The 71601-nt window shown below is 36.8% G+C and overlaps 7 protein-coding genes across 9 annotated transcripts; 1 reads left to right on the top strand and 6 right to left on the bottom strand.

Moving 5' to 3' along the window:
- The first annotated feature begins 17287 nt into the window (after positions 1-17287).
- LOC121785255 lies at positions 17288-19369 on the top strand. Its single transcript, XM_042183642.1, has 4 exons — positions 17288-17462; positions 17587-17621; positions 17693-18552; positions 19003-19369. The coding sequence occupies exons 1-4, from the start codon at positions 17288-17290 to the stop codon at positions 19367-19369; spliced, it is 1437 nt and encodes a 478-aa protein (XP_042039576.1).
- Positions 19370-21286: 1917 nt separating this feature from the next.
- On the bottom strand, positions 21287-29472 carry LOC121784944 (wall-associated receptor kinase-like 1). The gene is made up of 7 exons (XM_042183225.1): positions 28936-29472; positions 27494-27874; positions 24530-24545; positions 23444-23931; positions 22886-23242; positions 22598-22774; positions 21287-22488 (listed from the first exon to the last, which is right to left on the bottom strand). Exons 1-7 carry the CDS (start codon positions 29450-29452, stop codon positions 21287-21289), a joined length of 3138 nt encoding a protein of 1045 aa, XP_042039159.1. The 5' UTR covers positions 29453-29472.
- A 10913-nt stretch (positions 29473-40385) lies between these two features.
- LOC121784600 (60S ribosomal protein L13a-4-like) lies at positions 40386-41242 on the bottom strand. Its single transcript, XM_042182766.1, has one exon. It carries the CDS (start codon positions 41117-41119, stop codon positions 40499-40501), a length of 621 nt encoding a protein of 206 aa, XP_042038700.1. The 5' UTR covers positions 41120-41242; the 3' UTR covers positions 40386-40498.
- A 33-nt stretch (positions 41243-41275) lies between these two features.
- Positions 41276-46099, bottom strand: LOC121785254 (wall-associated receptor kinase-like 1). Its single transcript, XM_042183641.1, has 5 exons — positions 45778-46099; positions 43709-43981; positions 43058-43426; positions 42770-42946; positions 41276-42655 (listed from the first exon to the last, which is right to left on the bottom strand). The coding sequence occupies exons 1-5, from the start codon at positions 46097-46099 to the stop codon at positions 41451-41453; spliced, it is 2346 nt and encodes a 781-aa protein (XP_042039575.1). The 3' UTR covers positions 41276-41450.
- A 36-nt stretch (positions 46100-46135) lies between these two features.
- LOC121785253 (secreted RxLR effector protein 161-like) lies at positions 46136-46537 on the bottom strand. The gene has a single exon (XM_042183639.1). The coding sequence runs from the start codon at positions 46535-46537 to the stop codon at positions 46136-46138; it is 402 nt and encodes a 133-aa protein (XP_042039573.1).
- A 4613-nt stretch (positions 46538-51150) lies between these two features.
- Positions 51151-52653, bottom strand: LOC121784599 (wall-associated receptor kinase-like 8). 2 transcript variants are annotated; one of them, XM_042182765.1, is made up of 2 exons: positions 52018-52653; positions 51151-51381 (listed from the first exon to the last, which is right to left on the bottom strand). In XM_042182765.1, the coding sequence occupies exons 1-2, from the start codon at positions 52570-52572 to the stop codon at positions 51352-51354; spliced, it is 585 nt and encodes a 194-aa protein (XP_042038699.1). In that variant the 5' UTR covers positions 52573-52653; the 3' UTR covers positions 51151-51351. The 2 variants fall into 2 exon arrangements, with proteins under 2 accessions (XP_042038699.1, XP_042038698.1); XM_042182764.1 differs by having other exon boundaries at positions 52062-52653.
- Positions 52654-62055: 9402 nt separating this feature from the next.
- Positions 62056-68282, bottom strand: LOC121783990 (wall-associated receptor kinase-like 10). 2 transcript variants are annotated; one of them, XM_042182170.1, is made up of 6 exons: positions 67762-68282; positions 66602-66991; positions 65557-66078; positions 63855-64211; positions 63570-63746; positions 62056-63461 (listed from the first exon to the last, which is right to left on the bottom strand). In XM_042182170.1, the coding sequence occupies exons 1-6, from the start codon at positions 68270-68272 to the stop codon at positions 62305-62307; spliced, it is 3114 nt and encodes a 1037-aa protein (XP_042038104.1). In that variant the 5' UTR covers positions 68273-68282; the 3' UTR covers positions 62056-62304. The 2 variants fall into 2 exon arrangements, with proteins under 2 accessions (XP_042038104.1, XP_042038105.1); XM_042182171.1 differs by having other exon boundaries at positions 65557-65991.
- Between the last annotated feature and the right edge of the window lie 3319 nt (positions 68283-71601).

The following is a 71601-nucleotide window of genomic DNA, read 5'->3' as shown; positions in this document are numbered from 1 at the left end:
AGAGAGATGTAGAAAGAAAAGTGTGTTAGTGGAGAATAGGTCTCACCTTATTAGAGAGAATGGAATTCCCTAAAATAGAAAATTTTAATTTTTAGAGGACGAACCAAAAAAGGAAAAAGGAGTACTCCATTCTTGTATATCATTTGTTTATTTATTTGAAAGGAACTTATGATAAGGAAATGATTATCGCACTTTCATTGTATACCTTATCTCCTTCACCGCCACCTAAATTTTGTAGTAGTAGTATATTTTGTTTAAGGTTATTTTTGGTATTTAAATATATAATCTATAGATATTTTCTGATTTTTTTTGGAACTCTTATTTGTAAATTTAAACACATAATTTTTTTTTCTTCAGAAATTAACTTTTCTCCAAAGTTGAATATGAATATAATAATCATATATGTTTCCCGTTGAGTGTTAAGTTTGAGTTGCAGTCCAACATCAATAAATAACACAGTTTTTGGATATAAAAAAGAACTTGGTATATTGCTTCAAAGTTATGGTATAAAAAATAAATTTTATAATAAATATTTTTAAAATAAAAAAAATTAATAGTGAAGATACAAATAATTATGGAACATTGGATCTCGTCCTATTATTGGCCTGTGTAACATTTTTTCACTTTAAAAAAATATTACTCTAAAATTAAATTTCATTGGCTTATTACAGTCTTGGGCTATAATATTTTATTCAGCCCATAATTTATTATATGTAGCCTGTAGGCCTTTTAAGGTGGACAGTTTTAGACTTTTAAGTTTCAAGGGTGATTCTTTATATATTCACTATAGCCACTTAGTTCAAAAAAGTTATAGTAAAAGTCTTCGAACACCCTAAAACCCCAAATTAAATTCTAATTTACTAATAAAATTGTATCCAAATATATACACCATTGAATATTTTTCTTGTTAGATACAGCCATCAAATGATCAGCCCAACGTGTTAACACTACCCAATTTCACTTTATCCAAAGGCCCAAAAGCTTATTGGAAAAGTCCTAAAATCATACTTCCATTTGTATACTATAGCCTGCGAATCACGTTAACGTGCAATAGCATGCAAATCACATTAAGCAGGTAAACGACACTTTCAAATGACAATCATATGCAATATAGCCCACAATCACGCATCACGTTCACGTACAATTGCCTATAAACCCCGGATAAAAATAGATAAATAATACTTGCAAATATTTTTATGTGCAGTAGCCTGCAAATCACATTGGATACGTAAATGATACTTGTAAACACTTTCTATGTGTAGTAATTAACATGCAACTATATACATGATTGGTAAATAATAGTTGAAAAATCTAGTTTGATTGGCTAAGACTTCATACACAAAAATGTGTAAAGAATCGCTTTCTTCTTTACACTTTATAATGAAAATAAGGTTAGTTTAGGCTTTGATTTTTTAAAATTTTTGGTAAGATTTTTGTCATATGTTGGACTTCTTTTTCCTTTAACTATCCACTTGTTTCATTGTTATTGTTTTAGGTAACCAGACTGATTAAAACTGTTCACTTGTTGATTAAACCGAATCAAACCTATAAATCCATTTCTTTCATTGATATATTATATTATTTCTTGATTATGTGAAGATTTGAATGTTGAAATAAACCAGAAATAGGAAACAATGGACGGAGAATGTAACTTTCACATGGTCTAATCTAATTCCGGCACATTTGTCGCATAGCAAGAGAATTCTGCAGCAAACTTCCTTATCCCCACTTAACTTTGACTTCACAATATGCAATTAATGACCAACTTTTTTCTTTCTTTAATACTGCATGCATGTATAAAATACAATAATATTGTGTTGGTATTTACTTTTGAGAATGAATTGATATAGATCCCTAAAAAGGAATTAATTGATATATATAAAAAAAAATAGTAGTAGCAGTAGTATATGTTAGTAATTCCTTGCTTATTATTCTCTGCGTCTCATCTCAAATGATTGATTTCTTTTTGGCCGTTGTTTTGCGAAGATGATAATAAGTAGTTAAAGTGAAGAGAAAGTAAAGTAAGAGGGAGCATAATACAGAAGAGAGTCGTATCTATATTATTCTCTTACTTACTTTACTTTCTCTCCACTTTAACTATTTATTATTATTTTCCTCAAAGTAGAAAGTAGTCAATCACGTGAGAGGGGATGGAAGGAGTACAATGCAGGCGCCACGTGGTGTTGATTTAATATTTTTTTAATATTTCATCTATGACTTAATTCCATTCACCTGCACATTCCTTCTTTTTTCTCTTATAATTTTAATTTGAATTCTTATTTTATGACAAATTCTCCCACTATATGGGATGAAATTTCTGGAACAATTTAGATCCGAAAGTTATGACATCAATGCGCAATATTTTTTTATGAAAAACAAATGCTCAAGCCATAAGACGGCGAGCTACAAAGAGGTAAGCCCAAAGGCGAGAACACCAACATAAGCAAAACCCCCAACCTCCCAGAAAAAATCCAAAACAAGCAAAAAACTACCTAACAAAGCAGCCCCAACAAACCAACAAACCAACCATCCTCTCATCGAGCCAAAACCCATAACAAAGCCACAAAAGAAGAAAAAAACAACAAGAGCCCGGAATTCAAAAAAAGTCAGCACAACCTACCTCTTCGTGGAGCTCTTGTTCCTGCCCAACCTCTGACAATCTTCAAGTAATCCTCTAACAACCCCAGTGCAAAGGGAAAATCCGGGCACCATCCTTTCGCCCAAGTTCCAAGGCACCAAAAGAGTCGCTTCTTCTCGAACTCCCAGTTAGGTTTAAAATCTTGGAATGCTATTTTGTTTCTAATATCCCAAATTGTCCACGCGACGGCATAAAACATGGCGGTCCACAAACGCTTATCAAATTTTTTGAACGGAGTACCCACCCAAGAAAGCATGCATGTCTTTGGATCTTTGGGAAGACAAAATGATAAATCCCAACATTTGTAGTAGTGATACCAGAGATTGCTCGATGATTTGCAGCAAAAAAATAGGTGTTCAATAGTTTCAGTCTCTTCTTTGCACAAAATGCATCGATCATCCTCAATTCTAGCTGCTCCCAGTCAGAAAAGCCTCTCTTTAGTATTGATTTTTCCTTGAAGAAGAAACCATACTTGAAGTTGTGCTCTTGGAGGAGCAATATTTCTCCATGCGAGCCTCCCTTGAATATTTTATTTTCATTAAAAAGTTTATAATAGTTATACAATTATTATTTTCACCAATGCGCAAGTCTTATTTAAATGTAATATATTATTTTCACCAATGCGCAATAACTGTCTTATTTAAATGTAATATATTATTTTCATTAAAAAGTTTATAATAGTTATACAATTAGTTATTCTGAATTCATTGTAATCAAATTATATACTCTCTCCGTCTCACTCAAGATGACCACATTCTTGAGGGGCACGAGATTTTAAGAAGTGTTATTATTTCCAAAATTGGAAAGTGACCATCTTGATTAGGACAAGTAAAAAAGGAAAAGTGATCATTTTGAATGGAACGGAGGGAGGAAGTAGCATACGTATAAGTAAGCTAGGTAATGTTATAATTATAATACATGTTATACTCATAATAATAATTACTCACTATTTATTGTAAACAAAAAACAACACATATATAGATTAATTATAAAATATTTGTGGAGTATAAGTGTCCAAAAATGAAAATGAATTTTGTTGCAAAATATAGCAAAACGACGAATAATGAACTATCTGCAATCGAAGCGACTAGAATTTACAAATTTGGTTATCGACAATAAATGATTGTTAATTTCGAATAGCTCAAGGTAGAGCTATAGTTATAGAAGAAAAACGAATTAAAAATAATAATTTTGCAGGATAAGTACTTAGGTAGTTATGCTCTATGTATGTGTGTATTAATGTGGAGCACTACAGCAAAATAATACAATTAAATATAATACCTATTACATTTTCTCTATCAACAAAATAATTGTGAGTATAAAAAATATTTATAAATATAAGATGATTGGAAAATGTCAGGGCAGAAAAAAAACATAATTTATTATTCTCCCATTCAGCTTCCACGTGTGTGCCAGCATGTGCCCCACGTAAGAAAAACAAGAGAGCTTCCCCAGCTCTATCCTACGCCCCATGCGCACCTTAGCTAGATCTGCGCAGAAACATCTCCACTTCGTCCGCTTATAAATACTCCTCTGCAACAGAGATGGAGAGAGAAATCTGAGATTTCAGAAAGGGGAAAATCAATCCCAACCACAATTATCTCAGTAATCGAAACTGACACACAGTGCGGAGGCGAAGCTATGTGTTTTCTAGGCTGCGACGAGGACGAGACGGAAGTTGCGCGGCAGCAGGCGCCGGGATCCTGCCCCTACTGCGGCGGAAAGGTGCAGGCGGTCGACCTAACCAGCCGGTGGAGATTCTGTTTTCTTCCGATTTGCTTCAGATTCAAGCGCAAGTACTTCTGCTCGCTCTGCTCCCGGCGCCTCGTGTTGTACGATTTCTAGGCGGCGAATTCGATCACGATATTTGTAAAATTTAACCGGCGATTCGTTGATTGATTGTTAATTGAATTTTGTGTAATTTTAGGCGCCGTCGCGGCGGCGATGAGGCGTTGCGGCTGGGTAGATTTAGATCTGCCGGCGAGGAGGTGGCGCTGATGTGTGTGATTTGTTTTTTTTAATGTGCTGTGTTAGTGAATGTGTAATTGTGCATGGACTGGTTCAATTGTGAGAGAGTTCATCATTTTCTTTATCTTCTACATTTGATTTTGATTTTGATTTTGATTTTGAAGTGAAATGTATATATTGTGTGTATGTATATATTAGTATGTATATATGTATTGATAAATGTATATTAGCTTCTACTTCCACCGTTGCAAAGATGATAGTTCAACTTTTCTTATCCATACAGATAGTCTTTTGACATCTGGATATTCTAATAAATTATGCATATACATCTATTTACATTCTATTGTATTGGTAATTTAATTGATTCATATTATATATATACATCAATAATAATATTGGTATTTAATAATTGATTCATCTATATCTACATTAGTATTATATATACTCCTACGCGTATGGTAGTACGTATAACACATCTGTCTTATTTACGTCCACAAAAAGTATGTACCACTTTTCTTTTTAAGACATTATACTCCATCTGCCTCATAGAAATAGTTTATTTAGAATTGATGTGAGTTTTAATGCTTAATAAGTAAAATAAAAAAAATGAGAAAAAATAGTTGATAGAAATAGCTTATTTAAAATTGATGCGAGTTTTAATGCTGAATAAGTAAAATAAAAAAGAATGAGAAAAAATAGTTGAAATTATGTAGTGAACAGCGAGACACATAAATGATAAGGTGAAAGAGAAGGAAAAAAAGTTGGTTTATTTAGAATTGATGTGAGTTTTAATGCTTAATAAGTAAAATAAAAAAGAATGAGAAAAAATAGTTGATAGAAATAGCTTATTTAGAATTGATGCGAGTTTTAATGCTGAATAAGTAAAATAAAAAAGAATGAGAAAAAATAGTTGAAATTGTGTAGTGAACAGCGAGACACATAAATGATAAAGTGAAAGAGAAGGAAAAAAAGTTGATATGAATTGATATGAAGTACTATTATTATGAGATGATATGAAGTACTATTATTGTGAGATGGATGAAAAAGGAAACGAAGGAAGTATTTTGTATATGAGATGGATGAAAAAGGAAACGAAGGAAATATTCTGTATCTCAGCATCTCAGCCTTATAAAAACATTCAATTTATAAATATCCATACTCTTCTAGTTACATAATAAGATTTTTCGAACCTTTTTATCAACTAAAATCATATCCACCAATATTCATTAATCTTTTAAAATTATGTGATCAAATATGCTATATTTCGTAGACGGAGTAATTATTTTTACGATAGTAGGAGTAATACACTTTCTTGGTAACTCTACAATTCCAACACACAATTTTTAATTTCAAGAGAATTTCACAAAGAATTTGAAATTAGATCACAAACATCTTAGTCACCAACTATATTGGTGTTTAGGTATCATAGAAATTTCTGAAGTCATTAATTATCTTGACTCTACTAGAATTTAAAATTTCCACATAAAAGTTGAATATTTTTGCTGGTATACGGTGTCGTGAATACTCTCACGTATACTAATTATATACCATCAAATATTTTATAAATCTTTACACAATGTACATACTAGCATTATTATAAAATAAATGTTATACTGTATGAGCATACAAGAGCAGAAACAATGATATATAAAGAAGCTTCCATTTTCATATAGTGATAAATAATTTATGGGAAAAGAATTTTTTTTATATTACACCATTCATATTAAATATCAAATCATTATTGTATCCAGTGAGGATCTTTTAAAGTATTATTATTGGTTCGAAACCTTAGTTTGATTTACTTTTTCCTAGCTCCCACTGAAATAGAAAAAAGGTGCTTTTTACACGTTTTCTACATGGTGGTAATATGATTATGACGTCTGTCAAAGTTGGTCTCATTTAAATTCATTCGTCAATATTGGATTCTAACATTATTTTACTTTATTTGACTGTTAACTTGGTGTTTTATTTTATTAGGAAATTTCACGAGGAATTTCTATATTTCGCTTCTTATTCTTCACGTTTTCCTGGACCTACACCGACAAAATCCAACCAAAAGATTTTTAATTACTTATTTTAATCTTGCTTATGTATGCAATGGCATAAAGTTTATCTTCTTCTTTTTTTACTGAACATGCTATTCACGTTGCTCATGCATGCATTTTCCAACTCGATAGTTAATTAATGTAGTTCGTATAAAAATGATTTTTAAAAATGAAGAAAACCAGCCTCCAATTTCAGCAGTTTTATGCCGTTAACAGTGCTTTGCCAATTGGAGATAAATAATTATTGATGATAGTGAACCCCAGATCTATGAATTTATTTCATTAATATATAGACCGACATAGATTATCTTATCCTCATCACATATACAAGTAATTTTTTGGCCTGATTTCCAGATATTTTCAGCATTTTAAAAATAAATCGTGATACATGTGGTGGGGAATAATTTAATTTGTCACACTATTAATATAAATGTTAATTGAATTAATCTAATCAGTTTCGGACCAATCCAATCAAATTATCGGGATATTTAGTAACGGTTATTTAAACTAAACATGCGACCGATTATGAAAATTAATCTCATATTTTTCTCATGAAAAATTGTACTAATAAATGGACTTCGAGTATGTTGGGTTTGAATTGGGCCTACTATTTTTCTCGTAGTCTAGGCCCACTATTAGGATTTGGTGCATTTGGATTTTTGTAAAGAAAAATAATGTTTTTTCATTTACATGATGAGTGATAACTCGAACCTCTGACTTATTAGATGAATGAAAAGTGTCGTGCCAACTAAAATATGCTTTGCAATTTACACAGTGTACCAGTGACGGCTGAGAGGGATTTGAGCCAAGGATAAATGTGCAAACCCCATTTTCTGGGTACTAGTTTTGTAGTACACTCAAGAATTTAAATTAATTAGTTTGGGCCCCAAATTGTAAATTGTATTCTTAATTGTCTAGTTTATTAAATTGGAAACACTTGTAATAATATCAACCCAATAAGGGATTTGAGTTGATAAAAGAAATATTTTTTTAGGCCCAACAATTATAGAAATTAAATTGTAAAGTCCATTTCACCAACTCAATTTCGTATGAAAGTAATTAGTACATGGTGTTAGTTATTCCAAACACTTAAATACGAATTAAATTCTGTTCGTTTGATATATCACGACCCACAACATTTAAAGATTCAACACAAAGTCCTTCATACATAAACTAAGATGATGTTAAAAGTCAGGAAGCATAAGTCAAAGGCTGGAAGCTGTTCAGCTTTGCTGGATACGTGATTAAGGAAGATGCGAGACATGCAAGAGATAAAATTAATGGTCTTATTGTTGGGCCTATTGTCACAAAAATAACCGAAAAATCATCGTTTGAGCCCATTGTCAAAATCCTGACTTCGCCGCACATGCATACATATTGTTGAAACTTGCAAAATGTTTGTCCAACATCGGTGGGGATAGGATTAGTTGGGGGAGTTGCTACCTATACAGGGAGCACTTCCCCCTCATTTGTAATATACCTCAAATATTGTATTCTCTTCTCCGTTTACGTATAAGCGGGCTCTGCAGAGGGTGCTCGGAGACGTAGGCAATTTGGCCGAACTCAGTTATCAAAGTTTCGGGTGAGTTCTTTTTTTTATTATTTATTTTGTTCCGCATTTATTTCTGGGTTTATTTTCTGTTGGGATATTGTATTCAATATTATTTGCGGGTTTGGTAGTAGTGTTTTGTACGATTCTTTTGGGTGTTCTTATATTGTGATAAATACACCGACTGATAAATTATGTTAGGAATCTGGTATTTAAGAGGGACAGTGTCCTCGCCAGTCTTTCCAAAGAATTTATTTGGAGAAGTAATTTTATCGAGTAGACACGATTGGGTTAACTCTGAAATTATTGAATCGGTTCATTTCACTATTTGAGAGAAAATTACCCGGTTTTCTCAACAAGTGGTATCAGAGCCAAAGGTTCGTCCTTGGTTCTGTTTGTTTGTAATATTGAATACTTTATTTTGAGTCTGTAATGGCGGGTAATGATCAAGAAAACAAGGCTAGTTCTTCGTCATCGTGGTCGAGGTTTCCACTGTCAAATATGAAATTGACGGTGGAGATATTTGACGGTACTGGCCGTTTTGGTATGGCAGGGGGAGGTTCTAGACTCTTTTCCAGCAGGGTCTTGACATTGCCATTGAAAAAAAAAACCAGAAGATATAGATGATAATGATTGGAGTACCATAAATCGGTTTGCTTGTGGAACAATTCGGTCGTGTCTGTCCAGAGAGCAGAAATATGCTGTCAAGAATGAGACTTCTGCACATAGATTGTGGAAGACACTGGAGGACAAATTTCTGAAGAAGAGTGGTCAGAATAACCTCCTTATGAAGAAAAGGTTGTTTCGATTTGAATACCGACTAGGTACCACTATGAATGAACACATTACTCTGTTTAACCAATTAGTAGCAGACCTGCTAAATTTAGATGTGAAATTTGAGGATGAGGATCTGGTATTGATGTTGTTGTCGTCTCTACCTGATGAATTTGAACATCTGGAGACCACATTACTCCACGGTAAAAAGAATATGTCTTTAGATACTGTATGTTCTGCTTCGTATAGTCATGAATTGCGAAAGACAAATAAAATAAAAGGCAAAGCAGTTACAGATGAAGCATTAGTGGCAAGAGGTCATCAACAAGGTCGATCAAATGAGAGAAGAGGAAGGTCCAAATCGAAAAGGCGAGTTGTCAAAGATGAGTGTGCTTTCTGTTATGAGAAAGGACATTGAAAGAAAGACTGTCCAAAGTTGAAGAAGAAAGAAAAGGCTTCGCAAGATGCAAATGTTGCTGAATGCAAAAATGATGCGGAGTCAGATTGTTCTTTGACGGTTTCACCTTCAACATCGCATCCAGACGAGTGGATATTGGATTCAGGTTGCACCTATCATATGTGTCCCATCAGGGAGTGGTTCTTTGATTTTGAAGAACTCAATGGCGAACTTGTTTCATGGGAAACGACAGTCCATGTAAGACAGCCGGGATAGGCTCAATCAAGCTACAGAATCAGGATGGATCCACCAGAATTTTGAAGGATGTGCGGTACGTGCTCCAATTGAAGAAGAATCTCATCTCATTGGGGGCCTTAGAATCTAAAAGCCTAGTTGTGATGATGCGAGATGGAATTCTTAAAGCAACTTCAGGAGCATTGGTGATGCTGAAAGGTGTGAGGAAGAACAATTTGTATTACTATCAAGGTAGTACAGTTGTTGGGACAGTATCAACTGCAACTTCGAGTAACAAGAAGGATGCAGAGGCGACGAAGCTTTGGCATTTTCGATTGGGACATGCTGGTGAGAGATCATTGCAAATTCTCGCCAAGCAAGGATTATTGAAAGGTATGAAGTCTTGCAAATTAGAGTTTTGCGAGCATTGTGTTCTGGGAAAACAACGAAGAGTGAAATTTGGCACTGCAATCCATAATATGAAGGGAATTCTGGATTACATGCACTATGATGTGAAGGGACCTGCCAAGACTCCGTCACTTGGAGGTAGACACTATTTTGTCACTTTTTTGATGATTTTTCCAGGAGAGTTTGGGTGTACACTATGAAGAGCAAAAATGAAGTCCTTGGGATTTTTTCTGAAATGGAAAGCTCAAGTTGAAAATCAGATGGGGAGGAAGATCATGGTTCTCCGATCTGACAACGGTGGAGAATACAAGAGTGATCTTTTCCAAGATGTATGCCAGGAGTGTGGCATAGTTAGACACTTCACAGTGAGAAATACACCACAACAGAATGGAGTGTCAGAGCGTATGAATCGAACACTAGTGGAGAAAGTTCGTTGTATGCTGTCTAATGCTGGGCAAGACAGGAAATTTTGGGCTGAGGCCATCACATACGCTCAACACATTGTCAATCGTTTGCCATGTTCTGCCATTGATGGCAAGACTCCTTTAGAGGTATGGTCCGGTAAACCTGCAACTGATTATGATTCTTTGCGTATTTTTGGTTCTATTGCATATTATAATGTGACTGAGTCAAAATTGGATCCACGTGCAAAAAAGGCTTTGTTTATGGGTTTCAGTGCTGGTGTTAAAGGATGTCGATTATGGTGTTTGGAGTCTAAGAAGACGATTGTAAGTAGGGATGTTACCTTTGATGAATCTTCCATGTTGAATAAGGCAAATCCAAATAGTAGTAATACTTCGCAGCAGGTGGAGTATACACCGAAGCAGGTGGAGTTCGAAGAAACAGTTGTGATCCCAACTACGAACACCACAAATGACTCTCCTACGGAAGAAGAAGAGTCAGATGATGAAGAGGTTCCACCCCAAGAACCTTCGCAGCAATCAGAACCAATTGCAGTCAGGCGAACGAGGCGAGAAAATAAGAAACCTGCTCGATTTGCGGATGTGGTAGCATATGTGCTTCCAGTTGTTGATGATGTTCCATGTATCTTTTCGAAAGTTATTGAAAGTTCAGAAAGCGATGGTTGGAAAGGTGCTTTGGAAGAAGAGATACGATCTCTTCAGAAGAATAAGACGTGGAAGTTGATGCCATTGCCGAAAGGCAGGAAGGCAATTGGATGTAAATGGGTTTTTGCAAATAAAGAGGGATTTCCTGACAAGGATGATGTTCGCTACAAAGCAAGTTTGGTAGCTAAAGGCTACGCCCAGAAGGAGGAAATTGATTACAATGAGGTATTTTCTCTTGTTGTTAAATATTCCTCAATTAGAATTTTGTTGGCTTTGGTAGAGCAGTTGAATTTGGAGCTAGCTCAACTTGATGTGAAGACCGCATTTTTACACAGTGATCTGAAGGAGGAAATCTATATGACCCAACCGGAGGGATTCAAGGTTGCTGGTAAAGAAAATTGGGTTTGCAAATTGTACAAATTGTTGTATGGATTGAAACAGTCTTCAAGACATTGGTACAAATGGTTTGACAAATTTATGAAGGATCAGATGTACACAAGAAGCAAATACGACCACTGTGTGTATTTGCACAGACTTCAAGATGGTTCCTACATCTACCTACTCTTATACGTTGATGATATGCTGATAGCATCAAAGAGCCAAGTTGAAATTGACAAATTGAAGCCTCAGTTGAGTAAATAGTTCGAGATGAAGGATTTGGGGGAAGCCAAGAAGATTCTCGGTATGGGGATTATAAGGGATAGAGAGGGAGACACGCTTTGGCTGACATAGAAGCAGTATTTGATCAAAGTACTACAGCGTTTTGGTGTAAATGATGATTCCAAATCTGTAAGTACCCCACTTGCTCCTCAATTGAAACTTAGTTCTCAGTTATCTCCAAAAACGGAAGATGAGCGAGAATATATGGCAAAAGTTCCCTATGCTAATGCAGTTGGAAGCTTGATGTATGCAATGGTGTGTACAAGACCAGACATTTCACAGGCCGTTGGTATTCTAAGCAGATACATGCATGATCCAGGAAAGGGTCATTGGCAAGCTGTGAAATGGATTCTGCGGTATATCAAAGATACTGTAGATATTGGTTTGTTGTTTGAGCAGGATAAATCACTTGGTTATTTTGCAGTTGGATATTGTGATTCCGACTATGCTGGAGATTTGGATAAGCGAAGATCTACTACGGGCTATTTGTTCACTTTAGCGAGTGCGCCAGTTAGTTGGTAGTCTACCTTGCAGTCAACGGTAGCTTTGTCTACGACAGAGGCAGAGTACATGGCCATTACTGAAGCTGTAAAGGAGGCAATTTGGCTTCATGGGTTGCTGAAAGAATTAGGTGTTGGTCAGAAACAACTTGAAGTATATTCTGACAGCCGGAGTGCTATTCATTTAGCAAAGAATCAGGTCTTTCGTGCAAGGACGAAGCACATTGATGTTCGCTATCATTTTGTGCGGAAAATTCTCGAAGAAGAGGAAATTGTCATAAGAAAGGTTCCAACTTTGGATAATCCTGCAGATATGTTGACCAAGGTGGTGACGAGAGCTAAGTTTGAACATTGTTTGGACTTGGTTAATATTCTGCGATTTGGAGCTGGTGCTTGACTGCGCCAATATGAAAGCACCGCGAGTCGTCTGTTTGGATGGAGAAGATTTGTGTTCGGTGGGATTTGAAATTTTGCCAAGGTGGAGATTTGTTGAAACTTGGCAAAATGTTTGTCCCACATCGGTGGGGATAGGATTAGTTGGGGGAGTTGCTACCTATAAAAGGAGTACTCCCCCCTTATTTGTAATGTACCTCAAATATTGTATTCTCTTCTCCGTCTATATATAAGCGGGCTCTGCAGAGGGTGCTCGGAGACGTAGGCAATTTGGCCGAACAGCGTTTTCAAAGTTTCGGGTGTGTTCTTTCTTTATTATTTATTTTGTTCCGCATTTATTTCTGGGTTTATTTTCTGTTGGGATATTGTAATCAATATTATTTGCGGGTTTGGTAGTAGTGTTTTGTACGGTTCTTTTGGGTGTTCTTATATTGTGATAAATACACCGACTGATAAATTCTGTTAGGAATCTGGTATTTAAGAGGGACAGTGTCCTCGCCAGTCTTTCCAAAGAATTTATTTGGAAAAGTAATTTTATCGAGTAGACCCCATTGGGTTAACTCTGAAATTACTGAATCGGTTCATTTCACTATTTGAGAGAAAATTACCCGTTTTTCTCAACACATATCACATATGGAGTACTCCATCCGTCCCAAGATAAGTGAAGCACTTTTTTGGGGCATGAGATTTATATATTTAAATAGTTAAAGTGGAGAAAGTAAAGTACGAGAAAAGGAAAAGTAGAGGAGTGAATAGAGAATAAAGTAAGAGATTAAAAAAAGGAAATGACTTACTTATAGTAGGACATCCCAAAAAAGGAATACGACTTGCTTATCCTGGGACGGAGGGAGTACTATCGGTAGGAAAGCCCATTTTCCTGCACAATTTGTTTGCTAATTCCATTTTCATTCCTTGAGTTAGTAATAGTAACATAGAAAGATTTTGTGCAGAACCCATAATTATACAGGAGGTTAATTTTGGTTTTCTGTGGGGTTCCTCTGATACTATAGTTTTTTTATTTCTGAATTTTTTTTTTCAGTTGTATATGAAAATGAATAAAGTAAAAAATTGAAATAAATAATATGCAAACAAAAAGGGTTGGTGTGACTCTCCACTTAATTTTGAAATACACAGGCACTGCTAAGAAACAGAAATTAGGTAAAACTACTAGCACACTATATGGTTGCATTGACACTTGATGATGCTGAAGCAGATGGCAAAGGATTTTCAATATCCTGTGCCATGGATGCCCTCCACTCATCAAAACAACGCTGCTAATTCTAGCGAGTTTTTCCTTTCTGGTTGTTTGCAAGCTTGTTAGATCCACGGGGAGCTTCATGGCTACTGCTAGAAGTACGAGTGATTCCTTATATTCCAATCATTAATCTCAAAGATCGCATGGAACCAAGTCTTGATCATCTTATTTGAGTCTACTATAAATGCGTCTATATGATGATGCAGAAGCATTGTTATAACTGTTCGTCCATGTGTACTCAGTGTCTGAAATCATGGTGGGCATATCTTCAATAGATCTCACATCTTCTGATTCAACATTAACACCACTCGCCATTTCTGACATCATAATACTTTCCAATTCTGTAGCAACTTCTTTCATAGTTGGTCTCTGATAAGGGTATTTCCCTTATCACGATGCCGGAGACGATAAACAAGATAAAAGAGAAGTCCCGGGAGGCAGAATCCCGTCGACAACTCAAGGTTTAAACGAAGTACTAAAATAAAACAGAAAGAAGCGTAAATTCATGTATTCATTGATTGCTGGAAGAGAATCACAATAATCCTATTTATAATACTAATACTAACTTAATGAGCAAGAAAATAGATATCATAAAGTTACGGTAAATCAAAATAACTAATTAATAAAGATATGAGAATCTTCAAATGGATATGCACGTATCAACTCCCCCGCGGTTAAAATCCACCTTGTCCTCAAGGTGGGAACCACGACACAATGAAAAGCATCGCGAACATAAGCTTTGGCGGGCTATTCCCTCCTGGATCAAATGCAAAAGATCGTTGTTTTGTACCCTAATAACCCACTATCGCATACTCGTAAACATATGGAGAGAAAATTGGCCTCTCATTTCTCCTCCTAGCATATTTCCCGTAGTGCTGGTTTCTTGTCTAATAGGGACCTCCAAAAACGACCCAAGAAGAAAAGCATTGTCAGTATCCAAGATCTCTGGTGCATCACATTCATATTTCCCCTCCCAATGAATATTGAAAAGCTTGACCTCTCTCCTAAGTCTCATTGGCGGTAGCCTAGGTAACTCTTCCAATTGGTGTTCGGCTTCAGAAGTAAATTTCACTGGATCGACAGCTCCATGATTCTTCCTAGAGAAATTAGCTCTATCCTTCTCATCTACTTGCTCCTTTATTGTTGCCATAAAGTCATCATCGTCTCCCTTCCATTTACCCTCTTGGCGATCAGCGACAACAATAACACCATCATCTCTTGGAGAAATATCTCCCATGGAAGGCGGGACAACGGTTTGCACACGGCACTCTTTCTGGAGCTCTATTGAAGATTGACCTGATATATCACCTCTAGACCAGATATTATCAACGAGATCATTCTCTGAGCATGTGATGTTGGGCGGTCCTTGTAAACCACTCCCGTATCAACACTCTTCTCCCCATATGATGTCAAATATGGCCTAATACCAGGCCAAGTGATTCTTTTTCCACCAGAAACATCTGCCTCAACAATATGTGAAAGGAATTGGGAATCGGCATCTTGCTTTGTGCGTTGTCCTGGTGGGTCCCAACAAGAATATGGTCTCGGCGTTGGCGGCGACGGTGAGTGCAGCGGAAGGTCAGGGAAGGGCAGCTGCTGTGACGGGCAATATTCGGCTGCCACGAATGATATCCAGAGGAGCTATTTCTCTGCTGCACGTGTGATTCTGAGTCCGTATATGGCAGCCGCGGGGGCTGGTAGTCAGGCTGCTCTCGATGGTCTCGGACGTAGGGAATTCGCAGCGGCTTGTATGACTCCATGTAGGTGTTGGGCGGCTGCTCAAAGGACGGTGTTGGCGGGTACCAACAAGAAGGGCTTGACGGGTTCGATGGATACCAACAAGAGTTAGTATCTGGGCAAGAGGGCTGATGGTGGGTGTATGGAGGCGGCAACTGGTCGGTGTTTGGAGGAGGTGGCGGATGAGAATACCAGTGCATATTAAGGCCAGAGCTCGGCGGTTGCTGCCAAGTGCAGGGCTGGTAAGGCTGTTGTGCGGCGGAGTACAGCGGGAGCCCGTCGGGTGGGTCAGGTTCTGGGCTCAACGGAGGGAGCGTGGTTGCTGCCCTACGCTCATGCTCAATTCATCGGGTCTCGATTCAGGCGAACCTAGTGAGAATATTCTCCAGCATTGCGGCTGTTGAATTCTCCGGGGCGTGCATCGCTATTGTGGTGCACGGCCTGAACAGGGACTCCATTCTCCCCATTCCGAGATAGACGTCCATGAACGAAGAAGGGAGGATGAGACTCTCAATGAAAGCACCAGTTGATAAGGGTATTTCCCTTATCACGATGCCGGAGACGATAAATAAGATAAAAGAGAAGTCCCGGGAGGCGAAATCCCGTCGACAAATCAAGGTTTAAACGAAGTACTAAAATAAAACAGAAAGAAGCGTAAATTCATGTATTCATTGATTGCTGAAAGAGAATCACAATAACCCTATTTATAATACTAATACTAACTTAATGAGCAAGAAAATAGATATCATAAAGATACGGTAAATCAAAATAACTAATTAATAAAGATATGAGAATCTACAAATGGATATGCACGTATCAGTCTCATTCTTCCTTTCAAGTTTAAACATCTTTGTGCAAGCTTTGCAACTAGGGTCAACACTTCCTATCTATTAATTATTTTACTACTGCCTAATATTATTTCCGAACAATTAATATTTGAGGCACAATAATCAATTAATTATTTTTAGCCGGACTCAACTTAATGGATTGGAGTACAAAAATAAGGCTGTTACAAAATATGAACGGAATATTTAGAGACGAACCCTATGCAGTAAACATCCAAATTAGGGGTCAAATTGGGATGGCGCTTTACTATAATCATTGTCTGAATATTAATAACTTAATCCCTAGCTGTCTCCAATTGAAATTTAATGAGTTCATTTTTTTTATTTGTAGATCTTAGATTAGTAGTTGAAAGAGATTTGTCTTTGTGTCTGGACGAGAATATTTTCATAAACCTTATTGGATAAGGAAGATGCGAGACATAAAATTAATGGTCTTATTGTTGGGCCTCTTGTCAAAAAAATACCCGAGAATTATCATTTGGGCCCATTATCAAAATCCTGACTTGGCCACACATGCATACATATCACATATGGGTCAATAAAAAAGCCCATTTTCAGCCATAATTACGTTCTTGCTCGAACTTCCCACGTGTCTCTCTCTATCAATAAGACTGGCAAGACTTGGAAAAAACTGCATGATTCCAGTCCACCATAATAGAAAAACAATCCAATTGAGAAAAAATATTCTTGACCAAGAGCAGGGTAATAAAGACATCACTGAAAATTTAATTTCTAAATGGAATACTAATATACTATGTTGATTGAAATAAGAGAAAATCAGACAGAAATCGAATCGATAGAGTTAGCTTTCGGCCTCATGGCTTCATCCCCAACGCTCGAAGATCCGGATTATCTGAAAAGAGTACAAGCATCGCTTGATTCAACAATGCCGTGGATAGGTACGTACATTGCACCAGCTTCTGCCGTCTGCACACTTGCAATGGCGGCCGATGCTTTTATTGGCTTCAGAAGCAAAAAGTATTGGCTTCCCTGTAAGTATTTCTCTCTCAATGCATTCTCCCGGTATGAATAAACTCGCGAGGCTTAGCAGCCTTTATTTGATGTCGACATCGTTGGGCTCCACGGAGAATAATGGTATTGTACTAAACATGGCAGCTTTAGGCATTCTAGTTATCACTATTGCTGGAAATGTATACATTCATTTCATATTGTTCAGATCCTTAGCTCTGGATCTATGTTATATGTGTTGCTTCCCCAACAGATGGTATCTACTGCGCTCATGCTCCTCTTCCTTGCAACGTTATGTTCTGTATCGTTGATGGCTCCAAGAGCCAAGAGATACATAGGATTGAAGTATAATGAAATGCACAAATCGGTCTCGAATAGACAAGTAGAGTGGGGAAGGTTTAGTAGTGATGAGGTTGAAAATATGGTGAAAGGGTATTGGGTGATGGCTCAAACTAGCAGTCCTCAGTTTGTGCTGGCAAGGTCTGCCATTTCTTCTACTTTAGGATTCTGGTGCCTTTTCACAGCTGCAGGTTTGGTCAAAGCTCGGATTTCACATAGGCTTCTATATCCTAGGTATAAAGTCAATTCGAGTGTTTTTGTTACTTCAAAATATCGTTGGTCCGTTGGTTGGATTTTGAACATTCAGTGTACTGGAGTGGCGATTGGAACTATCGCTCCTCTGTTGAGATGGTTCGTTGCTTCGTGGTTCAAGATTTGTGAGATGGAACGAAAGATCTTTAGAGATGAAGTCAAGGTTGACAAGTACTGGACTTGGAGGCTGGTTGAGTGGAGAGACAGATCACTTCCATTTCAAGTTCAAAGCCGCACAAGCAAGAAGCTTCTTCGTGATGCAGTAAGATTTGTTCTGAATTTCTGCATCGGGGTTCAGATTCTCGTTGTTTTAGAAGCCAAACTAGTTCTATTCCTCTCTGCTAGATTTGGTAGAGCAGTTCTCTTGTGTTTACGCAAGAATGAAAGACCTGTTTTAGCGGGAGCACATGTCGATTTTAGCCAATATGTTCTTCTACTTGAAGGTGAGCCACAACTGCCATATAAAGTCCTCAAGAACATCTGCAACGAGGCGGATGAGCTGATAAAGGGTGGCGAAAAAAGGTAGCCCAAGAATCTGATCCAGCTTCTGAAGAAATCCTCAAACTTCAATGGGTTGGGGCGATTTGACAGCAGCGAAATCCCGAGCTTGCATTCTCAAGAACCTCCAAATTGCTGGTCTCAGCCCGTGGTGACTTTGACCGCCATTTCAGTTGCTCTTCTCAACTTTGCAGACGAGAAGGCTAACCAATTAATGGTTTGCATTTGAGGGCTTGCCCATCGTGAAGCTTATCGAGGAAACTCTAGACAGTACTAGCGAGTTAGAAAGCATAAGAAAAGCAGCAGAAGTGGTTTGGATAGGAGCTGAAGTGTACAGAAAATGGGAGGACACGGATATAATGAGCACGAGCGTAGAAAAGATTGTGACAGATTTTGTGGCTCAAACGAGAGATATTCTAATGCAGAACCCTCTAAACTGGCCTGCTGAGTTATAGCTGCAAACTCGATGTACAGGATTGCTCATACGATCTTGTTAGGAATGGGAGATGGCGAGAACCAAACTGATAATGAGCTATTTGTGAGTATATCCATCACCATCTCGGATATATTAGCAGCGTGCCTCACCAATCTAGTGCAAGTCATAACATTGAAGTGTCACAGAAGCGACATTAAAGAAAGGGAAGAAAGTGTGAGGCGAGCAGCGATTCTTCTTGGTGAGAGCAAAGAGATTTTTGATATTCTGCAGCAACGTGAGCTTCCTTGTTTGGATGTGGAGAAAGCTGCTAATTTTGACGAGTGGAGGGCATCCTTGGAGTTGGATATTGAAAATCCATTGGCATCTTCTTCACCATCATCCAGTGACAATTCAACAACAGTGTAGTAGTAATTTTGATGTTGTTTAGTTATGTATCTGGTTATGACTTTTATCTGTTTTTTTGTTTCCGAGTGGTTTGATATTTCCGTTGTGACACAACACAGAAGGAAACACTGCGAAATCTTTCTAACATGGCAGAAAAGATTGTGACAGATTTTACGGCTCAAACGAGAGATATTCTAATGCAGAATCCTCTAAACTGGCCTGATAGAGTTATAGCGGCTAACTCAATGTACAGGATTGCTCAGACGATCTTGGTAGGATTGAGAGAAGGCGAATACCATGATGGTGACGAGCTATTTGAGGGTGTATCCATCACCATCTCGGGTATACTGGCAGCGTGCCTCATCAATCTAGTGCAGGTTATAACATTGAAGTGTCACAAAAGCAACATCAAAGAAAGGGAAGAGAGCCATTCTTCTTGGTGAGAGCAAAGAGAGTTTTGAAATTCTGCAGCAGCGTGAGCTTCCGAGTTTAGATATAGAGAAAGCTGCTAAGATAGACGAGTGGAGGGCGTCCATTACGCTGGTAACTGAAGATCCTTTGGCATCTCCTTCAGCATCATCAAGTGACAATTCAAAAACAGTGTAGCAGTAATTTTCATGTTGTTTTATCTATTTTCAGTCATAACATGTTTCTTATCAAGCGTGGTTGTAACTTTTATCTGTTTTTTTCTTGGTTTCCTGAGTGCTTTAGTTTTCAGTTGCAAAATAAAATGCGTTCTTATCAAGAGTTGTTATAACTTTTTATGTTTTACGATGTTTTTGCATTTAGATGGTAAATGATTCATTGAGTGGATCATCACGGGGAATTTAAAAACGAAGACGGAAAGTATGCCTTGAATCTTTGCCACAAACGGGATGGATGCTCGTTTGATAAGTCGGATAGAAACTAAACTTGGAATACTATTCAAACCAAGGCAAATAAATAGGAAAAAGGCGATCAAGAAAACAGAAACAAAAACAGCTACACATCCAAAAACTAGTAAATGAAGAATAAAAGTTTTTCATGGATGGCAATTTAAAAGAGGGAAAGGTGATGCAGTGAAGTACTAATGCGGCATTTATTCAAACAGGTTATATGCATTGAATATAAATGTAAAATACGAGTTTATAGATAGTAGCTTTGTTGAGAAAGTATCAGCTACAGAATCACCCTACCCCTCATCTAAAAGATTGCTGCATTGTTGAGTCTCTAAACAACACAATTTGAATCTGCATTCTTACTTCTTTAATCTTTAACACTTAGCTGTGCAAACGGCTTATATCACATCAATCACTATTTTTTTACTCTAACTAGACTATTCAATATTTGTTTAATTCTATACAACATTATCCCATAGTTATGTGTCAATATTTATAAATGAAACTATTTAATTAGATAACTTATTAATTCATTGAATTAAACTAATTAATTAATACTACTATTATTAGTCAAATTATTTAATTAATTTATTTTTTCACACAATTTGACTCCACATAAATGGACTTGAAAATACATTATAAGACAATAACTTTTATTCAAATTGTTTGAAACACCCACCCCCCCCCCCCCAAAAAAAATAAATAAAATTTCAGGGCGTTAATTGTGGATGATAAATGGAATCATTTGATGTATATTTTCATGTTTATTCATATTATAAGATGGATGTGAATTAGACTAATGTCATTAAACAAATATAAACATTAAATCGAGACAAAAAATTAAATCGTAATAGAAAAACATGCTCTAAACATCGATTCAACACAATAACAAAAATTAAGTAACTAAATACCCAAGGAACAAACCACAAATCTAAAAGATCCACAACATTTGATAAAAAAAACTTAAAAACAATTGTAAATATTCCAATCATCAATCTCAGAGATCGCATAGAACCAAGTCTTGATCTTCTTATTTGAGTCTACTACAAATGCGTCTATATTATGATGCACTTTCAAATAACACTAACGGATGTGTTTCTGATGATGATGTGAAAGCACTCTTATAACTGTTGGTCCATGTGTACTCAGTGTCTGAAATCATCGCAGACATATCTTCAAACGATCTCACATCTTCTGATTCAACGTTAACACCACTCGACATTTCAGACATCCTAAAACTTTCCAATTCATTAGCAACTTCTTTCATAGTTGGTCTCATTCTCCCTTTCGAGTGTAAACATCTTTGTGCAAGCTTTGCAACTAGGGTCACCTCTTCCTTTCTTCCTTGCTCCCGAACTTTTGGATCTAAAATTGTGTCCATACATTCTTCTTCCATGCATACAAGGAACCGGGTCGCTAGGCCTCTTTCCTCTTCTGTTTTAACAAGAGATATTGGCCTTTGCCCAGTAAGAAGCTCGACAAGAACTACCCCAAAACTATAAACATCACTCTTCTCTGTGAATTGACTCGACCGAAAATATTCAGGATCTAAATATCCAAACGTGCCTTTAACCAGAGTAGTTAAGTGAGTCTGATCTGTAGCAACGGACCTCGAAGTTCCAAAATCTGATACTTTGACAACATATTTTTCATCTAGAAGGATATTACTAGACTTGATATCCCTGTGATAGATAGGCACAGAAGATGCAGAGTGTAAGTACGCTACCGCACCTGCTATATCTGCTGCAATTTTCAAACGCATGTTCCATGTACATGGAAATTCACTACTTGGATCATGAATTAGATCAAAAAGTGTCCCATTTGGCATGAATTCATAAACGAGGAGAGGAACCTCAGTCTCCAAACAACACCCCAATAGTTTGACCACATTCCTATGATTGATCTGTGATAGTATCACCACTTCATTTATGAACTGTTCCAACTGATTCACCTCCACCAACTTTGATTTTTTTATCGCAACAATCTTACCATCATACAACATTCCTTTGTAGACAGTGCCTTGCCCTCCTTGTCCAATAATTCTGTTCCCATTAAAGTTATCCGTAGCCACCTCCAACTCTTTTGCAGGGAAAACTTTTGTTTTTCCAAGTGCACCTTCATTCGTCTGTTGAAGCAAAAGAAGACCACCATTTCGCTTGAAGAATTTATCTTTTACCATTCTTTCCTTTCTCTTTCGCAACAATTTATACAACCAAAAGAACACTGAAACTAGAAGAAGAAACCCCAATCCAGAGCCTATACCTACATGCAAACTTAAGAGTGAGAAAATTAACCAAATTTTACAGATAAGTAAAACTCAATGAGCAGAGCATATCTGATCGATATGAGAGTTGGAACAGTATATTGTTACCTGTCAAGATAGTCATCTTGGTTTTGGAAGGCGGTGGCAGAATGCAATTTGTGCCATCTTTTTTCCCATCACCAATGTACCCTTTCGGACACGAACAGTGAAATGTCCCCAGAACATTTTCGCAAATTGAGTTCGAGACGCATGTATTAGTTGAATCATCAGCGCATTCATTAATATCTGCTAGATACATAATCACTAGCTAGTTGTAATTTGATAAAGCATACTACATTTGTAGTTCAATTTTCAAATAAATCATTATATATAGCGTAATGAGGCAAAAGATTTAACCTTGGCATCCTGGATTGAGGTAGGGATTGCCTGTGTATCCTTTGGAGCAGTTGCAAAGGTACCCTCCAAGCGTAGCATCAAAATCAACACAATCACTATTATCTCGGCAGACGAAGTTAGTGAGATCCTTCCGTGCTTCTTTGCAATTCATCCTTCCGATCCTCCAATCCAATGCCATGCTTGGCAAAGCATTGAGTTGGATCGGGTTTGAGTAATTCATAAATCTGAATACCCTTCTATTACGATCATTTGCATTTATTTTTTCAGTGTATTGAATGAAGGCGTAGCTGCAAGAAATATTGGCACTTGTCCGTTCCTCACTGAGATGGGTCAAATTTGATTCAAGGTAAGTTGTACCTGCAAATGATCCAACACATACTTCACTGTCTACTTATGAAAATCTCTGTAACATCTTATAAGCTCAACATTTCCAAGTGATTTTCTGTTTTTTAAATTTTGTTGTACTATATGAGAATGCGTACCAATAAAACAGTCAAATATATAACTGAAGGTATCTGTTGAATTATGTGTAGAAACAATACATCAACTGATTATTACCTCTTGGAATTGGAACTCTGCAACAACCATCTCCTGCAAAAGATGTTGGTTCATAATAGCACAATCCGTAATCACTGCGATCATAGAATTCAGAGCAAATGGCTGCGCAGCTGCTGCGAATAGAACTTTGTTTGCGTTCTCTAATAACCCCGACAGCCATAACATTGCAGCCAATGGCGGTGATCCAGTTGTCATCTGAAAATCTATATTGCGTTTCCAACAAGTTAATTGTTAATCTTGGCTCAACTTGATAGTCTGTCCAATTGTTGCAATTTGAAGATAGGTTCATGTAGTTGACAATGATTTTCGATGAGTTCAGCTCAGCGATTTCAGTGTTCAAAAGAGGGAGGTAGGGTTTCGCGGGGTTGGTGTCCTTCTTGCAAACAACTTCAAAAGATGGCCCCAAGGAGCAATTTGAACCCACACCAAATGGAAATGGAATCGATACTTTCCCGCATTGATCCATGCATCCACGTTTGGCAATTGAACTTTGATGAATCCGCGAATTATTGATGATGATAAATGCTCGTAAAAATAAATTACGACACGGTGAATTTACGTGGTTCGATTTACTGAAGTAAATCTACGTCCACGGGAAGAAGGGAGGGCAAGATTGTATTGCTTGATCTGGGATTACAGCTTACAACACAGCCTTGCTATATGATTTTATCTCTAGAGAGCTTAACCCTTTTCTATCTGATCTAAGTTCTATTTATACATTGAACTAAGGTCGTGGTTTGCAGCCCCACTAACAAGATCGTGGGTGAGCAATAACTGCTCAATAACTGCTTCGTACCACTAAATAGATCGTGGGTATAGCGGAGGTCGTGGAGGCCTTTCATGAGTCCACTAACTCCTAGTTCGGTCGAATGCTGAGACCGAACTGCTGGACTTTACCGATCAGCTCTTGCCGATCTGAGAGGAGAGCTTGACTGGTCGGCTTTTACCGAGCTGTAGGCTGAGTCCGAACTCTTGGGTCGTGCCGAACTCTTTGGTGCCGAACAGATACTCTTTCTTGGGCTCTGGGCTGATGGGCCGTCACTGTTATTGGGCTTGCCATTAGGGTTTAGTTCGTACCCCATCAAACTTGAAGAGGAAATTTCTGGCAAAGAAGCAAATGAGATGAGGCAAGTTACCACAAGCATTGAGAAATTAACGATTTTAAAGAAAAATTTCTCTTCTCTTTTCTTTTTTTGTTAGGGAAGGTGATTGAATTCGGAATCTTTATGCTAACCCATCACATAATGTTTTCATGTTTTGAATGTCTCCAAGCTCAAGATTGACTTGTTGAATTAACAAGCTGAGTCAAACCAAACTTAAGATCGATTTGTTCAGTTAACAAGTTTCATTTATATAGAAAGGATTTGAATACTTTTGATCTTTTATACCTCAACAGTTCCTATTGAATATTATTACATTTTCTAAGGTTCATGAATCAGTGGTTCAACTCTTAGTATTAATGCTGTGTATTACTTTAATATAGATGTATTAATATTTGTACATGTAGGTTCATCCAACTAGTTCATTCCTACACTAGTATAAATTGGATGATCCTTGTACTCTTTATTCAGTATTCAGTCAAGTATTTAACAAGACTTCTTATGACAAAGTATATCATCTTGTTGTTCTTGTTTTTAAATATCTCCACATAAATTTCCAATAGTTCTATGTAAATGATGATCAGTTTTTACAAAACACAGTGTTGATCAAACCCTATTGTAACTTGTAAGTGTGTATGTTAAGGGATAAGTTCCCTTAACAAGATTCCGACGACGGAGGGATAAAAGTGGACGTCTCGGGCTTTCCCCGGGATCAGCTCCAAACTAGGGTTGCGAGAAAATAAAGAAGACGATAAAAGATAAAGTGACGATAAAAGATAAATTGATATTTCTTGAAATGGAATAGAAGAATACAATATCTCCTATTTATAAGACTACTCTGACTTAGGGAATAAGAAATAAAGATACTAAAAATATATGGAAAGATATGGCAAATCACTAATTAACTAAATAATAGGGTAGAGGGAATATTCATAGAGATATCTCGTATCAACTCCCCCGCGGTTAAAATCCACCTTGTCCTCAAGGTGGGAACCACGACACAATGAAGAGCATCACGAACAAAAGCTTTGGCGAGCTATTCCCACCTGGATCAAACGCACACCGAATAGGGAAGCGTCTCCCTTCCTCATCCCTATCAAAAATCATCAAAGGAGGACCAATGTGATTATCAAAATTCAGCGCTAAAATGGATAGGTTGTCAACCCGTCCAAGAACACTCAAATATAGTGTGTCATTGCGAGGCGGGATCAACCATGCATCACCGTCGAGCAATGTTGGTCGATGATTCATTCCTGCAACATCACCCAATAATTCCAGCGATGCGTTGTCCACAATGGAATCACCCAAATCAATCTGTGATTGGAGAATCTTGATTCGAGAAGCATTCAATTGTCGGGAGCACTCAACCTCTATGCAACCTTGCACCGGTTTCTCTTTGCATGCGGAATCCGGACTGGATTTCTCCATCTTCTCAACTGTTTCAACTCTACCAAAACCAGCTAAAGAATCGAGAATATTTTTGGTAGAATCAGCAAAGCCTTCCTTAACTCGATCACAATCAAGAATCAACGGCGGCGGCAGCGGCTGGTAGGTTTTTGGATGAGGCACCTGCGAGTAATTTTGGCGGGGTAGGGCTGCTGTTAGCAGTGGCTGCTGGGAGGAAAGTTTTGGAGGCTGGTGGTAGTCGTGTGACGGTGGCGGCTGAGTGTGGAAGTTGTGCTGCAGTGGTGGTGGCGGTGGGGCAAGAGTAGGCAGCAGCGCAGCTGAGCGACAGTGACTCGGCAGTGGCGGTGATGGTAAATGCAGCGGAAGGTCAGGGAGGGGGAGCTGACGTGATGGGGAATTCTCCAGCTGCCACAGATAATATCCCGAGGAGCAATTTATAGGCTGCACAAGTGATTCTGAGTCTGTATATGGCAGCCGCGGGGGCTGGGAGTCAGGCTGCTCTCGGTGGTCTCCGGTGTAGGAAATTTGCAGTGGCGCGTATGAATCGATGTAGGTGTAGGACGGCTGCTCAAAGGCCGGTGTTGGCGGGTACCAACAGGACGGTCCCTGCGGGTCCCAGCTGGTAGGCAGCCGTGGTGGAGGTTGATCATAACCCGGGTATCCCTGCTGCCTTGGTGGATTGTACGCGTATGGGTAGGGTTCTGGAGCATAAGTTGGCGTTTGTTGATATCCATAAGACAGATTGCCGCAGTCAGGAAGGTCCCAGCAGGTTGTACGTCGTGGGTGAACGGGCTGCGGCGGCTGGTTCCAACATTGCTTATCATACGTGTGAGATAGTAGATAATAGCAGTCCATGGTGCTGGTGGGGCTGTCCGGTTGGTATGGAGGCGATGGTTGCCGGTGGATCGGTGGTTGAGGCTGTGAGGCCGCGTACAGCCGGGGTCGGTCGGGTGGATCAGGATCGGGTTGCAACGGAGGGAGCGTTGCTGCTACCCTGCGCTCATACTCAACCAATCGGGTCTCGAGTCGGGTGAACCTAGCGAGAATATGCTCCAACGTTGCTGCTGTTGGATTCAATTGCAAGCCTTCGCATGCTTGCGATATCTCCGACCAAGAACAAAGCTTGACTTCGGCCATGAGTCTCTCAATGAAAGCACCAATTGTTAAGGGATAAGTTCCCTTAACAAGATTCCGACGACGGCGAGAGGTCGACGACGGAGGGATAAAAGTGGACGTCTCGGGCTTTCCCCGGGATCAGCTCCAAACTAGGGTTGCGAGAAAATAAAGAAGACGATAAAAGATAAAGTGACGATAAAAGATAAATTGATATTTCTTGAAATGGAATAGAAGAATACAATATCTCCTATTTATAAGACTACTCTGACTTAGGGAATAAGAAATAAAGATACTAAAAATATATGGAAAGATATGGCAAATCACTAATTAACTAAATAATAGGGTAGAGGGAATATTCATAGAGATATCTCGTATCAGTGTAGCTATGATTTATAAATGAATAGAAATGGGGAGAAAAGAAACTAACTCTGGCATCCTCCCTGTAAGTAAGGATTTCCCTCGTACCCTTGCACGCAGCTACATGTATATCCTTTAACACCGAGATAGGTTTCTCTATAATCAACACAAACACTCTTTTCGTGTATGCATGCGTAAGTGTTGGAATTCTTAGATCGGCTGCAGTTCTCAGCCCCAACGAGCCAGTCCAAGCGCACTACCGGTGGCCTTGTTGCAGATGCCCAGTCATCGTTTACCAATGCCGTTGAGTTATTGAGGTAGTACAATGGATATGAATATATGGTTTCATTCCATTTTGCCTCCTGGATGAAAGCATAGCTGCATGGGAAAAGCTTTTCACGTAGTGATTTTCCGCTCACGTCAATAAGTTCTGCTTCCAAGAAAGTTGTTCCTGTGACTCAAATTTAATTTTAGGAAACTGAAATTTGTATTACTCCCTCCTAAAATACTTAAGAAATTTGGAAAAGGTATGAGTTTTAACGCGAAATTAGAAAATGAAAAAGAAAAATAATTATATATAGTATTAGTGAATAGTGGAACTTGTATCATTGTGTAGAGAAATAAAATTCAGAAATAGGAAAATATAAAAATGGATAATATTTTGGTGACGGAGAGGAGTACTTAAAATATCTATTGCATGGTTTAAAAATAGAATATTCTTAAATTGTAGTACTAATTCGAAAATTTGACCCAAACTTATAACCAACTACTTCCTCCGTCCATAAAAAATATGAACATTTGGTTCAACATGAGTTTGAATGTATAATAGGTTAAGTAAGAGAGATAGATAGAAACAGATTTTTAAGTATTGTTAATGGAGAATGTGTCCAACCTTATTAAAGAGAAAAGAATTTTCAAAATTAGAATGTTCATATTTTTTTAGAGACAGATTAAGAAGGAAAGAGTTCATACTTTTGAGAAACAAAAGAAGTATATTTCTTTATAAATATAGCCACTACTTTTTTTTATGTTATTCACTTTAAAAAACTTCTAGCCGACATATTTAACCAATGTTTTAGTTAAATAAAAGTATTTCAGATTGTTTAAAAGTAAGAAATCCACATATTTAGACCGAAGGTAGAAAATGAGGTTGTCCCTTTAATTAAATTGGGATAAAGTTGAGCCAAAAGATTGCGGTTTAATTAATATTTTACTTTTATTTGTTTTTATATTGTAGAAACAACAAAATTAAATATTTGATAAAATCATAAAAACTGATTGGAAAGATTGGGATAAATTTGACAACTTTCAAAAATAAAGATCGAGAATCATTTGATCAAATCAATAAAGATGTGGATAGAATTTGGCACAAATTTATTAGGGACTGTTACTATTAGTTATTGTAATGTTGATATATTTACTTTTTCACTTGGAAATAGTATATACTACTTATATTCATTTCCTTCTGTCTTTTGAGGGGAGGAATAAAACTTATCTGATCTTCAAAATTACCGGTGAATAGGTCTTGATAGCAACAGCCATTATAGTGGCAATCTCCGAAGCCGGCATCACTCTTTTCTGCACAAAACGCCGAGCAGCCGCCAACGGTTGAACTTCCGTTGGATTGCAGCACCATATCATCACACCCGAAGGCAGTGAGCACGTTTCCATCCGAAAGCATATAGGGAGTTCCCGACAAGTTCATAGTCATACTATGTTGTTTGCCCGTTGACTGATCATAGCAAGCTGAAAGCATGAAGGGGCTTTTGATCCGAATGTAAGTTTGATTGAACTCAATCACTTCTTTCTTAATATTATTAATGGAGAGGTAAGCTTTTGGAGGGTGAGTGGAAGAATCGCAGTTGATCTCAAAATATGGGTTGAGGCTGCAATTTGTCCCAACTCCAAATGGATATGGAATCACCATATCTCCACACTGGTCCAGGCATCCATGTTTGGCATGTAGCGCGGCGGAGAGTATTAGTGGTGGGAGAAGTAGGAAGATTGAGATGAGTTGCAGAGGTGACATAATGAATGAGTTTAGTTGAATGATTGTATGCTAATGGAAGTGTATAAGTATGTCTTAAAATATCTCACTACTTGACTTGGGAGACGACTTAGACTATTAAAGTAAATTGATTTATCATAAATGGTAATAGAGTCTCACCTTCAACTAACTCATTTCACTCATATTTCATTTAAAACTAATATATACAAATGAGACCTTATTCCACTAATTTTTTTCCACCAATTTTCTTAACATTTCTTAAAACTCGTGCCGCCAAGGTATGAGACTCCTAATGGCGAACGAACGGAGTAGCACCCATTGGAATATTTCAAAGATATAAAAGAAACTGAATTCTTTTAAATAAAATTACGAATGAAAATTATAAGTATATCATACATATATAGGGTATAAAAAGAGAACTAATTAATTAATAGTAGGATTGATATTAAGATGGATCTTATTGAATTTTTATAAAAAAAAAACTAATATAGTTAAGCATAGTGGTTTAGCACCTTATCCCTGAGCATAAACTTAAAAATTCGAAGGATACATGGAAATACCATTAGAGGATATCGGTAAGGAAGAGATCATGAGAGAAGCTACTTAATTAGAAAATGGATTTGAATTTTCAGAATTAGATACTCCCTCTATCCTCTATCCCCGGTCATATATCTCACTTTGAACTGACACAGGTTTTAAGAAATATAAAGGAAAGTGAGTTGTAAATATTAGTCGAAGGTGGATCCCACCTTTATATATTAATTTTATAACAAAATATAAATAAAAGTGAATTAGTGAAATGCAAATAAAAATGAAATAGTGGAATGTGAGATTCATTACCATAAATAGTAAAAGTAAAGTGACATAATTAATACTAAGAGATTAAGGAATATTGCAAATTGTAAAACTATGGACACACATATTTTGGTGGGGTGGGGGCAGTGGCGGACATAAGTGGAGGGGGTGAGGGGCTTAAGCCCCACCAAACTTTTTTTTAATATTAAATTTATACTATAAAAATTTTTAACTTTCTTAGAAATTATCTTAAGCCCTTCCCAAGCTAATATCTTTGGGGTTTAATGGGAAGAAGATTTAATGGGAAGGAGAGGCTGAAAAAATAAAATCACAGAGAAATCGTCTTGGAACCATGGTAACCGCATATAATGGGAAGAAGAAGATAGAAATAAATAAAAGCTGTTAAACTTAAATGAATACAATATGATAATAATATTGAAAAAGTAAATCCCTATTCCCTAGTTAAACGGTGGCACGATCTTGTAAGTGTAACTACATTTTAATGATCTTACTTATAATAATAAAACTTTAAAAATTGTTTCCTAAATTTGCAAGAAACATTTTTCTATTGAACAACGTAATTTACCGAAAACTAAAAAAGTGTTTCCCTTATTCAGCCACACTCCATTTAATTTTATTCCAAACGGTAGAACAAAAAAATATTGAATTTTTCTCCCACAAATTTCAAACGAGAATTACAACTTGTCTTCTTTACCACTTTAATGGATTAGGCCAGGTCAGTTTTTTTCTTTTCTTTTGTCATAGTATACAAATTCAAATTCATATTTTTAATTAATATAAACATATTTGTGTAGTTTTGATTGCCACGTAAGCTTTAATTTGCCACCTATGTTTTGATTTTAGATCTAGGAGAAAAAATATAAAAATCAAAAGTTCATATATTTATATTCAAATTTTAAAATTTATGAGATAATTATGCATTTTTTTATGTAATATTAGATACTTATTTCTTTAGCAAAACAAACACAACAATTTTATTTTTCTTTTTGTTAATATAAAATTATATTCATCCATGAATAAATGTCCCACTGTTCACCGGCTCGAATTTTAATGCAAAATTGGTAAAATAAGAAATGAATAGAAATAAAATGTGTTAGTGGAAAATGGATTTTGTTTTGAGAAATGTAGAGGAAAGTGAGTTGAAAATACTAGTTGAATATGGACCCCACCTTTATATATTTATTTTATAATGAAATATGAATGAAAATGGATCAGTGGAATGTGACGTCCATTATCAAGATTAGTAAAAATAAAGTGAGATAATTAGTAAGGGATATCCCAAAAAAAAACTAGGGCACACACAATGGGAACTTACGAAGGAAGTACTATTTTTTAATGTACGATAATTTGAATTGTGACAATTTAGTTTGTACGATAATTTGAATTGTGAAATTATCACAACAATATTTAAATTTATGCATATACAAAAGACTAAAGTCCCATCTTGGTCCCAAACATTTAGCGATTTTTTGATTTTGGTGCAAAACATTATCTTTTGAATTATTCGGTTCCTCACAAATAAAAACGGGCCACATTTGGTCCATTTTGGACGGTTCCGTCAAATTTTTGACGGTTTTAATTACCAGGTCACATATCCTTCACTAATCCGTAACTAACTGGGAGAAACTGATCCGTCACTAATCCGTCACAAATTCGTCACAATCCGTCACTAATAGGCGCGAGAACACGGTGCGGCCTTTGTGGTTGAGGGAATTCCACAGTAGGGTTTCGTGGCTAAGCCCGAAGACGAGGAGGCTGCAGGAGGCGGCTCAGCGGTGGAGCATGGCAGTGACGGTGCTCAGCTCATCGGCGGACATGCGGCCGGTGGAGGAGGCGTTGAGGGCGGCGTAGTGGAGAAGCGCGTCGAAGACGGAGTTGGGGAGGCTGGATTTGGAATTCTAGGCCAGCGGCGTCCCTGGTGGTGAGGAGGGTGAAGACGAAGGTGAAGATGAAGAAGAGGACGAAGACGAAGAGCCACGCACGGAGGGAAGGCCACGCAGGCGCTCCGTGGCGGAAAACGATGAACTCCGTCAAAAATTTGCCTAATCAGTTTCTCCCAATTAGTGACGGATTTGTGACGGATCAGTTTTTCCCAGTTAGTGACGGATTAGTGACGAATTTATGACCCGGTAATTAAAACCGTAAAAAATTTGATGAAACCGTCCAAAATGGACCAAATGTGACCCGTTTTTATTTGTGAGAGACCTAATAATTCAAAAGATAATGTTTTGGACCAAAATAAAAAAATTACTATGTGTTAAGGACCAAAATGAGACTTTAGTCTTTACAAAATTAGTAAGGAAAAACAAAAACCACGTTCCCCACTCCCTTTTACAAACGACAAAGACCATAAAGACTAAAAGTTTGGTCTTCATAGTGGTGGATGATTGACGACAGAAGAATCTCCTGCACCATATATAGTGGTATATTTATTTTGTAATTACCTCTTACATTTTGTTGGGGATACTGGAATTACAAGAGATAAACAATACCGGGCGTAATACAACCCAAGAAGGAAGAACTAAAACTGAAAATTACAATGAAATCGAAACTTGTAAACTGGAAATAAAACTTAGCCGGGTCGAGGAGGCCTCTTTCCGCAAGACGAGATACGCCCCGGTAGTGCTCTCGGTTTGGCGTGTCATCCCCAAAGATAAAACGGCTACGTCTCTGGTGAAGCGGCACCACAATCAATAGAGCTCCGGCGAACTGGATGGATGAGAGAGCAGAGAGAGTATGATGCTTGTGATCTAATTGTTCTGTTATTCTAATGCAAGGAATGACTAGCCTATTTATAGGCTTGGTCTACTGCGGGGGTCAACTCAGCATTGATGGCTGTCATCATGGCTCATTATGGTAGGGTTGTAACCGCCGGCAGTTTCGAGTTCGAAAGCTGGAGTGGTCGACGTTGAATCTAGACATTGTACACTCCCTAGTTCAACCGTCACATGTGGACTTCGTGAAGCGACTTGATCAAGACATTGATCAAGCCATCGCTCAAGGCGCAACCCGCCGAGTTGATCAGGCTGCTGATCAATGCGCAGCATGTCGAGTTGATCAGGCTGCTGCCCAAAACTGAGGTGGTCCAAAACATTAAGTCTGGATCCAGGGACAAGCCCAAGAACCAAGCCCAAAGACCACCCAAAGACCAATTGCCAAGATCCAAGTCCAAGTCCAAGTCCAAGGGCAAGGGCAAGGGTTCGGGCTCTGGCACAGGCAAGGCTCGGCTCGGCGCGCGTGTGCGCGCTTGTGGGCTTTTTCACCCATCTTAGTCCACGATAATTACTAAGTGTAATTAGTCACTTAATAAATAAATATTTAAAGATGTGTCTCATCTCCTATGTGGGATAATTAACACTAGTTAATTACTCCCTACACTTTCAACTCATAGCTTTATCAAAAGCTACAATGTGACCAACTTTTATCCACTATTTCTCACTCACCGGGAATCGGATTTGAGAAAGTGAATATACTACGGTCATCTACGCGGAACGTAGATCGACGCTATGTCATTTAATTTTCCAAAATTAAATGTCTCGTCACATTTATTATTGGTCAGACTTCATTGACCGGACATCTTAAAATCAAGATTCCAACAATCTCCTACATGAGTGGAAATAGCCAAATGCATATGCATGCAGACACAAGGTCAACCCTCACGAGGTATATAAGTATAAGGATAGATTTTTTGGCTTTGAACCCTCCATAGTCGACACCATCGGATACACATGAGGCTTAGTAGCGCGATGCTTTGAACTAATCCCCCACGGCGTGCACCGAGACAATGGTGTTAATGCTTAAACACCTCGACCTCACCCGTTCTCACGTTTTGTGTCCTTTGCGGACTTGGACACCACTTTGGATTCATAAGTGTGTCATTTGAAGCGGCCTCACTTCACACTTATATAGGTGATTCCTAATCGAGTATCTTGCCCTACTCGGTCTCCTTGAGAACTCAATCTCCTCGAGATCCTTAGGAGTCATTAAAAGTCATAGACTTAGCCTCACCATTGGGCAAGTTTACCAACACTCTATTGCTCTCTAGGGAATAGATATAGTTGAGTGTTTCTCATGAACTCTCATAGCTTAGTTGTCCCTTTGAACTAAGTTCTTAGGATCTCCAGTCATCATGGTTGAGTTACCACTATGACAATTCTTTAGTTTGTGGATTTCAAACTCATTCCCTCTAGCAACTTATTCATTTGATCACTGTTTAACCCTTTAGTTAGCGGATCCGCTAGATTATCTATTGACTTTACATAGTCAATTGTAATCACCTCTGTTGTGATCAAATGTATCACGGTGTTATGTCGTCGACGTATATGTCGAGACTTACCGTGTGAGACCCGAAGGCCACAACACTCGTGTGAGACTCGAAGGCCACAGCACTTGATCCATTAAAGGATCCGCAGGAATCACTAAAAGTGGAACCAACCAATCCACTCGAGGTGGATCTACCAGTGGGCCCAAGGGGGTTAACAAACTCCCAAGGGGATGTTGATGAAGATGGATAGCGCTCGGGAGTGGGCATCATCGTCGGAATCGACGATGTGTTGACCGGTGCAGTGGTCGACAAGGAGGATGGAGATGCGGCGGCGGTGGTGGCAGCGACGGCGTTGGATTCAGTCGACATCTCCAGCAAAGGTATTAAGTTTCGATAGTTTTAAGTTCAGTTAAGGTGTGAATCCTTCAATGGCAAGTATATCTCGTCTTGCGATTGTTGGGGATACTGGAATTACAAGAGATAAACAATACCGGGCGTAATACAACCCAAGAAGGAAGAACTAAAACTGAAAATTACAACAAAATCGAAACTTGTAAACTGGAAATAAAACTTAGCCGAGTCGATGAGGCCTCTTTCCGCAAGACGAGATACGCCCCGATAGTGCTCTCGGTTTGGCGTGTCGTCCCCAAAGATAAAACGACTACGTCTCTGGTGAAGCGGCACCACAATCAACAGAGCTCCGGCGAACTGGATGGAGGAGAGGGCAGAGCTTCGGGAAGAAAGACTATGCAGAGAGTATGATGCTTGTGTTCTAATTGTTCTGTTATTCTAATGCAAGGAATGACTAGCCTATTTATAGGCTTGGTCCACTGCGGGGGTCAACTCAGCATTGATGGCTGTCATCATGGCTCATTATGGCGGGGCTGTAACCGCCGGTCGTTTCGAGTTCGAAAGCTGGAGTGGTCGACGTTGAATCTAGACATTGTACACGCCCTAGTTCAACCGTCACATGTGGACTTCGTGAAGTGACTTGATCAAGACACTGATCAAGCCATCGCTCAAGGCGCAGCCTGCCGAGTTGATCAGGCTGCTGATCAAGACGCAGCATGTCGAGTTGATCAGGCTGCTGCCCAAAACTGAGGTGGTCCAAAACATTAAGTCTGGATCCAGGGTCAAGCCCAAGAACCAAGCCCAAAGACCACCCAAAGACCAATTACCCAGTTGATCAGGCTGCTGCCTAAAACTGAGGTGGTCCAAAACATTAAGTCTGGATCCAGGGACAAGCCAAGAACCAAGCCCAAAGACCACCCAAAGACCAATTACCCAGTTGATCAGGCTGCTGCCTAAAACTGAGGTGGTCCAAAACATTAAGTCTGGATCCAGGGACAAGCCAAGAACCAAGCCCAAAGACCACCCAAAGACCAATTACCCAGTTGATTAGGCTGCTGCCCAAAACTGAGGTGGTCCAAAACATTAAGTCTGGATCCAGGGACAAGCCCAAGAACCAAGCCCAAAGACCACCCAAAGTCCAAGTCCATGACTTGTCCAAGTCCAAGTCCAAGGGCATGGGCGCGGGCGCGGGCGCGGGCACGACTCAGCTCGGCGCGCGTGCGCGCGCGTGTGGGCTCTTTCACCGATCTTAGTCCACGGTAATTACTAAGTGTAATTAGTCACTTAATAAATACACATTTAAAGATGTGTCTCATCTCCTATGTGGGATAATTAACACTAGTTAATTACTCCCTACACTTTCAACTCATAGCTTTATCAAAAGCTACAATGTGACCAACTTTTATCCACTATTTCTCACCCACCGGGAATCGGATTTGAGAAAGTGAATATACTACGGTCATCTACGCGGAACGTAGATCGACGCTATGTCATTTAATTTTCCAAAATTAAATGTCTCGTCACATTTATTATTGGTCAAACTTCATTGACCGGACATCTTAAAATCAAGATTCCAACCCATTTTTATTATTTTTAGAATAAAAATAATTACTATTATAATATGGAGTATATATGATGATGGTAGAATTGGAGTTGAGAATTTGTAGGAATTATATTTAGATTAGGATTATGCTGGTTAAGGGTTTTTCCTTTCTTGTAAACAGTTTTTCTCTTATTGTAATTTTGTGAACTGTGATGTGTACAATATATTTTGTCTACAGTGAAAGATCAACGACTTGTGCATTATTTATTATTTTTTGTAATTATGTGTGTAATTTTCTAGCAATTGATATCTAGAGATCAGATTCAGAGGAAGAAATATCAACGGTGGATGACGGAAAAATTTCAGTTGAAAAGTTTGTTGAATCAAAATAAAATTTTATGCAGATTGATGACGTTAACGGTAATGACCTATGTTGGTTGCTGAAAGAAAAGTCATACACACGCTGTCCCTGAAAATTTATCACTTATTTCAATTTTCGTACGTTCCTAAACATTTGTCACATTGCACTTTTATCATTTTTTATAGTGGACCCCACATTCCACTAAATCATTTTATTATAAAGCTAATATATAAAAGTAGGATCTCACGTGCCACTAACTTTTTATTACATTTTTAAAACTCGTGCGGAGTCAAACAGTGACAAATTTTTAGAGGTGGAGGAAGCATAAGAAAGATTTTGTTGAGTTTTGGAGCCGAATGTAAGTTTGATTGAATTCAATCACTTGTTTTTGCATAATGGAGAAGTAAAGTAAGCTTTTGGAGGGTCAGTTTGTTTTTATCAACTTCAAAGTTTTTTTCTCTATTAATGTGAGACTCTTTTCTACTAATAATATATTTCAATCACTATTTATCTTTATCTGTTTTATACTTAACAATTTTGCAATAAACTCATGTTGTTCACCACTACAACTATTTTTTTTATTGAGTAATTATTTCAAATATTTGAATTTTAATAGATTATAGTAGCTGGTTGCTGCCAATACTGGAATATTCATAGATAATTGAATTCTTGTAAATAAAATTATGAAAAAGCAAAATGATTAGCTAGCGTGGTGATGAGCACCTGCTCCGAGGTCAAGAGTTCAAAGAATATCATGGGAAACTAAAATACTTATGGAACTAGTATTCAAATTTAAGTAAAATTGTGATTGTTGTGGCCATGTACATGTCCCCTTGATACGGTGTAATCTATAGAATTGCACCTTCTAGTGTTTATAGCACAGTACAGGATTTCGATCTGAGATGATCCCCTAATGTGCATAAAAATACAGTGATGTGGATGATACGCAAAATTTAAGGCATGAAACACAACCATCTATTTCTCACTTGCGTATCATCCACAACACAACATATTGTGCTTTTATGCACAAAATAGGGGATCCACTCCCAATTTCGATAAAGGAGAGAGGAGAGTGGTTGATATAAATTAGAAAATGGATTTTGAACTTTCTAGAAAAGAGTATTTTTTTTAATTTAAATGCCTTCTTATTTTATTGTGCCATGTCATATTCAATTTAATTTGTACACACAATTTGAATAATGAATATATAACAATAATAATAAAAAAAATTATGTATTAATCAAAAAAATCAGTAAATGGCTCTCTCCTACCCTATCTTAAAGCAGGTACAGGGAAAAGGTCACTGAGTTCCCCCTCTTTATAAACGACAAAGACCATAGACTAAAAGTTTGGTCTTCTTAGTGGTATATGGATGAAAATGGAAGACTCTCCCGCACCACATTATTTATCGGGACCATGTATATATTTGTTTGTAGTCCTTTGATTAGTAGTTGAAAGAGATATTGTAATCTCTTCTTACATTTTGTTATAATTATTTTGGTGTCTGGACGAGAATATTTTTATAATCCTTAGTTATTTTTGGAATAAAAATATTACTCCATTCATCCCAAAAAAAAATTTAACTAGTATTTTCATTTTGGGCCGTCCCCCAAAATTAAACAAAGTCTAAATATGAAAAGTTTTAAACAAACACATACCACTAATAATGTGGACCCCACAATCCACTAATACTATTATAACTACTTTTTTCCTATCTCTCTCTTATATTTCCAATTTCACGTTAAAATTTGTGTCATATATATAACACGTTATCAATTTTTGGGGAACAGAGGGAGTATTAAAATAGGAAGTACTCCTGACTTTTTGTTGTCATGTTTTTAATACTAGTACCTAGGGTGAAAATTGACATAATCAAAGAATGTAAATTACCTTTGGCGAGAAGTAATTAATTGGACGAAAATGATAGAATGAAAAAAAAAAACTGCTCCATTTACTGAAGAAGATTTCCAGAGCGACGCATTCCCGGAATTTTTTTTATTGCATGTTAAAGATGGAGAATTGGTAGGAACTAATTCTAGTTAGATTAACTTTTTGGCGCGTTTTCATCACGGGTTATGCTTGTTAAGGGTTTTCCTGTCTTATAAATAGTTCTCAAATTTTAATGGTCAAGTCTACAATATTTTTGTAAGAAATTCTATAGTCAAAGACCCATGACTTGGGCAATATTTATTATTTTTCTTAATTGTGTATGTTATTTGTCAACAATTGATATCTAGAGATAAGATTCCGAGGGAGCAACAACAACGATGGATGATGGAAAATTTTCAATTGAAAAGGTTTATGAATCAAAATTGTAATACGCAGATCGATAACTATGTCAACCGTAATGACCTCTGCCAGTCACTGAAAGAAAAGTCGGAGAAGAAGGATTTTGGCAAGTGCGAGTTGTATGGGCTTCGGAGCGCCCTAGTTGAAAAGCACGAACATGAGAACGCCAGGACTCGTATCCAACACGGTCTTTCCTCGGTGAATTTTTATGGGAATAATGAAGGGAGCCGTTCAACTAATCGGTGTGCATTTGATCCCGGAGGGGTTAGCTCGCCAAAGTTTTTGTTCGTGACTCTCTTCATTGCTTCGTGGTTCTCACCTCCTCAAGGTGGATTTTAACCGTGGGGGAGTTGATACGAGAATATCTCTACGAATATCCACGTATCTCTATTATTTTTTATATTATTGATTTAGCATATCTTTCACATATTTTCCCATATATCTCTTAGGATCTTTATTTTCTTGCTCCTTAAGTTAGTCTAGTCTTATAAATAGGAGTATTTGTATCCATTCTCAATCAATCAGAAATTCAATCATCCTATTTTATTTTTACGTTTTTATATTAATTCGGTATTGTTCTTGGTTTGATCGACGGGCAAAGCTCCCGCTACTACCTCCACTACCTTTTATCCCTCCGACAATCGCAATCGCGACGCCGGAATCTTGTTAAGGGAAATTATCCCTTAACAGGGAGCAACAACAACGATGGATGATGGAAAATTTTCAATTGAAAAGGTTTATGAATCAAAATTGTAATATGCAGATCGATGACTATATATGTCAACCGTAGTGACCTATGGCATTCACTGAAAGAAAAGTCGGAGAAGAAGGATTTTGGCAAGTGCGAGTTACTGAACATAAAGGGGATGAGAGATGAGTGCTATACACTTCTCAATTATCATTGTTCAACAACTTAGTCTTTGACACGATTGAAGCCAAGTGATTAAGGCTCAATCTTGTTTTAAACATAAGTTTCTTTCACTATTCACATCAAACTAATGCACCCTGACTTGATTTACAATTGCTTCAAGTTATTTTACATTCTAATCAAATATGACCGATAACAAGGCATTAATTGTGGATTAGAGATGGAATCATTTGATTTATATTTTTCATATTTATTCACATTATTAGATGGGTTAAATTTGTTTGTGAAATAGACTAATAACATTAAACAAATACTAAAAAAATTTAAATCGAGATAAAAAAATTCTTTAGTATTAATAATCTTTCAATTCATAAATATTCAAGTAAACTTCTATTCTTTTTTTTTTTTTTTTTTTGTGGCAACAACATTGGAAAATCTATTAAAACTTGCAAAATTTGAGAATTACAGCAACGATAGTAAGTTTGACAAAAAGAAAAAACAGATTTAATAATTAACGGAATCTAACTCCGTAGTCTCCAACAAAGTTATCACTCGACAGCTATATATCACAATTTTTAGTACTTAATAGGAGCAATGACATCAAGCTGTGAGCCAAGTTTCTCAATAGCAACCTTCTCAGCCTTGGCTCTCAGCTTGTTCAATTGCTTTCTCTTTTCATAGGTTACCTGGGCTCTGTCCTTTCTCTTCTTCTCCAGCTCCCTGATGGTATCATAGTGATTCCACCCAACTTCCGATGAGAGTCTACCCAACAGACAATATTTGTGGCCAGCTTGAAGCCTCAACACCTTGAGTGCATCAGGAATGACCATTCTCTTGATTTTGTCATATGGAGGTGGGACACCCTCATAAACTTTCAAGCGTGCAAGGGCTGCTTCTCCTCTCTTAGTCTTGTGGGGAATCATCCCACGGATGGTTCTCCAGAGAATTTTTGAAGGGGCGCGGAAATGGATGGGTCCATGCGAGGGTTTAGTGTTCATCCGCTTGCGGAGGAATCTCAAGTACTTCATCTTCTGGCGAACAAGGCCGCCGGAGAGGCAGATTTCTTCGCATCGGACGACCACCACTCTCTGGCCGTTCAAGAGCTCCTTGGCGAGAATGGAGGCCAACCGGCCGAGCATGTGGTTCCTGGCATCAACCACAACTCTTTTCGCGCAGATCCCCGAACCTGACACCATCTCTACTCACTATCTCTCTCTCTCCTCGGAGGCGGAAGGCTGGTGCAGTGCCGCGGCGAAAATCAACGGAAAATAGGGTTTTGTGGTTTCTGAGCTAGGCTTCCGATTTGGGCCCAAGTCCATTACATTTTCTCCCATTAAGTAAACTTCTATTCAACACAATAACAAAATTCAAGTAACTAAATACCCAAGGAACACACCACAAATCTAAAATATCCACAACATTTGATTTAAAAAACTTAAAAACAATTGTAAAGCGATTCATTAATATTCCAATCTTCAATCGCAGAGATCGTATATCTTATTTGAGTCTAATACAAATGCATCTATATTATGACGCACTTTCAAATAACACTAACGGATGTGTTTCTGACGATGATGCAGAAGCATTCTTGTAACTGTTCGTCCACGTGTACTCAGTGTCTGAAATCATTGCAGACATATCTTCAAAATATCTCACATCTTCTGATTCAACATTAACACCACTCGACATTTTAGACATCCTAAAACTTTCCAATTCAGTAGCAACTTCTTTCATAGTTGGTCTCATTCTCCCTTTCGAGTGTAAACATCTTTGTGCAAGCTTTGCAACTAGGGTCACCTCTTCCTTTCTTCCTTGCTCCCGTACTTGCGCATATAAAATCGTGTCCATACATTCTTCTTCCATGCATGCAAGGAACCGGGTCGCTAGGCCTCTTTCCTCTTCTGTTTTATCAAGCGATATTGGCCTTTGCCCAGTAAGAAGCTCGACAAGAACTACCCCGAAGCTATACACATCACTCTTCTCTGTGAATTGACTGGTCCGAAAATATTCTGGATCTAAATATCCAAACGTGCCTTTAACCAGAGTAGTTAAGTGAGTCTGATCTGTAGCAACAGACCTCCTCGATGTTCCAAAATCTGATACTTTGACAACATATTTTTCATCTAAGAGGATATTACTTGACTTGATATCCCTGTGATAGATAGGCACAGAAGACGCAGAGTGTAAGTACGCTACCGCCCCTGCTATGTCTGCTGCAATTTTCAAACGCATGTTCCATGTACATGGAAATTCACAACTTGGATCATGAATTAGATCAAAAAGTGTCCCGTTTGGCATGAATTCATAAACAAGCAGAGGAACCTCAGTCTCCAAACAACACCCCAATAGTTTGACCACATTCCTATGATTGATCTGTGATAGTATCACCACTTCATTTATGAACTGTTCCAACTGATTCACCTCCACCAACTTTGATTTTTTTATCGCAACAATCTTACCATCATACCACATTCCTTTGTAGACAGTGCCTTGCCTTCCTTGTCCAATAATTCTGTTCCCATTAAAGTTATCCGTAGCCACCTCCAACTCTTTTGCAGGGAAAACATTTGTTTTTCCAAGTGCACCTTCATTTGTCTGTTGATGCAAAAGAAGACCACCATTTCGCTTGAAGAATTTATCTTTTACCATTCTTTCCTTTCTCTTTCGCAACAATTTATACAACCAAAAGAACACTGAAACTAGAAGAAGAAACCACAATCCAGAGCCTATACCTACATGCAAACTTAAGAGTGAGAAAATTAACCAAATTTTACAGATAAGTAAAACTCAATGAGCAGAGCAGAGCATATCTGATCGATATGAGAGTTGGAACAGTATATTGTTACCTGTCAAGATAGTCATCTTGGTTTTGGAAGGCGGTGGCAGAATGCAATTTGTGCCATCTTTTTTCCCATCACCAATGTACCCTTTCGGACACGAGCAGTGAAATGTCCCCGGAACGTTTTCGCAAATTGAGTTCGAGACGCATGTATTAGTTGAATCATCAGCGCATTCATTAATATCTGCTAGATACATAATCACTAGCTAGTTGAAATATGATAAAGCGTACTACATTTGTAGTTCAATTTTCAAATAAATCATTATATATAGCGTAATGAGGCAAAAGATTTAACCTTGGCATCCTGGATTGAGGTAGGGATTGCCTGTGTATCCTTTGGAGCAGTTGCAGAGGTACCCTCCAAGCGTAGGATCAAAATCAACACAATCACTATTATTTCGGCAGACGAAGTTAGTGATATCCTGCCGTGCTTCTTTGCAATCCATCCTTCCAATCCTCCAATCCAATGCCATGCTCGCGATCGGATGTGCATTGATAAGTGGGATCATTTTTGAGTTATTCGTAAGCATAAATTCCCCTTCATAATAACCATAATCTTCACTCATTGTTTCAGTGTATTCAGTGAAGGCGTAACTGCAATAAATATTGGGACTTGTCGGTAGTTCACTGAGATGAGTCAAATTTGATTCAAGGTAAGTTGTACCTGCAAATGATCCAATACATATTTCACTCATAACTGCAACATTTTCTAGTTAAGATAACACATAGTACTGAGGGTCATGTTAAAATGCATATATTATCCAATCCACAACTAAGACCAATCCTACATCATTGATTAAAGCTCACTTTATTTTCTTTCACTTAACTTACAAAATAACACTACATATGATTTTGTGTCAAACAAGAAATGCTTTTCAAAGTATACTTTACCCATAATATCTATTTTGAATTATTATTGGAAACGAAAACATCAACTTATTATTACCTCTTGGAATTGGTACCCTGCAACAACCATCATCTGCATGAGATGTTGGTTTATATATGCATTCTGCGTAAGTTTCACCATCATCATAGATACGACGACTGTCGGAGCAAATGGCTGTGCAACTGCTTTGAATAGAACTGCGTTTGTCTTCTCCAATAACCCCGTTAAGCATAACATTACAGCCAATGGCGGTGATCCAGTTGTCATCTGATAAACTATATGGCGTTTTCAACAAGTCAATTGTCAAGCTCCGCCCAACTTGAGAGCCTGACCCTATTGTAGCAATTTGAAGATAGGTTCATGTATTTGACAATAATTTTTGATGAGTTCAGCTCCACTATTTCAGTGTTCAAAAGAGGGAGGTAGGGTTTCGCGGGGTTGGTATCCTTGTTGCAAACAACTTCAAAAGATGGCTCCAAGTAGCAATTTGGACCCACACCAAATGGAAATGGAATCGATACTTTCCCGCATTGATCCATGCATCCAGGTTTGGCAATTGAACTTGAAAAAGAAATTGCTGGCAAAGAAGCAAATGAGATATATAGAGGCAAGTTATCACAAGAATGTATCATAATACATCGTACTAGAAATAGATAACTAAACTTCATGTGTTGAAGAACAGAGGAGAAAAGAAACTAACTCTTGCATCCTCCCGGTAAGTAAAGATTTCCCTCGTACCCTTCCACGCAGCTACATGTGTATCCTACCTTACCGTAATAGCTATTTCCATTATCAACACAGACACTTTTTTCGTCTAGACATGCGTAAGTGTTGGAATTCTTAGCTTGGCTGCAGTTATCAGCCCCAACGTTCCAGTGTTAGCCATATCTCAACTTTAATGATTTCGATAATGAAATCTAATTCTAGATTTGAATTAATTCAACCATATTAATACACTATAAATTGGAGATAGATCACCAACCTCCATCCATGCTTATTAATTTGATGTAGGGTTGGATCCACTATTTGATGTTTCCCCTTAAGCTGCTTATTGATGTTTATCCTCTCCTTGACCTCAAGCCTTCTATTTAATCCCTTTAATGGATAAGAAATCAAGAGCACTTTGTATATATATATGTGTATAAATATGTGTAATGCCGACTGTACACTATAAGTATGTGTAATGCGACTGTACACTATAAGCATTTGTTGGTGTGTTGATAACATGCACAGAACATCTCTTTATATAGGCGAGAAGTGACTCTTCGTGAAGGGATCAACGGAGGTGTCTTTCCATTTGGAAACTATACTGATCTAATATGGAAATCGACACACCGAATCGGTAGAATCAGTTTTGAAACTGATTAGAAACTGATTCCTCACATTACACATATGCACGTCTATATACATTCATATACATGCAATACTTATGCATATATTACAGTTAATTCACAATTAACTGCCATAATTATAGTCAACTTAATGCATGCATGTACGACAACACACATATATAATCAATTCATTTATACATACATATATTTATTCTTTTTGTATATAATATAGGTATTATATTATAACATTATAATTAGAGGTGGGAGAAGAGGGTTATCAATACACCCGATTCTAATTCTTTAATCGAAACCGATCCATCACAGTATCGTCTTTAATATTAGAATCCCTTTTTTAGCTTTTAATATTATGAACTTGAACTTAATTTTAAACCAATAGATACATAGGTCACATAAGAATATAAATATTATTACATTCTCCCACTTGACCTTTGTATTGTCTTGATGATTTAATAACCATAACGCGCACTTTTATATCAAGTTCAAAATATACTTTAAATACCATGATAAAATTAGAATCAGTCGAATCATGGCGGTCACATATCATTAAGCGACATGATCCCTTCCATGCATCATACACCAATTCCAACTTCACATTGTCCTTTCATTGAGATGAACATTTATTCTCAATTTATCATATGTTATCCAACAACCATAGTTGTATACAAACTATAATGATAACATCTTCAATAAACAGAAACATAACTTTTATTGAATTCAAAGTGTCTTACACTTTACAAGCATAATATAACTAAAATAGCAAGGCTTTATCTATAATACCCATACGCTCTACATGGCCAATAAACATTTTGGGTGGTAGTCCTTTAGTTAACGGATCCGCTACCATCATGTCCGTCCTAATATGCTCAAAGAACACTCTTTGTTTCTGTACTTCTTCTTTAACAGATAAGTATTTTAACTCCATGTGCTTTGCCCCTTTCGAGTACTTATCGTTCTTTGAAAAGAAGACAACCGCAGAATTATCACAATAAATTTTCAGCGGCCTAGCTATAGAGTCGACAATTCTAAGCCCCGAAATAAAGTTCCGCAACCACAATCCGTGAACAGTGGCCTCAAACCATGCCACAAATTCGACCTCCATAGTGGAAGTAGCAATGACAGACTGCTTTCCACTTTTCTATGATACTGCTCCATTGGCTAAAAGGAACAAATAGCCAAACATTGATTTCCTACTATCAACGCACCCGGCATAGTCTGAATCTGAATATCTAATGACCTCTAGATGATCAGATCTTCTATACGTAAGCATGTGCTCTTTGGTGCCTTGCAAGTACCTGAGGACTTTCTTTGCAGCCTTCCAGTGATCCATTCCGGGATTACTTTGATATCGACCCAACATACCAACTGCAAAGGTGATATCCGGCCGCGTACATGTTTGAACATAGTTCAAACTCCCAACCACTGATGCATATGGAATTCTTTCCATTTCCTTACGCCCCAATTCATTTTTAGGACATTGCATTTTACTAAACTTGTCTCCCTTCTGAATTGAAGCAATTCCTACAGAGCACTTTTCCATTCTATATCTCTCTAAGACCTTATTTATATATCCTTTCTGAGATAAACTTAATAATCCTTGTGACCTATCTCGAAATATTTCTATTCAGATCACATAAGATGCATCTCCCATATCTTTCATTTCAAAGTTCTTAGAGAGATATTTATTTACATCATGTAACATACCCATTTCATTTGCAGCAAGCAAAATACCATCAACATATAAGACTAAAATTATAAACTTACTCCCACTGATTTTAACATAGATACATCGATCAACAATGATTTCTACAAAACCATATGATACAATGATATCATTAAACTTTATATACTATTGTCTAGAAGCTTGTTTTAGTCTATATATTTACTTCCTCAGCTTACATACTAACTGTTCTTGTCCTGTTGCCAAGAATCCTTCTGGTTGGTTCATATAAACTTCCTCTTCAAGTTCTCCATTTAGAAAGGCGGTTTTCACATCCATTTGGTGTAGCTCGAGATCATAATGAGCCACCAAAGCCAAAACAATTCTTAAAGAATCCTTCTTTGAAACTGGAGAGAAGGTTTCTTTATAGTCAATGCCGTCCTTTTGGGTGAAGCCTTTGGCAACAAGGCGAGCCTTGTATCTTTCGAGGTTACCTTTCGAATCACGTTTTGTTTTAAAAATCCATTTAGAACCAATGGTTTTAGAACCTTTAGGCAATTCTACTAAGTCCCAAACATTATTATCACCCATAGATTTCATTTCATCTTTTGCGGCAATCAACCACTTTTCAGAATTTTCACTTTCCATGGCTTGTCGGAATGAGATCGGGTCTTCATCAAGGCTTAAGTCACATTCACTTTCAACGGCATAAACCACATAGTCATTTGAAATGGCAGATCTTCTTTCCCTTACTGATCGCCTCAAAGTTTGTGGTTCACTATTCTCTTCTTGAATTGTGACAGATTCATCTACTTCATTTTCGGTTAGTGAGTTTTGCATATTATCATGTTGTTCTATTGTGTTATTTGTCTGTGAGACAATAGGAACAACAACATTTGGTGCAACAACATGTGGATGAACTTTGTCGTGGATTTCTTGAATTTCCACCTTTCTAGGGTCACCACTCCCACTAATTTCCCCGTTTTCAATGAACCTAGCATTTCCCGTCTCAACTATTCTCGTACTATGGTTAGGACAATAGAAGGTATACCCTTTTGATTTATCCAGATAGCCAATGAAAAATCCACTGACGGTCCTTGAATCAAGTTTCTTTTCATGTGGATTATACAACATTACTTCTGCTGGGCAACCCCAAATACGAATATGCCTTAAGCTAGGTTTCCTTCCCGTCCACAGTTCAAAAGGTGTCTTAGGAACTGCCTTACTGGGAACCCGATTAAGCATATATGTCGCAGTCTTTAAAGCATAAATCCACAATGAAAGGGGTAAAGTACAACCACTTAACATGCTTCTAACCATTTCCATTAATGTACGATTCCGCCTTTCCGCTACACCATTCTGTTGCGGAGTACAGGGCATTGTATACTGTGCACAAATGCCTCTACTTTCGAGTAACTTTGCAAATGGGCCCGGACATTGTCCAGTCTCATTATACTTTCCATAGAACTCACCACCTCGATCCGATCTCACCACTTTGACTTTCCTATCTAACTGTCTTTCCACCTCGTCAATGAATATCTTTAACACATTCACTGACTCGGATTTTTCATGCAGTAGATATATGTATCCATAACGTGAGTAATCGTCAATGAATGTGATAAAGTATTTCGACCATCCCACGAAGGAGCATCAAAAGGACCACATATATCAGTATGTATTAACTTAAGAAGCTGAGTGCTTCTCGTGGCTAATTTCTTTACAATGTGTTTAGTTTGCTTTCCTTTAATGCAATCTATACACATATTTAGGTCACTAAAGTCCAATTGAGGAAGAATTTCATTCTTTATCAACCTCATAATCCTTTCTTTGGAAATATGTCCTAATCTTTGATGCCACAAGAAAGCTGAACTTTCACTTGACGCATTACGCTTAATGCCTCGACTTTTAACATTAAATAAGGATTCACTAAACTTTGCATCAAGATTGAATCTATAAAGTGAATCAAACAAAGTACCACTACCATAAAAGTAATCGTTTCGATACAAAGAGAATACACCATTTACAATCTTAACTTTAAAACCTAAATCATCCGATCTACTTACAGAAACAAGATTTCTAGCACATTCAGGTACATAAAGACAATCTTTAAGATCTACATGACATCCTGTGTCCAAGATCAATCTGTAGGTCCCAATGCCTTCAATCAGTGCTTTCATCCTATTTCCCATGAACAAATATTGTTCAACCCCTTTTATAGGTTGGATCGAATTGAATCCCTGTTTAATATGAGACACGTGAGTAGTAGCACCAGAATCTAACCACCAAGTATTATTAGGCACTTCAATAAGATTTAACTCAAAGCAAACAAGACTATTATGTTTACCTTTCTTATCAAACTAGACCTTCCTTTTAGGACAATCTTTCTTGAAGTGTCCTGTTTCCTTGCAAAAGAAACACTTCCTTTCCTTTTGGATTTTCTTCTCCGGACCTTTCAGAAAACATTTATCCTTCTTTTTGTCCTTCTTACTTGATTTTCCTTTACTGGTGCTGGCTTCTCCATGACCTATGAGATTCGCAACTTGGCCATTCATCTTCTTTAATCTCCCTTCCTCTTGAACCAACATAGCCTTTAATTCTTTAAAGTCCCATTTCTCTTTAATGGTGTTATAATTCACCTGGAACTGGCTAAATTCAATAGGTAGGGAGTTCATGATAAACCGGACCACAAATTGCTCATGAACCTCCATTCCCAAGGTCGTTAGCTTTGCCGCCAAGTTAGACATGTTTGTCACACTTTCTGTCTTGGGCATTGATGGCTTAAAATTTTCTGCCATCGTCATCCTCATAAGATTCAGGCTCAACCGGTTAGATCGCTCCCAAGTCTCATATTGAGACTTTTCAGTTTCGGAGCTCTCATCCGTTATGGCTGAGGGTTCATCTTCTGTTAATATGGCATGGTCCAACGCCATTACACCCAGTGAAAACCGGATCTGTTCTGACCATTCACCATACTTTTGCCCATTGAACTTAATGACAGAGTTTGCCGATGCATACAAATTCGCTTAGGCTGCAACATTTATACATGCTTATCTATTAGTGCTTGAGACTTTAATACAGATTCATAAACAGTAATACCTTAAATAACATGCATTCAAGTAACCTTTGGGCAATACTTAAAATACACATACTTTCAACGATGCTAAAAATTTACTTTAATAATTAATCAAATCATACATATATCAAATAAGCATGTTGCCTTTGGGTATACATACTACATAAGACACATAGTAGACATGATTAATCCCTTTCGTATTATTAAATATATACAATGATCCACCTTTGGGTGATCTCCAAGTATATAGATAATAATCTAATTGATCAATCAAACTTTAATGTCATTTATAGCATCTCTTTAATCATGATCAATTAACTAACATTCATCATGCTCAATAATTAAATGCAATATAACAAGACCACTTTGGTGATTAACAAGTCATATATTATTTAAATATTGAAATCTTTAAGGGTAGAAAAACCTTATATAGTTTTATCATTTCATAAAATAATTACCCAACACATAAGCGGAAGCAAATTTAACCGTAATCGAAAAATTTAAGACCATTCAAATTTCGATTTTGAAAACACATAAATGGTTAATTAACCAAATCTAGATTGGCTCTGATACCAACTGTTAGCCATATCTCAACTTTAATGATTTCGATAATGAAATCTAATTCTAGATTTGAATTAATTCAACCATATTAATACACTATAAATTGGAGATAGATTACCAACCTCCATCCATGCTTATTAATTTGATGTAGGGTTGGATCCACTATTTGATGTTTCCCCTTAAGCTGCTTATTGATGTTTATCCTCTCCTTGACCTCAAGCCTTCTATTTAATCCCTTTAATGGATAAGGAATCAAGAGCACTTTGTATATATATGTGTATAAATATGTGTAATGCCGACTGTACACTGTAAGCATTTGTTGGTGTGTTGATAACATGCACAGAACATCTCTTTATATAGGCGAGAAGTGACTCTTCGTGAAGGGATCAACGGAGGTGTCTTTCCATTTGGAAACTATACTGATCTAATATGGAAATCGACACACCGAATCGGTAGAATCAGTTTTGAAACTGATTAGAAACTGATTCCTCACATTACACATATGCACGTCTATATACATTCATATACATGCAATACTTATGCATATATTACAGTTAATTCACAATTAACTGCCATAATTATAGTCAACTTAATGCATGCATGTACGACAACACACATATATAATCAATTCATTTATACATACATATATTTATTCTTTTTGTATATAATATAGGTATTATATTATAACATTATAATTAGAGGTGGGAGAAGAGGGTTATCAATACACCCGATTCTAATTCTTTAATCGAAACCGATCCATCACAGTGTCGTCTTTAATATTAGAATCCCTTTTTTAGCTTTTAATATTATGAACTTGAACTTAATTTTAAACCAATAGATACATAGGTCACATAAGAATATAAATATTATTACATCCAGTCCAAGCGCACTACCGGTGGCCTTGATGCTGATGCCCAATCATCATTTACCAATGCTGTTGAGTTACTCAGATAGTACAAAGGATATGAAAATACGGTTTCATTCCTCCCTGTCCTCTCTTGGATAAAGGCATAGCTGCATGGGAAATGCTTTTCACGTTGTGATTTTCGGCTTAAATCAATCAGTTCTGCTTCCAAGAAAGTAGTTGTTCCTGTGACAGTTTGTTAAAATCAAATTTTTGAAAACTGAATTTATATACTCCCTCCTTGTCCTAAAATAGTCGGAAATTTGGAGACAGCAATGCGAAAGTCATAAAATATAAGATTGAAAAAGAAATAGTTATAATGTTAGAGATTAGTGAAACTCACATGCACCATTACTGTGTGGAGAAAAAAAAATTAAAAAATATGAAAAATGGAGGAGGAATTGAAGTACTTAAAATAGTAAATTATCTCTAAATTAATAAATACTCTTTCTGTTCCATTAGTGTTGGAACATATTCCATTTTGGGTTGTTCCATTACACTTGGGTCATTTCTTTTACTTTTTTTTTCTTGCAAAATACAACACAGTCCATCTCTCTTATACTTTATATCACTCTTACTTTATTTTCTCTCCTCCTTTATTTGCAGTACATTTAACTCATCAAATATTTATTTCTTAATCTCCAACATCAATGGAAAGTAGGAAGTATTTGATAAATTGATACAAATAAATACGTGATAATTGTATTAATTGATAAATAAAAAAAGATATGATAGATTATATAATTAATCCTTAATTGTACACAAATCTATTAGAGACTGTTAGTCTGCTAGTATGAGTTATTGTAACGTTAAAATATTTACTTTTTCACTTGGATTGCGATCAAAACAAAACTCCACACAATTACCGCCGATATTTTGATGGCAACAACCATTGAACTGGCAATCTCCGAAGGCGGCATCACTGTTGTGAGCACAAAACGCCGAGCAGCCGCCAAGGACTGAACTTCCTTCGAATTGCAGCACCATATCATCACACCCGATGGCAGTAAGCACGCTTACATCCGAGAGCATATACGGAGTTCCCGACAGGTTCATAGTCAGGATATGTTGATTGTCCGTTGACAGATCATCATAGCACGCCGAAATCATGTAGGGGTTTTTGAGGCGAATGTAAGTTTGATTGAATTCAATCACTTGTTTTTTCATAATGGAGAGGTAAGCTTTTGGAGGGTGGTCAGTGGAAGAATTGCAGTTTATGTCAAAATATGAGCTGTGGCTGCAATTTGGGCCGACTCCAAATGGATATGGAATCATTAAATCCCCGCACCGGTCCTGGCATCCCGGTTTGGCATGAAGAGCGGCGGAGAGTAGTTGGGGAAGAAGTAGGAAGATAGAGATGATCAGTTGCAGACACATAATGAAAGAGTTTAGCTGAATGAAAGTGTGTAGCTCAAGTGTTGTGTATAAGTGAAAATAGCTTGGCTTAAAACATCTCACTTCTTGACTTTGGAGACAGACTTAATATATCCGTCTGCGAAAAATAGTCTTGTTTTTATCAACTTCAAAGTTTTTTTCTCTATTAATGTGAGACTCTTTTCTACTAATAATATATTTCAACCACTATTTATCTCTATCTGTTTTATACTAAACAATTTTGCAATAAACTCATGTTGTTCACCACTACGACTATTTTTTTATATTGAGTAATTATTTCAAATATTTGAATTTTAATAGATTATAGTAGCTGGTTGCAGCCAATACTGGAATATTCATAGATAATTGAATTCTTGTAAATAAAACTATGAAAAAGCAAAATGATTAGCATTAGCTAGCGTGGTGTTGAGCACCTGCTCCGAGGTCAAGAGTTCAAATAATATCATGGGAAACTAAAATACTTATGGAACTAGTATTCAAATTTAAGTAAAATTGTAATTGTTGTGGCCATGTACATGTCCCCTTGATACGGTGTAATATATAGAATTTTGTCTAGTAGCACCCATTGGAATATTTTCAAAGATATAAAAGAAACTCAATTCTTTTTAAATAAAATTATGAAAACTGTTGGCAGATGAAATTATAACTATATCATTCATATATAGGGTTTAAAAAGAGAACTAATTAATTAATTAATTAATAGTATTGTTATTAAGATGGAACTTAGTGAATTTTTATAAAAAAAAAACCAATATAATTAAGCATAGTGGTTTAGCACCTTATCCCCGAGCATAAACTTAAAAATTTGTAGGATACCTGGAAATATACTAGTTGAGGATATCGATAGGGAAGAGAGGAGAGAAGCTATTTAATTAGCATCATTTAGGATTTCGACCATCTCTACAGCCTTGCCACCTTTCTCTGATACTGCATTTTAATTGAAAAGGTTTCAATCATTTCGAGCTCTTCTTAAACATTTTTCCATGTGCTCTTTCCAGGTTGGGGGCAATTCGAAGGTTAATGGTATTGATTATTACATAATGAAGAGTTTAGTTGAATGATTGTATGGAAGTGTATAAGTAAATCTTAAAATATCTCACTACTTGACTTGGGAGACGACTTAGACTATTAAAGTGAATTGATTTACCATAAATGGTAATAGGGTCTCACTTTCAACTAACTCATTCCACTCATATTTCATTTAAAATTAATATATACAGATGAGACTCTTATTCCACTAACTTTTTTCCACCCAGTTTTTTTAACATTTCTTAAAACCCGTGCCGTCAAGGAATGAGACTCCTAATGGCGAACGAACGGAGTAGCACCCATTGGAATATTTCAAAGATATAAAAGAAACTGAATTCTTTTAAATAAAATTATGAATGAAAATTATAAGTATATTATACATATATAGGGTATAAAAAGAGAACTGATTAATTAATAGTAGTATTGGTATTAAGATGGAACTTATTGAATTTTTATAAAAAAAAACCAATATAGTTAAGCATAGTGGTTTAGCACCTTATCCCTGAGCATAAACTTAAATATTCTAAGGATACATGGAAATACCATTAGAGGATATCGATAAGGAAGAGATCATGAGAGAAGCTATTTAATTAGAAAATGGATTTGAATTTTCAGAATTAGATACTCCCTCTATCCTATCCCCCTTTCATATATCTCACTTTGAACTGACACACGTTTTAAGAGATATAAAGGAAAGGGAGTTGAAATTATTAGTCGAATGTGGATCCCACCTTTATATATTAATTTTATAACATAATGTAAATAAAAGTGAATTAGTGAAATATAAATACAAATGAAATAGGAGAATGTGAGATTCATTACCAGAAATAGTAAAAGTAAAGTGAGGATAATTAATAGTAAGAGATTAAGGAATATTGCAAATTGGAAAACTATGGACACACATATTTTGGTGGAGTGGGGATGTGATAGGGTTCTCGATCTAGCAAATCTCGCTGAAGATCATCTCCAATATTTTAGCGTATCTTTTATTTTTATTAGTTATCTTTATTTATTCTCCATATCTTTTGTAATCTTTTATTTTAATTATCTTGCTTAATTAGCAAGATAGGTTTAGGGTTAGAATTCTATATATTATAGAATTCTCTAGTATTTTGATTCATTGAGAAATAAAGTATAAACTTATTCTCATTCCGGTTCTGGCGGAAATCGCCCCCTAGCACCTCAACTAGGGTTTATCTTGTTCTTCGTAATCGTTCTTGTTCTTCGTAATCGTTCGAGTGCTCTATTGCTGATCGATAGGATACAACATCCTATCAATTGGTGCTTCCATTGTTTACTCTTCCTTCATCACATCAAATTCTCTAATTTTTTCCGACCATACGCTAGATTTCTTCATCACATCCTATTAATTGGTGCTTCCATTATTAATTATTTGTTTTATATAATTTTGAGTGATGTGGCTAGGCTATTTGTTTGTCTTGATGATGTGGCTGGAGGATTTTTAGTGCTGATAATGTGGCAGGAGAAGTTTGTGGCTGGGCTATGAATGAGCGAAAACTATTGTGGATACTTTTACAATTATGCATGTTGTATATGTGCTAACTAAATTCCGTTGAAATAATCGAAATATATGAGATGGTGACGTTCGATGAGTGCTCTACGCTAATCGATTTCAAGAACACAGTCTTTGACAAGGGTCAAGCTTGTTTTAAACACAATAATATTTCACCATTAATATTAAATTAATGGACCCTAACTTAAGTTAATTAGAATTGTTTCAAATCATTTTATATTATAGTCAAATTAGGATCGTGTTTAATTATAGGCTCCTAATTTTTATGTTCTCATGTTTTCAATATAAAATAGAGTAAAGGCCAAAATTGGTCCTGAACATATAGTCATTTTACGATTTTGGTCTTAAACATTATCTTTTGGATTTTTTGGTCCTGCACATATGGACATTTGATCATTTTGGTCCTGCACATATGGAAATTTGATCATTTTGGTCCTCCGTCAACATTTTCGTTAAAAACTAACGGTCAACATTATCTTTTGGATTTTTTGGTCCTGCACATATGGATATTTGATCATTTTGGTCCTGCACATATGGAATTTTGATCATTTTGGTCCTCCGTCAACATTTTCGTTAAAAACTAACGGTCAACGACCGAATTTTGACTAAAACAATGGGTTGGGTCGGGTCGTGTTTGGGTCGGGTTTGGGTTACACGTTAAGAAAAAAAATAATTATTTTTTATTAATTAAAAAATTATAAAACTTTAATTTTTAGTTATTTTTGTTGATTAAAAATATTATAACGACTAAAACATGATGTTATTATACGATTTAAACATGATATTACACGATAAAATAAAAATTACCAAATTAAAATAATCATTTTTTAATCAAAATAATAAAATTAAAGTATACTAATATTAAATCTATATAATAAAATTAAATAATTAAAAATTTATTTTTAATAAAATCTAAGCATAATATTTTCTTCAAATTCATGAAAAAATTAATTAAAAAATACTATACTTTAATTTTATTAATTAAAAAATATTAATTAATTTTTTAAGAATATTATGCTTAGATTTTAACGAAAATATTATGCTTAGATTTTAAGAAATTATTTTTTTCTTGACGTGTAACCCAAACCCGACCCAAACACGACCCGACCCAACCCATTGTTTTAGTCAAAAATCGGCCGTTGACCGTTAGTTTTTAACGAAAATGTTGACGGAGGACCAAAATGATCGAAATTCCATATGTGCAGGACCAAAATGATCAAATGTTCATATGTGCAGGACCAAAAAATCCAAAAGATAATGTTGACCGTTAGTTTTTAACGGAAATATTGATGGAGGACCAAAATGATCAAATGTCCATATGTGCAGGACCAAAAAATCCAAAAGATAATGTTTAGGACCAAAATCGTAAAATGACTATATGTTCAGGACCAATTTTGACCTTTACTCTATAAAATATTACTCCCTTCTATCTATAAAAATAGATTTTTTTTCTTTTTAGTCCTGTCTCAAAAAATATAAACTCTTAGTTTTAGAAAATTTCTTTACCTTGTATTTACCAATTTTGCATTAAAACTTCTGTCTTTTCAAAAGATTCTATTTATAGGAGACGAGAATAGTATTGAATAACATACTCCCTCCGTCCCTGAAAAATTGAAAAGTACAGACAGTTTTCTTTTCATTCAACACGTTATCATGTTCAATAAAAAAGTGTTTAAAGTCTTTGCCGCGTGAATACACGTGGTCCCTGAAAATTAACTTATACCTACACCGATGTGAAAGCTTCATTACAGCAACAATATAACTATATATTGCTGAAAATTCAATGTATTAGTTGTTGACAATTCCACCTTATAAATGTAGTAAATTCTCAAATCATTGTAGAATACTGTTGCATTAATTGCATCAAGATTACTAATTTTATGTTAAGGGCCAATACGTGATAGTTTATGGGCCGATTTGTTAAAGCCCATTTCTAGCTTCTAAATGGGTAATGGACGTCTGCAGTTTTCTTATGTTTCGGCAATAATAAATGACATGTTTTAGTGGATTTTAGGCAATACGTTATTCTACTTGAAGGTGACTAGGTGAGCTACTAAAGTCCTCAAGAACATCTGCAACGAGTGTTATGGATATGTATATCCATAGCACTTTGTCCATATTTATAAATGAAACTATTTAATTAAATGACATACTAATTCATTGAATTTATTTAAATAATTTTTCATTGAGGTAAGTGACTATTTAATTTTTCACACAATTTGACTCCGCTTTCTTACTAAATGAACTTTACCTAATGAAAGGTATGAAAATACATATTCTAAGACAATAACTTTAGTATTAAAATTGTTTGAATACCTTCCCCCCAACAAAAAAATTACAAGGCGCTAACTCAATTGTTGATTTATTATCGATTCGGATTTACGTCGCCTCGTGTTGCTGGAGTTTTAGCTCACGTAGCAAATTTCTCAACCAAATACATGTCCAACACACCATGATGCTACTACATACTCTGCTTCACATGTTGATAATGTCACAACCGGTTGTTTCTTGGAAGCCCAAGTAAATGCCGTGTCTCCCAAATAGAACACGTAACCTGAGGTGCTTTTCCGGTCATCTACATCTCCGCACCAATCACTATCAGAGTAGCCCATTAATTTGTATTCATTTGACTCTGAATAAAACAATCTATGTGTCTCCGTTCCTTGATGTATCGCATAATTCTCTTGATTGCCTTCCAATGCGAGTACTTTGGTTCTTCCATGAATCGACTCACCACACCAACACTACATAAAATGCCAGGTCTTTTACATGTCAGATATCTCAAGCTTCCAACTAAACTTCGGTATTTGTTGGCATCTACTCGATCTCCTCCCTCAAACTTAGAAAGTTTTGCACCGAGCTCCATTGGTGTTGATACGGGGTTGCAATCATCCATCTTATTTTTCTTCAGGATACTTTTCTCATATGCTTCTTGGGATACAAATATTCCCGTTGCATCTTGTCTAAATTGTAGCCCAAGAAAGTACTTCATTAATCCCAAATCTGTCATCTCGAATTCTCGAGCCATGACCTCTTTGAATTCTTTTACCAGTGTCTCATTATTCCCCATGAATATAAGATCATCAACGTATAAAGCGACATATAACAGATTGCCCTCTTTTTCTTTCACATAAAGTGCATGCTCATATGGACATTGCACGAACCTGTTTTTCTTGAGATATGTATCGATTCGGGTATTCCATGCTCGAGGTGCTTGTTTTAGTCCATAGAGTGCCTTCTTCAACTTTAGCACTTTTGTCTCCTTTCCGGCTTTCATATATCCAGGTGGTTGCTCCACGTATACTTCCTTTTCAAGCACTCCGTTTAGAAATGCTGATTTCACGTCCATTTGATATATCGGCCACTTGTATTGAGCTGCAAGTGATAATAGAAGTCGAATTGTCTCCATTCTTGCTACCGGGGCAAAGACTTCATCATAATCGATCCCCGCCTTTTGTCGATACCCTTTCGCAACGAGTCTCGCCTCATACCTTTCAATCTTGCCTTCAGCATTCATCTTCCTTTTGTATACCCATTTAACTCCTATGGGTTGATGATTGTCTGGCAACTCAACCGGTTACCAAGTGTCATTCTTTTCAATAGAAGCGATTTCTTCATCCATTGCAGTTTGCCACTTCTTATTTCTCACAGCTTCTTCAAAAGTAATATCTTCAGAATCTGCTAGGAGACATACTAGATGTACTTCAGTTGTTGTATCATACAGAACTTGCAAACTTCTTATTCTTGGTTACCTTGGCTCTTCTTGATCTTCGGTTGTTGAGTGATTTGCCTGCGTAATCATCGGTGTAGAGGTTGATGGTTTTGTTTCTTCATGCGCTACTGTATTTTGGTTGTTCCAGTCCCATGTACTTTCTTCATTCATATGCACATCTCTGCTTATAATCACTTTCTTCTCTATCGGATCAAATAACCTGAAGCCCTTCGTCTTCTCATCATACCCAATGAACACATAACTTCTGCTTTTATCATCTAACTTGGTTCTTCTTTGATTCGGTACGTGCGCATAGGCTACACTACCGAATATCTTGAGATGTGACACTGTTGGTTTTATTCCGCTCCAGGCTTCCTGAGGTGTCTGATCTATCAACTTTGCATGAGGACATCGATTTTGCACATACACAGCACATCGCACTGCTTCTGCCCAAAATTCTTTAGGTATGTTCTTGGTTTTCAACATTGACCGAACCATGTCGAGAATGGTTCGATTCTTTCTTTCTGCTACACCGTTTTGTTGAGGCGAATAGGGCGCTGTTAGATATCTCTTTATTCCTTGTTCATCACAGAATTTGGTGAAGGCGGTTGACATGTATTCACCACCTCTATCTGACCGCAATGCCTTAATATGATAGTCCGTCCTCTTTTCAACCATCATCTTGAATTTCTTGAAAGTCTCAAATGCTTCAGATTTCTCTTTAAGAAAATACACCCATGTCTTCCTTGTGCAGTCATCGATGAAAGTGATGAAATACCTTTTTCCTCCAAATGACTCGGGTGTGAATGGACCACATATGTCTGTATGTATCAGCTCAAGAATACACTTCGCACGATATTCTGCCCTTTTAGGAAAGGGACTTCTTGTTTGTTTGCTGGGTACACATCCTTCACAGAATGATCTTGAGTAATCTATATCTGGTAGCCCATGGACGATACCATTTTTGGCTAATTTTCTAATGCCATCTTGGTTCAAGTGCCTGAGCCGTAAGTGCCATATTGAGGCTTGGTTCGTCATGTCTGTCTTCAAACACTTCTCTTGCACGTACCTTAAATTGAGTTTGTACATGCGATTCTTGGCCATTTCAACACGTGCAATTAAGTGGCCTTGTTTATCCTTTAATTGCATCAACTGGTCTTTCATGTAAACCGAGAAGCCCTTCTCCATTAATTGTCCCATGCTCAGAATATTGCTTTTCATATTCGGCACATAATAAACATTTTCAATAGTACATTCTTCACCATTATGGAAGAAATTGATTTTACCTTGGCCTTTTACTTCGATTCACCAAACGATACATGTCCATCTTTAATTTCTTCCATCTCCGTAAATAGATGTTTGCGTCCGCACATATGATTGCTGGCACCGGTGTCAAGATACCACACTATGTCGGTCTCAGACTGGTGTCATCATATGCCATCATAAGAACGCCATCTTCTTTTCCCTGCTCTTCAGCCACGAGATTCATATTCTCTTCTACCTGTCTCGGAGATCTACAATATCTTGCATAGTGTCCGTGTTTGCCGCAATTGTAGCAATCAACATTAGGACGGTATGCACGGTCGCCTCTTCCACGACCTCGATCACCTCTGCCACGACCTCGTCCTCTGCCACGCCAATTTTGTTGAGCTTGAGTTGGTTGTTGTTTTTCATCGTGGTAGTTTTCTCTCCCACGGCTTCTACCACAGCCTCTACCACGACCAGCACCGCGACCACCAAAGTTGCCTCTCTCTTGGTGATTGTGTTGCACATACATGGCTTTTACTTCTTTGATTGTCGCCTTGGCTTGCAGCGCCTCATCGAGCGATTCTTGCTTCTTCTTTTTCTTTCTTTGTTCGTGTGCCTCTAGAGATCCAGCTAAATCATCAATAGTCATCTCTTCTAAATTCTTTGATTCTTCAATTGCACACACCATGTTCTCAAAATCCTCGGTCAATGATTGTAGAATCTTTTCTACGACCCTGACATCGGCTGGATTTTCACCGTTGCGTTTGATTTGATTTATCACTGTTTGAACACGAGTGATATAATCAGAGACTCCTTCTGTCTCTTTCATCTTCATGGCCTCTAGTTCACCTAGTAAGGTTTGGAGCCGTACTTGTTTGACTCGATCAGCGCCTTTGAACACTTTCTACAGTGTCTCCCATGCCTCTTTTGATGTCGTGGCACCGGCAATTTTCTCAAAGCCTGACTCATCTACGGCTTGAAACATGAGATATAGAGCGGTCTTGTCTTTCATACGCTTCTCCCTCAATGCCTTTGTATGATTCAGAGACATGGCTTCGATTTCAACTTGACTCGGTTCTTCGTAACCGGTCACGACTAACTCCCACACATCTTGCGCACCAAGCAACGCTCGCATTTGGATGCTCCAATTGTCGTAGTTCGTCATGGTAAGACGGGGCAGCGGCATGTGCCCTACTGACGCCACGCTGGTGCTCGCCATCGGCTCTGATGCCAATTTGTTGGATCAAATAAAAGTTTGACTGCAAATATGAATTTCAAGAGACTCGGAGAGAGACAGAATTCACTCAAAGAGGTGGAGAACTTAATTTCTAAATTGATAGCTTTTTCTATATCTCATGCCTTACTACATATCCAAATGAAATACATATTTATAGGCTTACAAGTCGATTAGCTCACCTTAACCGACTTCAGTAGCAAAAACAAAAATGAGATTTTGGTTCCTCATTTCAAGAAACTAGCTATGACTTTTACAGCACAAAATTCAAAAATAGAATTGTCTTCTTTCCTTATGCTTCCAGCAAATAGACAGATGTCATCCTTAATTGATCCAAATCTTGGCATGATATTGTTGATTTTTTTTTTTTATCTTTGAGTTTATTTCACAGGAGCAGCACAAGTGGATTTTAGGCAATATGTTATTCTACTTGAAGGTGAGCTACTAAAGTCCTCAAGAACATCTGCAACGAGGCAAAAAAAATACATATTCTAAGACAATAACTTTAGTATTAAAATTGTTTGAATACCTTCCCCCAACAAAAAAATTACAGGGCGTTAATGAGAATGGAATCATTTGATGTATATTTTCATGTTTATTCACATCATAAGATGGATCAAATTGTGTGTGAATTAGACTAATAACATTAAACAAATATAAAAGCTAAATCGAGATAAAAAAAACATTCAGTAATAATTCTCTTTCTGTTCATTCATTAGACTCTAAACTTCGATATTTAACACAATAACAAAAATCAAGTAGCTAAACCCAAGGAACAAACCACAAATCTAAAAGATCCACAACATTTGATAGAAAAAAAAAACTTAAACAATATTCCAATCTTCAATCTCAGAGATTGCATAGAACCAAATCTTGATCATCTTATTTGAGTCTACTATAAATGCGTCTATATTATGATGCACTATCAAATAACACTAACGGATGTGTGTCTGACAATTATGCCGAAGCATTCTTGTAACTGTTCGTCCATGTATACTCAGTGTCTGAAATCATCGCCGACATATCTTCAAAAGATCTCACATCTTCTGATTCAACGTTAACACCACTCGACATTTCAGACATCCTAAAACTTTCCAATTCAGTAGCAACTTCTTTCATAGTTGGTCTCATTCTCCCTTTCGAGTGTAAACATCTTTGTGCAAGATTTGCAACTAGGGTCACCTCTTCCTTTCTTCCATGCTCCCGTACTTGCGGATCTAAAATCATGTCCATACATTCTTCTTCCATGCATACAAGGAACCGGCTCGCTAGGCCTCTTTCCTCTTCTGTTTTATCAAGAGATATTGGCCTTTGCCCTGTAAGAAGCTCGACAAGAACTACCCCAAAACTATAAACATCGCTCTTCTCTGTGAATTGACTGGACCGAAAATATTCTGGATCTAAATATCCAAACGTGCCTTTAACCAGAGTTGTTAAGTGAGTCTGATCTGTAGCAACAGACCTCGATGTTCCAAAATCAGATACTTTGACAACATATTTTTCATCTAGGAGGATATTACTGGACTTGATATCCCTGTGATAGATAGGCACAGAAGATGCAGAGTGTAAGTACGCTACCGCCCCTGCTATATCTGCTGCAATTTTTAAACGCATGTTCCATGTACATGGAAATTCACTACTTGGATCATGAATTAGATCAAAAAGTGTACCGTTTGGCATGAATTCATAAACAAGCAGAGGAACCTCAGTCTCCAAACAACACCCCAATAGTTTGACCACATTCCTATGATTTATTTGCGATAGTATCACCACTTCATTTATAAACTGTTCCAACTGATTCACCTCGACCAACTTTGATTTTTTTATCGCAACAATCTTACCATCATATAACATTCCCTTGTAGACAGTGCCTTGGCCTCCTTGCCCAATAACTCTACTCTCATTAAAGTTATCTGTAGCCACCTCCAACTCTTTTGCAGGGAAAACTTTTGTTTTTCCAAGCGCACCTTCATTGGTCTGTTGTTGCAAGAGAAGGCCACCATTTCGTTTGAAGAATTTATCTTTTACAATTTTCTCCTTTCTCTTTCGCAACAATTTATACAACCAAAAGAACACCGAGACTAGAAGCAGAAACCCCATTCCAGAGCCTATACCTACATGCAAACATAAGAGTGAGAAAATTAACAAAAAATTTTCAGATAAGTAAAACTCAATGAGCAGCATATCTGATTGATATGAGAGTTGGAACATTATATTGTTACCTGTCAAGATAATCATCTTGGTTTTGGATGGCGGCTGCAGGATGCAACCTGTGCCATCTCTTTTCCCATCACCAATATACCCTTTCGGACACAAGCAGTGAAACGTCCCCGGAGCATTTTCGCAAATTGAATTTGAGATGCATGTATTAGTTGAATCATCAGCGCATTCATCAATATCTGCTAGATACATAATCACTAGCTAGTTGTAATTTGATAAAGCATGTATTTGTAGTTCAATTTTCAAATAAATCATTATATATAGCATAACGAGGCAAAAGATTTAACCTTGGCACCCTGGACTGAGGTAAGGATTGCCTCTGTATCCTTTGGAACAGTTGCAAAGGTACCCTCCAAGCGTAGCATCAAAATCAACACAATCACTATTATCTCGGCATACGAAGTTAGCGAGATCCTGCCGTGCTTCTTTGCAATTCAACACTCCAATCCTCCAATCCAATGCCATGCTCGGCCGAACACGATTTTGCATCGGGTTTGAGTTATTTACAATCCAAAATCGTATACCATAACGATCATTTTCATTCCTTCTTTGAGCGTATGCAATGAAGGCGTAGCTGCATGAAATATTGACACTTGTCCGTGGCTCACTTAGATTAGTCATATTTGATTCGAGGTAATTTGTACCTGCAAATGATAACATATATTTTACTTATGTCAAGCACTTTAATTTCTAATAATTGCAACATTTCTTAGTTAAGATAGTATATACTGCCACCATCCCATAAAAATATGACCAATTGATATGACTGAGAATTAAGATAAAATTAGTAAAGTAAGATAGAGGATGAGACTGGGAATTAAGATAAAATTGGTAAAGTAAGAGAGAGGATGGGAAGGGTAGTTAAAGTAGTGTTAGTGGATACTGAGACCTACATTATTAGTAGTGTTTGATGCTGGTATAAATTGTAAATAAATTGATATATATGGGTAATAAATTAGGAGTGCACATATTTTATGGGACGGATGGGAGAGAGTAGATTTTATAACTATATGAGCTTATAAATACTCCATCCGTCCCACTATAAGAGTCACACTTCATTTTTACTATAAATGGTAAGTATTAGGTCTCAAATTCCAATAACTCACTTTACTCACATTTTATTATAAACCAATGTAAGAAAGAGAGCCTCATATTCCACCAACTTTTCCAACCTACTATTTTTAACATTTATTAAAATCCGTGCCCATAAGAGTGATTCCTATTGTTAGACGGAGGGAGTATCTTTTTTTTAGAAAACTAGGAAACTGAACAAACCCTTAGAGAGTGTACAGGTTTAATAAGAAGCGTACCATTTAAATGCTCCCTTAAAGTGACTTATTTTCATGTTTTGGACATCTCACCCATTTTCTAAATTGAAAATATGATTATTTAATTCATCTGTCCCATTAAAAATGAAACGTTTTACTCTTTGGGTTGTTCCATTAAAAATGAAATGTTTTCTCAAAAATAGAAACAATATCATCTCTACTTTTTCATTCTCTTACTTTATTCTCTTCTCATCAACTCACAAAGCAACACTATATAAAATCTTGTGCCAAAAAATAAATAGTAGTATTTCATTTCTAATAGGACGGATGGGGTATATTTTATTCTCTCTCACTTTAACTTACGAAACTAAAACTACATAAAATATTACTCCCTCCGTCCCATAGAAATAGGCCATATTTCCTTTTTCATCTGTTTTATAGAAATAGTCCATATCCATTTATTGTAACCTTTTTCTCCCTCTTTTTTACTTTATCATTTATGGTCCCACCACCCACTACACAATTTCAACTATTTTTTCTCATTCTCTCTTACTTTACCAATTACTCATTAAAACCCGTGCCAACTTTAAAGTGCTTATTTCTATGGGACAGAGGGAGTAGTATGTAGTTGTGTCAATAAAAGAAATGTTTTTCAAAGTAAACTCTACCCATAATATGTATTGAGTTCTTTTTAGAAACGAAAACATCAACTTATTATTACCTCTTGGAATTGGTACCCTGCAACACCCATCACCTGCATAAGATGTTGGTCCATATTCGCAACTTACGGAAATTCTACCATTATCATCGATATTTCCGTCAGAGCATATGGCTGCGCAGCTGCTGCGTATAGAACTTCGTTTGTCTCGTCCAATAACCGTGTTAAGCATAACATTGCAGCCAATGGTGGTGATCCAGTTCTCATCTGATAATCTATATTGCGTTTGCAATAAGTCAATTTTCAAGCTCCGCTCAAGTTGATAGTCTAACTCGGACGAATTGTAGCAATTCGATGACACGTTCCTATGGCTGACAAGAACTTTTGATGAGTTCAGCTGAAGAATTTCAGTGTTTAAAAGACGGAGGTAGGGTTTCGCGGGGTTGGTGTCTGTGTTGCAAACAACATCAAAAAATGGCTCCAAGTAGCAATTTGGACCTACACCAAATGGAAATGGAATCGATACTTTTCCACATTGATCCATGCATCCAGGTTTGGCAATTGAACTTGAAGAGGAAGTTATTGCTGGCAAAGAAGCAAATTAGATGAGGCAAGAAATGGGAAATTAACTAGTGTAATACTAATTCCGTCCAACATTACCTGTCACATTTACTTTTCTCCACTCGTTTTGTAAAAATGATACTCCCTCCGTCCGCCATTAATTGTCTCATTTTTCCTCTTTCGTTCGTCCGCCAATAAATATCTCATTTCACTTTTTTAATATTTGGTTAGTGGACTCTACATTCCACTAACTCATCACACGCACATCTTATTATAAAACCAATATAAAAAAATAGGCCACACATTCCACCAACTTTTTCTACCCACTTTACTAATAAAGTCAAACAATTTGTTAAAACTCGTGCCGATCAAATATGTGACATTTAATCACGGACGGAGGGAGTAGTAAATAGTTAAAGTCGAAAAATAGTAAAGTAAGAGAGAGAATAATGAAAAGAAGATGCGGACGGAGGTAGTACTAGATAGCTAAACATCATGTGATGAATATGGAAACTTGAAATAAATAGAACTGGAGAGAGAAACTAACTTTGGCATCCTCCCGGTAAGAAAGGATTTCCCTCGTACCCTTCCACGCAGCTACATGTGTATCCTGTAACTATAAAATCCCCATAGGAATGTCTATAATCAACACAAACACTCTTTTCGTCTACACATGCGTAAGTGTTGGAATTCATAGCTCGGCTGCAGTTCTCAACCCCAACGAGCCAGTCCAAGCGCACTACCGGTGGCCTTGTTGCAGATGCCCAATTATCATTTTCCAATGCTTTTGAGTTATTCAGATAGTACAAAGGATATGAAAATACGGTTTCATTCCTCTTTGTCCTCTCCTGGATAAAGGCATAGCTGCATTGGAAAAGCTTTTTACGTTGTGACCTTCCGCTCAAGTCAACCAGTTTTGCTTCCAAGAAACTTACTCCTGTGACAGTGAGTAAAAATCAAATTTTGGAAAACTGAAATTTGTATATGAAATTAATGCACATGAAGATGAAGAGAATAAGGGAAATGAGGAGTCCTATTTAGTTTTATCAAAGTTTATTTAATTGGTTAATAAATAATGGAAAATGAAACATCATGAAAAGTGAAGAGTCATGAGTTCTAGTTCATGACTTTATATTGTAAAAGATATTGAAAAAGTGGTAGACTACGTTTTTGATGAATAATATCATTTTGGCCAATTGCCTAATCTCTTGACTTCTTTATCTTTTGGTTTTCTCCAGAAGTGGTGAGTTCTTAACCTTTATCTCTTTTACATTCTTCCGAGTGATGTCGTCTTTAGCTCGGTTTGGTGTAGAGAGTGGTGGTTATTATCTTTGTATTTCCCAACCTCAATTCCATCTTTGATTGTGCATCAGAAATTGTCGAAACTATGAGATTGAAAAAAAAGTACTCCTGCCTCTTAGAAAATTATGAACTTTCTAATTTTGGAATAGTTAAACACATTACCCATATAAGTCATTTGGTCAAAACACGTATGAGTATGACCTTTAAAATTAACGAAAAATGTTAATTGGGACCAAAACATATTATTTCAGACCAAAAAGGTAATACATTTAATACGTAGGATCAAAAAGTTTTTAGAGCAAATATAAGAGAATAAATTTGGACTTTAGTCTTTATACATATACATAAGATTAGAATGCAAATGATAAGTTGGAAAGTGATCAAAACAAAACTCAACACAATTACCGTCGAGTGATTGATGGCAACAACCATTATATAGGCAATCTCCGAAGCCGGCATCACTCTTGTCAGAACAAAATGCCGAGCAGCCGCCAAGGGTGGAACTTCCGTTGGATTGCAGCACCATATCATCACACCCGATGGCAGTGAGCACGTTGTCAGACGAAAACATATAGGGAGTTCCCGACAAGTTCACACTCATAGTATGTTGATCTTCCGTTGACAGATCATAGCAAGCTGTAATCATGTAGGGGTTTTGGAGCCGAATGTAAGTTTGGTTGAATTCAATCACTTGTTTTTTCATAATGGAGAAGTAAGCTTTTGGAGGGTCAGTGGAATTATAGCAGTTGATGTCAAAATGTGGGTTGAGGCTGCATTTTGGCCCGACGCCAAATGGATATGGAATGAGTAAATCTCCGCACCGGTCCAGGCATCCCGGTTTGGCATGTAGAGCTGCGGAGAGTGGTGATGGTGGGAGAAGTAGGAAAATAGAGATGATCAGTTGCAGAGGCGACATAATGAATGAGTTTAGCTGAATGAAAAGTGTATAATTATCATGAAAAAAAGCTTGGCTTAAAATAACTCATTACTTGACTTTGGAGACGCTATTAAAGTATATAGCTTTTGCCCAATTCAAATATTTGATTAAAACATCTTAGACTTGTCATTGGAGACGACTATTAAACACGTATATATATTTTTGACCAATTCAAATATTTGATTAAAACGTCTCACTACTTGACTTTGGAGATAACTTACACTATATTAAATAAGTAGTTTATTGACCATTTTAAGATGTTCTTTATTTAATTACATCACTTCACTTTTACTATTTTTCGGTAAAGTATTTAATATTACTACACTTATATCTCCCTTCACTCACATATATTTTATTATAAATTTAATATATAAAAATATAACCCACATTCATCTACTCCCTCCGTTCTCTCATAATTGAGGAGAAACTTTTTGACATGGAGTTTAAGAAAAAGATATTGAGTGTATTAAATAAATAAAATAAGTTAGAGAAAGTAAAGTAGAAAGTGGATAAAGTGCAGAGAATAAAGTAAGAGAGTAAAGTAAGAAAGAGGAAAAAGTTACTATATATGGAAATGACTTAACTATGATGAAACTTTCTGAAATAGAAAAATGACTAAACTATGAGAGAACAGAGGGAGTACATTTTATAAAACTTATATCAAGTAAAAGTGGGAAACATAATGAGACTCCAGAGCATCTGATTAACATTCAATAGAATTATCAACAGACATATTACTGTCCATAAAAAGTACGTAGATTTGTTTTTTTCATTTTGTTTTGCATACAAATTATAATAAATTTTCTTCTCTAATAAAGTGTAACACATTTTACAAATAAACAATACTTCAATAATTCTTTTTCAGCATCTCTCTTTGTATCAAAACTTTGTGCTAACCGCTATCAATACTCCCTCCGTCCCCGTCTAAGGACGTATTCCTTTTTGTGTAGTCCTAGCTTAAGTGAGATATTTCTTTTTTTTGACAATAATTAATTCTCTTCTTTCCTTGTGACTTAGATCCTTCTATCTCTCCTATTTTGCTCCCTCTCGCCCTCTTTCTCTTTCTCTTTCTCTTTCTCTTTCATACTCCTATATTCATTCTCCTATTTTGCTATTACAATTTAAATTATTACACGCCAACTAAATTCTTGTAACAAAATATAAATATCTCACTATTTTTGTCAGATGAATTTAGTATATTAATAATAAATAAAAACCTTTTAAATAAAATTATTGATGTAGTATTGATTTTTCAGTTTATAACGTTACACAAAGAAAATCGATGATTACATCCAAAAATTTCCATTGCAAATAGTTTGCTACGCCGTGCAATTCTACTAAGTATCATCCACCGTCATTTTCATATTTGTAACATTTATTAAGTAAAAAACATGTTGATAACTATATATACTACATTTAATATAAAAATGGACCTATATATAGAACCTTTTTCAACAAATTAATACTCCCTCCGTCCCATAAAAATATTTGCATTTTTCCATTTTCATCCGTCCCACAAAAATATGTGCATTCCATTTTTGGAAAGTTATATATCGATTTAATAATGTAGGTCTTACTATCCACTAACAGTACTTTAACTACCGTTCTTCTCTTCTCTCTTACTTTACCATACTATTCTCCTCCTCTCTCTTACTTTACTAATTTTGTCTTAATTCTCGTGCCATACATATTTCTCATATTTTTATAGGGCGGAGGGAGTATTATTTAAATCAGATTTTTTTAGTTCAAACAAATTTATAAGCTAGAATATCGTTAATATTCCCTACGTCCCACTCAAGATGTCCACATTCTTGAGTAACGCTAGATTTTATGAGCATTGGCGGACACAGTAAGAGGGAGGGGAAGGCTTAAGCCCTTCCCCAAATTTTTTTTCTTCTATATTTTATTCTTGTAAAATTTTCAAAAGTTTGAAATGGAGTTTTAGCCCTTCCCAAAAATTGTTGCTGGAGAGTAAATTATTGAAAGTGGAATGAAAAGGAGGGGCTGAATCATTATAAAATGATGGATACCGCTGCATTTAGGAAGAAGAAACCAAGGTGGGTATTATAAAATACTCCCTCTGTCCAACTTCATGTGATGTGTATTCCTTTTTAAGCCGTCTCATTATAAATGAGACATTTTTTTTTTGGCAAAAAACACTCTATCTCTCTCTTACTTCATCATCTCTCCTACTTTTTCTCTTTAATTTATTCCACTTCTAAAAACGTGTGCCCAAAAGTTTTGCCTTACATGAAGTGCGACGGACGGAGTAAATAATACTACAATATAATACTATTATTTGTACTCCTAAAAGATGCACTGTGTGGATATCAGTCTATAACTATTTAAATTATTAACATGTCACGACCACAATTCCCTAGTCAAAGAAAGTGTAATTTTACCGCGACTAAAACATACTTGAACCGTCTCAATTCGTCATAAGATGCTAAAATCAAAAGAAACATTGTCTAAAAAGTGTTGAGGTTACAAATCATGCTGAAACAAAGTAGTTATGGGAAATTGTCTTTGCTAAATGAAAATTTCTAAATTCTTGCGCAACGGAAGAGTACCAAGATAGATGTAGTATGTATGAAGACATACTACACCCGCTACCTTCCTACTTATTTAGTCTTCTGTCCCAACACCTCCTCTGCTTCGACCGATCAACCTGCACATTAAGGAAAACAATATGCAGGGCTGAGTACTTGATATACTCAGTGGGCATATGCCGAAAACTGTTTTCTTTTAGTTGTCAGCCAAGCTGAGTGGACGCGGGGTTTTTCTGTAAACAAGTCCCGGCCACTAAAATCTTTTATTTCTTTCTGAGAGTAGACTGCAGTCATTTAAACTTCTGATGATATACCATATCAGCTGCGTGAATCGGGAATGTGGCCACATTCCACGACCACTGGGTCGGCCAACCTGCTAGCTCACGACCCACGGACCGGCCAACTTGCTAGCTCACGGTCCTTAAGTGTACACTAGTCCGAGTAGGATTTACTGACCTACTGGGACCCGAATTCGATTTAACAGATAGGCAATCACAAAAAAACATGGCATGACAACTCATTCAAAAAAATCATGTTTTCACATAAAACACGCTTTAAAAGTAGAAAAAGAAGGAAAGCCCACCTCAATTGCTTAAACTTTTGCAAAACGTGTGCTTTCCTGTCCTGAGCTCACGCGTCGAGCGACGACGTTCCTTTACAAAATTTAATATACTTAAATTAGGCTTTAAAAAAAGGTTTATCTTGCATGAATGCATGTCTAAGCGTGTTCTCTTTGATTCTATCTCTTTCTTTCTAAAT

The sequence above is a fragment of the Salvia splendens genome, chromosome 21, assembly GCF_004379255.2.
Source record: "Salvia splendens isolate huo1 chromosome 21, SspV2, whole genome shotgun sequence".
Taxonomy (NCBI): domain Eukaryota; kingdom Viridiplantae; phylum Streptophyta; class Magnoliopsida; order Lamiales; family Lamiaceae; genus Salvia; species Salvia splendens.
This window is presented reverse-complemented; position numbering and strand designations above follow the sequence as displayed.

Bases quoted from the DNA above. Each gene is read 5' to 3' on its own strand.
- LOC121783990 (XM_042182170.1), bottom strand. From the start codon at position 68,272: ATGTCGCCTCTGCAACTGATCATCTCTATTTTCCTACTTCTCCCACCA. The intron at 66,992-67,761 runs GTAATTGTGTTG...TCACTGTCACAG, and splicing joins TTGCCATCAATCACTCGACG to GAGTAAGTTTCTTGGAAGCA. The intron at 63,462-63,569 runs GTAACAATATAA...GTTTGCATGTAG, and splicing joins CAAGATGATTATCTTGACAG to GTATAGGCTCTGGAATGGGG.
- LOC121784944 (XM_042183225.1), bottom strand. From the start codon at position 29,452: ATGTCACCTCTGCAACTCATCTCAATCTTCCTACTTCTCCCACCACTA. The intron at 22,775-22,885 runs GTTAAATCTTTT...TGTATCTAGCAG, and splicing joins CCTCAATCCAGGATGCCAAG to ATATTAATGAATGCGCTGAT. The intron at 22,489-22,597 runs GTAACAATATAC...GTTTGCATGTAG, and splicing joins CAAGATGACTATCTTGACAG to GTATAGGCTCTGGATTGGGG.
- LOC121784600 (XM_042182766.1), bottom strand. From the start codon at position 41,119: ATGGTGTCAGGTTCGGGGATCTGCGCGAAAAGAGTTGTGGTTGATGCC.
- LOC121785255 (XM_042183642.1), top strand. From the start codon at position 17,288: ATGGCTTCATCCCCAACGCTCGAAGATCCGGATTATCTGAAAAGAGTA. The intron at 17,622-17,692 runs GTATACATTCAT...CTTCCCCAACAG, and splicing joins TTATCACTATTGCTGGAAAT to ATGGTATCTACTGCGCTCAT. The intron at 18,553-19,002 runs GTAGCCCAAGAA...CTCGATGTACAG, and splicing joins ATAAAGGGTGGCGAAAAAAG to GATTGCTCATACGATCTTGT.
- LOC121785253 (XM_042183639.1), bottom strand. From the start codon at position 46,537: ATGGAAAAGTGCTCTGTAGGAATTGCTTCAATTCAGAAGGGAGACAAG.
- LOC121785254 (XM_042183641.1), bottom strand. From the start codon at position 46,099: ATGGAGGTCGAATTTGTGGCATGGTTTGAGGCCACTGTTCACGGATTG. The intron at 42,947-43,057 runs GTTAAATCTTTT...TGTATCTAGCAG, and splicing joins CCTCAATCCAGGATGCCAAG to ATATTAATGAATGCGCTGAT. The intron at 42,656-42,769 runs GTAACAATATAC...GTTTGCATGTAG, and splicing joins CAAGATGACTATCTTGACAG to GTATAGGCTCTGGATTGTGG.
- LOC121784599 (XM_042182764.1), bottom strand. From the start codon at position 52,572: ATGTGTCTGCAACTGATCATCTCTATCTTCCTACTTCTTCCCCAACTA. The intron at 51,382-52,061 runs GTAATTGTGTGG...AAACTGTCACAG, and splicing joins TTGCCATCAAAATATCGGCG to GAACAACTACTTTCTTGGAA.